Source organism: Hevea brasiliensis, chromosome 4, assembly GCF_030052815.1.
Source record: "Hevea brasiliensis isolate MT/VB/25A 57/8 chromosome 4, ASM3005281v1, whole genome shotgun sequence".
Classification (NCBI taxonomy): domain Eukaryota; kingdom Viridiplantae; phylum Streptophyta; class Magnoliopsida; order Malpighiales; family Euphorbiaceae; genus Hevea; species Hevea brasiliensis.
In genome coordinates, this window is record NC_079496.1 from 108,776,870 (window position 1) to 108,848,958 (window position 72,089).

Consider the following 72,089-nt stretch of genomic DNA (forward strand, 5'->3'; position numbering starts at 1 on the left):
ATTTTTTATTTCTTATTTGAAAATTTGATTTTTTTTTTTTAAATTAGCAACCGATTTTTCGGTTGTTAAATTAGTGCAAATAGCAATCGATTTACAAAATGATTGCAAGATTACAAAATTAAAGATATCAAAACTTTTAGAACTGATTATGTTTTGATTGCTATTAGCAATTAATTTCAGTTGCTTAATTAGTTGCTATTAGCAACTGATAATTTTTTGCCAAGAGTTTTATTTTTTATGTTTAATTAATTTAACAATTAATTTAATTGTCAGTTGTTATTTACAATCAGGCTCATTACAACTGACTGAATCAATTGCTAAATTGGTTTCAAAATTAATTAGCAACTGATTCTAATGGATTAGCAATCGATTCAATCGTTTACTAATCCTTTTTCTTTTGTAGTGGTAGTTATTTTTTCTATCGATAGTAAATTGTTTATGAAGTGAGCTTTTACATGTTGAACCATTCGGTCAATTTGGTTCAAAAACAAACTAAATAAAATAAATCAAAAATTAAAATTTATATAAATTTAAAAATCAAATTGAACTGAAATAGATAAACAATTGAACTAAACTAAATCGATTTTTTTAAAAATTAAAACTAAATCAAACTAAATTACTTAAAAAATCAAACTAAATTAAAAATATATTTTGGTCCGATTAATTTTTTCAATTTAAGTCAAATTCTACTCACCCCTAATTCCCAATGAAGGGTGAGAAGTTTAGGATAATAAACCTTTAAAAATCAGAAAGTAGCACTTTGATTAGAGGGTTACATGTTGAAGTAAGGCTCTGAACTTTAATAATTTTTGACATTGAATTCATTTTTGATAAAATGGATAAAATATTTCAAAATTAAACTTAAAGCTGTTTAAACATAAAAAGAAAATTTAAGAAAATTTTCTCTCTCACTCTTTCTCTCTCTCCTCCTCCTAAATATCTCCCGCTCCTTTTCTAAAGAATATCTCTCTTTCTCCCCACCATAGCCAAACACTCTCTCTTTGCAAATCACAAATGACATATCCAAAATTTCTATCCTTGATACGATATATTAGGCAAAAAAGAATAAAAGGGTAATATTCTGAAGTTGTTATACTTTCTGTTGTTGTAGTATAGGCAGTTACATGGGCGAGAAAGATAGAATAGTTGTTGGAATCCTGTTAGATCTTAGCTATAAGAGTTGTTATCATTGTATTACTGATCATTCTTAATTCATTGAGTTTCTCTTTCATTTCCTCTGTATTTTTCTTTCTTCCATTTTATATCACATCAATTAATATCAGAGCAGTGATCCACGGCCATGTCTGGGTTGGAGACACGTTCTCAAGAGTGGAGAAAGGAGATAACTTCCATGGTACAGGAAGCAGAGCATAGGCAAGAGATGAGGTTGCATAAGACAGTGGCAGGACAAGAAGCAATATTCCGAAGTATAGTGGATGAGCTTAAGTCGATGATTGCTGGATTGAGTTGGCAAAATATGGAAATAGCAGAACAAAGTGTTCGTCAGGAACCAGTGCAGATTGAAGAGATTGTGGAATCGCCAGATCGGGGAAACGGTGGGTAATAAGAATCGGGCAGAACAAGTGCTAGAAGCGAACGTTTGTGATGGCAATCCATGGGGAAGTAATACTAAACTAGAATTTCCTTGGCTTTTAAGTTATGAATATTTCTTCTTGGTGGAAAAAATAGCTTCTAAGAATAGAGTGAAAGTTACAGCTCTACATTTGGAGGGGCAAGACCTTAAATGGCACTAAAGGTTTGTTCAAGTGAAGGATAATAAAGCATATCAGAGTTGGGATGAATATGTTGATGCATTGGAGGCTAGCTTAAGAAATTATGCCTTCAATGACCTAATTGGGAAGCTACACAACTTGAAGATGTCAGTTTCCTTGTAAGATTGTCTCAATTCTTTTGATAATCTTTACCCAAAGGCATGCCTATTGGCTGCAACTGTAGAGGATTCTTGTGGATTTTCGAAAAAACATTGAATGAGTTAAGTAGTGGGAAGAGAAATTTGCCTTTTGATATGGGTAAAAGGCATTTGGGTTATTGAAACTATCACCATTTGCAAGTGATATTGAAATGAACAACAAATTGATAGGAATGTGTGTAAAGTGTGGCAGTATGAGAGATGAACACCAGGTGTTTGATAGAATGTGGAAGAGGAACATGGGTTCTTGGTGATTGTTGATAAGCCAGTATGCAGTGAATTGGCAGGGCTATAATGGGTTGTTGTTTGAGGGGATAAAAAAATTGGGGGTACATTCTGATAAGGAGATTTTTGTGGTAGTTATTATAACATGTTTTAGTGTAGGAGCTGTTGAAGAAGGTTTATTACACTTCAAAGCGATGAGTAGTGAGTATGGTCCTATCAGTAGTCAAGGAGGCAGTGCACATCCATCAGGAAGAATTGCCCAGATGATGAACACTGACCATGACTCCATTGCTTGTCCTCAACCTAGAGTTCCACCTCCTAGACGACAGCAAAAGACAATGCTTTACAACAATGATTTGTTCCTTTAGGCTAATTACAAGTTTGTTCTGTCAGATACAAGGAATTATGCTCTTGAATTAATGGATCATGATAAAATGCTTAGGTGGAACAATATAATCTGCATGAGCTCATCTCAGGAAAATAAACTGGAGATGGATACCATGCTGAGTTGCAATGATAAGGTAGTCAATTCCTTAGTATGGAAAGCAATATCGAATTTGGATGGCTAGTTGGCTAGAGCAGATTCAGGACTTGTGGATGACTTGGAAAAGCTTCCATATGTTTATGTTGCATTGGATCAATTACAGCAAAGGCAAAAGTATTGGACTGGGCAACCAATGTGTGACAATGGTAGAAATGATAAATGTTCCAACAATAGGAAACAATCTTGAGAGCTTTTGTTAACTGTAAATGTGAAACTTTTTGAAGAAATAAAATGTAAATGAGGGTGTTAGATGCAACACCCCTAAGGTAGGCAGTTTCATATAGTCTACTGTTTCGGTGACCAGAGTCGGTCCGGACAGTCAAGGGGCGTAAAACCATATTTAAATCACCTAAAAAAGTCCTGAACAAAAATTAATAACCATTACATGAAGGCTAAATGAAAATGATCAAAACTAGGCATAATGGGTTAAATGAGCCAAGGCCATAGCTATAAGTGACCTAAACGGGAAATGATTGGGAAGTCAGTCGCTATTCTATCTTTGAGTGGGATATTGTAACATCTTAGGCCTAAGAATTATTGCAAAGCTAAGAGTATTATGAACACCACATAAAAGAACCAAGAACAAGCTCAAAAAATTGAACCAATGTTTCGGAAACAATTAAATGCTATATGGGATAAAATTTTTAAAAAAAAAAGTTTATCTTCTTCCTTCCAAGCCGTCACCCGCACTCACTCTCATCTCTCTCTTAAACTCCATTAAAGCTCAATTTTGAGCTTGAGTAATCCCTTAAATTAGCCATAAAACCCATAAGTCTCTTCATTAAAACTTGACTCTACACCTTGGGCAAGTGATTGGTAGCCAAGAAAGTGAAGGAAAATCAAGTTTTGCAATTCAAGAAAATTGGACAAGTGAGGTTAGTGCTTGTTTCCCTTTCTTTTCTTCTTTAAGCTTTGAAATTAAGTTGAGATGAGTGTAAATTGTATGAAAATTTAAAGAAAATGATAAGTTATGAAGGGACAAAAATTCGGCAGCCATGGGATTGAATGGAGATGATATGTTTTAGTGTAATAAATTATGTATGCAAGTTCAATGGAGGTAGTAGATGTGCTTAGAATGTTTTAATTTCATATATTGTGCAAACTAGTGAAATTAGGGTTCTTGAACCATTGAAATTGGGGGAAATTTTGGGAGAAATTGGTAATTTATGCAATTGGACCTAATTGAGGCTTGAAATGGTAATTGGGGTAAATTGGAGTGTGATTGAATGGTTAGATTGGGTTGAATTGGTGAATGTGGTGTTGCCCCAATTGGGCAGTTTGACCTTGGTCAACTCAAGAGGGCATAACTGAAAATTTGTTGCTCCAATTGGTGTGAGGCCAATTAGAGATGAAACCTAAGACCCAAAACTACAATTTGATGAAGAAACCCAACCCTAAAACTGAACATAAAGTAGTGAAAAGTTAGGTCAAATCCTAATAATGCACACTGCCACTGTTCAAAAATGACCATATGAACAGTACTTGTTCAAAAGGTCATAACTTGGTCTAGGAAGGTCCAAATGACCTGAATTTTATACCGACGGAAAGCTTAGACATAGCACTACAACTTCCATGAAGAACACCAATGCAAATTCTGAACATAACCCATCCGAAAAGTGAGGTTGTTGAAATAGGCATTGAAATTGAATTGTATTGTGATTTTATGTTCACAAAAAGGGCAATGAGTTTTATGATGTTATTTTATATCTCACTATTAATACTCGACCTGGTTATTACCCGTCCCTCATTTGTTGAGGAGACACTGGAGTTAGTTTTGTTTTGATTACCATGGTATGTGCACATTGTTGTGATCTTTCTCATATAAGAGGTTAGATCAGTGATGAAGATGGCCCTTTCGGAATATAAATTGTTATGGTGTGATGGATGAAATGTGCACGATTCAATCTCCCCGACCATAGGGAGTGAGAATCACCCTGAAGATGGCCCTTAAGGATTAGTCTTGCATTAAGATAGTGAGAATAAGAATGGATTTGAAAGTGAATAATTGTGCTTTCAATTGATATTTTATGCACAAATGATTAAAAGAAATTATTTATTTTAGTCGGATTATATTTTGATGCTTTTCCCTATTTAATGGAATTTAATATCTATTTTCATGAATTTATGGGAATGTTTTAATATTCAATTATGATTTGGAAAATTGTAAGTATTGAGCAAAGTAATTTAAATAAATGGTTTATATTATTGGAAATATTGACTTGATTTTGTGAAAAATGATGAGATTAAATATTTCCAAATTCTTTGCTACGATTGTGTCAAGATATAGTGTATTACATTTTTAAATTATAGTTGTGCACCACTGAGTTCACCGCTCGGCGATAGCTTTTTTATGCTGTTGCAGGTGAAAGAAAAGATAGAGCAGCTGAGTGAGATCACTTGAAGCTGCAACCTGAAGACAGACCAAGAATATTTTGGGTATAGTGTAGGTATATTTCTAGACAATATATTTTGATGTAATTATGTAACTATGTGTATGTAAAATATGTTCGAGCAGTTGTACAGAAAAATTTGTAATATTATTTTTAGATGTTCTCAAATGTAAATTATTGAAATGTTGAATTTGAGATCTTATTTATTTGTATATTTTTGTAAAATAAATTTTGTAATCCAAATGAATGAAATACTCGAATTTCTTTCTGAGTTTTGTAAACAATGAATTAATTTCGTTATGACAAATTCTATTGAGAATGAATTGAGTTGATTGATTGAAATAAATTGAGAATGTTGAGATTGGATTGGGAAAATTTTTATAAATTGCTTTTGCAGGTAAACTTGAAGAACTATTTTTACCCAGTTTTAGCCGTAACCATGCGGATTTTCCGCTAGATTTTAAAAATTACCAAATTATCCCTAATAAGCTTTATAACATATACTTGAGTTGAAAATACTCAAGGTAAATCTTTCTCACCATGCCAAATCAAAAATGCATTTGTTTTGTTAAAATCTCTTGTAGTATATTTAATAGATTATCGGTAGACGAACTTCGGTAATTTATTAGATATACTACGGGATCATGCCATAACTTACAGAGGGGTAGGGTGTGACATTAGAGGTCTTGTAATCGTGTAGGGCTCAAGGAGAATGAGCATGAAATTGCACAAAGACAAAGGAAGAAAATATGCTTCCTGTGGATGAAGAAGCTATGCATGAGAATACATATCCAAGCCATATCTGCATTCTTTTGAGTTCTTTGAGGACAAGGAGCTTCTCAAGGGAAAGATATTGATACAATATATTTGGCAACAAAAAATAAAAAGGTGACCACTGTATTACAGATCATTCTTGATTTTTAATGAAAAGTCAATTGAATTTCTCTTTCATCTCCTCTATATTTTTTCTTTCTTCCATTTTATATCATATCAAACAAATATTCTTCTCTTTTCTATCCATAAATCAACAAAATTAAAATCCATACCAACCGATCAACGACCATCCCAAAGAATGTAACAATCAAGAAGCCCAGTACCTCCCAAAAACCAATCCTTCCAATTTTTGAAAAGTGTAGGTTAATAAAACCCAAGCTCTAATTTTGTATAAGGAAAGATTAAATACAGCACACACACAAAATGGGCAAATAATAATAATAATAATAATAATAATAATAATAATAATAATAATAATAATAATAATTATAAAACAAAGAATCATCATCATTGCTTCTAAATAGCAAACTCTTCCTCTAGATGTTGTATCTGTACTCGGCATATAAAAGGAAGATTCGAAGCAAATGAATTTAGATTTCTTTCTCTTCCAACCTAATCAAAGCCTTATAGATCCAACCACACGAGTCTCCATTACGACAACATGTTGCTTCCTCAAACCTAAGCCATTTCCTCAGCTTTATCCTCCTTAGGCTATAAGAAGGTATTTATTCTAATTTCTCAAAAGGTAATGAAGAAGGGGAGCTTTTTACTGTACAGGTGTACTGTAGAATTAGAAATACTAGAATAGGATCAACAAAAACGCCATTCAAAATAGCGTTCGCATTCAGAAGCCATTCAAAATAGTGTCCTTCTGCTGGGAAGCTATTCAAAATAGCGTTCATGCAACTGGGACGCTAATATAAATGGCGTGCAACCTAGGACGCCAATATAAATGGCGTCTCTACCCTGGATTCCTGCAACTTGGTCACGTCATCAGAGAGATGTGATGTGGAATAACGGGCAAGTATGGAAATAGCGTCCACAGTCTCCCACACACACCGAATCTCTATCTGAACACTGGGAGAAGACTGGGAGCGAATCTCTATCTGAATACTGAGATTAAAGAGTCTGAGCAGTGGTTAATAGCGTCCAGAATGGGGACGCTATTAAAAATGGCGTCCAGGTGTCCAGATTTTAAGCTCTTCAAATGCCATTTACAGCTCTCATTTCCCTCCCATTTATAGCTCTCATTTCCTGCATTTTAATCCCTCTCATCTCTTATCACTCAGCTCTGTTGGTGGTGGACGGAGCAACTTCCGGTGGACCAGCAAAGAAGGAGGACGACACTTGTTGACTAGCAGAAAAGGTTGGGGTCGCTTGAAAGGATTTTACTGCAAAGTTTAAAACTTAGTTACTCTTAAGAAAAGGTATGTATTTTGAACATAATAAATGTTTAATATATGAATACTTTTGTACATTATACGTGCTTGATAAAATGAAAATGATTTATGTTAAAATTTTTTTAGTGCTTAATGTGTTTATGTTTGTTGAAAAATGATGAATATTTGTTAAATATGCATGTATGTCTTAGAAGTTAGGTTATTATTATATTTTTAGTGTTTAAGATAAAATAATAAACATGTATGAAGAAATAATAGATTATTTGAATGATTTTATAATATTTAGAACTTAAATTATATAAAAGAAAATTTAAGATAATGTTTATATTGTGACATGAGTTTATACTGAAATATAGTTTTTTCGTTTATTCATTAAGTAGGCTACACTTGGAACCCGAAAAAAATTAGGAAATAATATATATATATATATATATATATATATATATATATATATATAATGTAAATAATTTTAATAATATAAATTTATATATATAATGAGTATAATAATAGTATCATAGTTAAATAGTTGTAGATAGTTGAAAATGAAAGTGAGAATTTGTTAATGAATAATTAAAATGATAAAATATGAATTTTTTAAATAACTTATACTATGGGATAACATTAGTGTAAGTTACAGAAGAAAGAAATTAAAAAAAAAATTATAGGAACTTTAGTTTATAATATATTATAGTAAAATAAGTATGAAAAAATATAATATAAATTTGTATTATGAAGATATTAGTAAGAAAATAAAAATACAAATTTTACATCTTAGTAATGGCCTGAAAATAATATACTATATTAAGGAAATTATATGTTGAAAAAACAAATTTACATTTACCCATGCTACTAGTTTACGTAAAGTGCATAAAAATATAATACTTAAATGGTATAAAAATAAAATAATTATAGTTGAAAAAGTAAAAAAAAAAAAAGAAGAAAAAAATATATGTAATATTATGGAGTTGGTAGGTAAAGGTACTACAATGTGTTTAATTAGAATAGATGGATGTATGAGAGGGTATTCCTTTATCCAAGCTTCTAACCTTAGTGCATGACTTAAGTTAGTTAATTTTTTTATTTAAGTAGAATTAAATATTTAATGTGAACCCGACTTGTTATTTGGCCTGTTCATTTTTGGATGTGATAATTTAAAGTTTAAATGTTAAACCAAAATAGATCTTCATCTATGGATGGCAATGGGTAGGGTATCCGTGAAAATCACCCTACCCGAATTCGAACCCGATAAATATTATTAAAATCCAAACCCGTCTCAAACTCAATTAAAATTTATTCTTAATTACCCGAACCCATCCTAAACCTGATTAGTATTAACTGAAGAAAAAAAAACTGAACCTGTTTAATTTTATATATTTTAATTAATATTTTGCATTAAAAATTTAATAATTTCATAAAATATTTAAGTTCTATTTTATATAAAATAAAATATATAAAAATTTATAGATTTTATTATAAAAAATATATATTTTATATTTAATTAAGTATTTATATAAACAAGTTCGGATAATGGATACGCAAGATGTGAAACCCGAACCCATCACGAATATAATTTATCAAACCTGAACTTGTCTTAAACCCGATGATACAATACCTAAACCCGTCCTATTAGAGTTCGGTCAGATCAAGTACCTGCATAAACCTAGCCGGTATGATCTCTATCTTCATTTGGTTCCATTTAACAATTCTAAAAAAATAGAATTGAATGTTAAACTGAACTGAATTTTATTCTGGTTAGATTTATTTTTTAGTTAAAATAATCGAATTGAATACTTGTATTCACCCCAATCATGGGTAACATCCTAGCTTTATTTTATTTTATTCCTTTATATATTGTATAATTTTGAAATAAAAAAGTATAAATTATTTTAATAAACATTGTTATAATAAATAATATTTTACATAATAATATTTTCATTATAAAATACATATTTTTAACGTAATTAAATTTTTAATATAAATAAAAAATAAAATATACAATGTTTTTCTTTTTCTTTTTAATTATTTTATTTAATAGATTTTAAATAAAAAAAGTTGTACGCTATTATGAATAGCATTTTCCCTTCACATGCTATAGTGAATACTTTATATAATAATTCTATCATTTAATATGTATAATATTAATTTAAATAATTTAGTTTTTTTTTATTCAGAAAATGTTAGTTCCATCGTTTGGTACTTTATACTGGGATGGAGATATTATTATGGACGATGAAGGGTACAACTATTGTGGGGGTTCATCTGTGGTCATCACTATTGTTAGACGCATGGATTTTGGTATTTTAGGAATGAAAATAGTTCATGGAATTGGACTTAAAGCTGGACATGAATTTATATCGAATATATTTTTCAGACAACCCATTGTAGGAGATGGTTCAGTGAAATGGGACTGCATGAGTTTGGCAAACGATGACGATGTGAATATTATGTTTAATTTTATTGATGAAATTGGGGGTATGTCATCGATTGAATTATATATTGATATTTTTCAACCAGATGCATCCGCAAATATTGTTAATGAAGCGAGCCCATCAAATATTGGTTACATTGAAGCACTTGGGTCTATGGATGCAGGTGATGAGATGGTGTTGGAAGATGAAATGTATGAAATTGATAACAATATGGCTAATGATAATGTTATAGGGAATGTTAGTGAATGTCAAGATATTTGTCCAAATCTATTTGTGTACAATTCACAATCTGCTGACAGTGATTATAGTCCCAATGATGATGAGGATGATGAGAACGAAGAGGATTGTGATGAACAATGGATTGACAGTGATGACTAAGACATCAATGAGGATGTTGGTCATCATAATGAATTAGTAGTAGATTTGCCTTTTTACTACAATACTCATATTGCAAACCCAATAATGCCACTTGTCCCCTTTCCGCCTTACTGTGAAATAGATTTTTCATTGTTAACGGTTGATCCATGGTCAACACCAATATGTAGTTCAATGTGGGATCCATCGAAAGAGTTTGAATTAAGAATGATATTCTCATCTAGAGAGGATGTCCAAATCGCTGCCAAACAATATCATTTACATAGGCACCATGAGCTTTGTAATGAGGAGACAAAGAGTAGAACATATGCCATCAGGTGCAAAGACATAAAGAGCAATTGTAAGTGGAGATTGCGTGCCTCACGGGTTGTAGGAAGTGATATATGGAAAATTACGCGATATAACGATTTGCATACATGTGTTTATCCATCACTGTCACAAGATCATAAGCAATTGGATAGCAAATTTATATCTGATTTCATTCTCACTATTGTATGCGAACAACCTAGTGTGAAGATAAGAGTGTTACAAGCCGAAATAAAAGATAAAGTCAGATATATGCCAAGTTATAGAAAGACCTGGAAGGCTAGGCACGATGCAATTATTAAGATCTTTGGTGGTTAGGAGGAATCTTATGGAAGATTGTGACAATTAATGCTTGCATTGTGCAACACAACCCTAATTGTTTGTTCTTGATTGAAGATGATCTTTTTTTATTAATAATAGATTAAATCCTGCTTATCGAGTTTTTGACAGAATGTTTTGGGCATATAAACAAGCAATAGAAGGATTCAAGCACTCTCGATCGGTTATATTCATAGACTCAACTTTTTTAGATGAAATGTATAATGGATATTTATTTTGTACAATGGCACTTAATGGCAATAACCATATTTTCCCTATTGCATGGGCAATAGTCGACTGTGAAAATACAAGAAATTGGGATTGGTTTATGTCTTGTTTGAGGGTGTTTGTGACAAATCGTAAAGGTATATGTGTTATATCAGATCGGCATATTGCCATAAAAAAGGCAATGCAGCAAGATTGGTGGCAGCCTCCTGATGGACATCATCGATACTGCTTACGACACATCCTCAGCAATTATAACACAAAGTTTAAGAACACTGAAATAAAAGAAGCTCTTCAAAAGGCAGGTTAGTTCTAAGTTTAGTACTTATCGTAACTTTAATTTAAATATAAATGTCACATAGTAAACAACAATTGAAACGATTTTTTTTTTGTATAGCCCACCAAATTCAAAAAATAAAATTTTATGAGGCCATGAAAATAATCAAAAGCAAACATCTAGACATTTTTGAATGGGCTAGAAAGATACCTTTAGAAAAATGGACACGTTCTAATAATGGATGGAAACGTTATGGCTCCATGACAACTAATACTGTTAAGTTGGTTAATGGAATGCTCAAGGGGATTCATGCTTTACCAATAATTGTAATGGTAGAGAAAATATTTTTCCAATGTGTCGATTATTTTGACACGCTGTACGACCCTCCGCGAGCAACTGCAACTGGGTTTCAAATTCACACTGGTATGTCGTCAAATATTACTTGACAATTTAAATGAAGTAAACTCACTTAATGTTAGGATTTTTAATCGCGATTGTGGTGAATTTGAAGTTTGGAAGGGTAGATTTGAAGCAAAGTATGTGGTCAAACTTGATGAAAGGACATGCATGTGCAGAAAGTTTCAAGAAATATTCATTCCATGTTCCCATGTGATAGCAGCATGCCAATCAATGTCAATTAATTATGAGCAGTATGTCTCAAATTATTATACATTGGAGCGAACGCTTAAGTGTTATGAGTGGCAGTTTCATGCACTTGGACATCATGATGATTGGCCAACAGACAATGATTCAATTCTTCTACCTGACCCAACTTGAAAAAGGTCTAAAGGAAGACTAACTTCTGTAAGGAAGAAGAATGAAATGGATTGGAGGGTGAATAAAAAAGAAGGGGATACATCTAAAATCCATTGTTCGCTATGTCGTGAACAAGGACACACAAAAAAGAGTTGTCCCTTGTGAAAGAACACCATGAATTAATTATGTACATCTTTTAAAATACTATGTATTATTATCACAAATTGTTGCACACTGTTTTTATTTTTATGTTTTCATTTTATGTGTATAAATGTAATAGGGATTAAGGCATAGAAAGAAGTTAAGTATTTCATCACATAAGAGTCATCCAACCACTTCAAATACAAATGCATTTGAAAATATAGTGGACAAATATATTGACCCTAATGGATGTACATGGTATGGTCATAAAAGAGCTTTTGTCAATCAGAAGTATCATGCATGTCTCCATCAAGGATTTGCCAACCATATATTTATTGGTAAGCATTGAAAGAATTTATCAGATTTTGGACAAGTTAAAATCGTTGCACAACATGAATGGGATAGATTATGGGAGATACATTGTGAATTGGAAGCATATTGTAGATTTCACAATTTATCCGTCCCTAAGGTTTGATAAGCTGAGGTTGAAAGGAATTCAGGTGAAGGTATCCAGAAAGTTAAATCACAACTGTGTGCTGAGAATGAGATAATGAATATTCGCCTTGAATTATTTCACAAACAACAAATTCCATTAAAAAATATGGATCAACTTAATAGCGCACCTGAACCTACCTTAACTGTAGATGACGATGACATATCTAATTCTAGTGACAGTGATGATAGTGATTTTGTATATTATCTCCCACATTGCTTATCCCCATGTTGTTAGGTTAAGTATATTTCAATATTATCTTAATCTTTATTTATTGTGATTATAAGATATTCGTAATGCACAGTTAAATATTACTTGTTGCCTTTTGATGTGTTTGTTTTCAATTGATAATGACAGCATTTGTTTGAGCTATTTACCATAAGGATGCATTCAAAAAAACAATTAACGAGTGAGGGGTGAGAGAGAGAATTAACAAAAAGGGGGTGGGACAAGAAATGGGATGCTTGTCATTTCCCTCCATCCTTATAGTGAATAGCTCCATTTATTGCATTATTTAATATAATGGTTGCGTTATGATGTGTTTCTCATTTATTTATTTGTACTCCCTTTTGTTTATGTCTTAGATAAAATAATGGCTTATATAAGCGCACTCCAAAAAGGATTGTTAGTGAACAATAGCGGGCAAGGGTAAATGGTCAAATTAGAAATTTGAGCCAAATACCTATGGAAGTAACACCCTCAAGTACATGAGATTACCTAGTCTACATTGTTAAGCATATGATAAGAGTGAATGGGCTTATTCAAGAAATTATATGGGAAGGAGAGTTATTAATAGATAAACATAGATATTTGGCTCTAAGATCAGCTCTGAGTTGTATCCACGACAAAGGCATACTTGACCACGTATGGGGAAAATTAGAAGTACCCCATCATATTTACTACTACTTAAAGGATTTGTCAAAGAATATGCTAGTTGGGTCGCTACGAGGATAATGTGTCGGTCAATTGATATAAAAATGCGTTATAGTAACAAACATACTCTGGTTAAGCCCATGTTACCTAAAATCTACTACATATTAGACAAAGATCTTTGTGATGAGCTAATTAGATCATGTCCTGTCAATCAAATAGTTAGGCTAACTTAATTAGTTCTAATGTTGTAAACAATATTTATATGTTTTGTTGATGTACTAAACAATGTTTTACTTCAATCTTTGTATTGAATAAGTAATGCAAACTTATTAATTAATGCATTGAATGTAAATTATTTATTTATGTAATTTAATACCTTTATTACATGTTTTTATTATCATTCATGTATTAATTAATGTACAAGGAAAAAATGCGAATTGTTGTAGCTATCAAAATACAAATTGAAAATGTATATTTGCCATAATGAATAGGTATGGCTACACAACAAGAAAGAAGAGATTACATTGTGCTAGGTCCAATTGATCCAGAGCTTCTTCGACTTCAACCACAACACCGTTCTGAAGGGATTTGGAATAGAACAATTGAGCATGAAGTGCTTACGTGCAGGAGGCAGGGCAACATATTGCATTCTGACATTGATGACCGAATTATTCCTCATCTTCGCGAATCTGGATTTATTGGTATTGCTAGACTAGGATTTTTTTTCTCTTGACTTGCACCTCATTAGTGCCTTTGTAGAGCGATGGCGACCAGAGACTCATACATTTATTATGCCAATTTGTGAGTGCACAATCAGTCTTCAGGATGTCGGCATTATTTTCGGTTTATCAGGACATGGTTCTGCTATTACTGGAATGTCATGGGCTGACTGGCCAGAAGTTTGTGAGATGTTATTAGGAGTTAGACCACCCTCGAAAATGATTCGAGGACATACACTAAAATTATCATGGCTAACTGATGAGTTTGGAGTGATTCCACATCATGCTGATGAATTAACAGTGTTATGGCATGCAAGAGCATTCATATTATGACCAATCGATTTGATCTTTCCTAACAAGACAAACTCACGTGTCAATTTGATGTTCCTACCTCTTTTAGAAGACTTGAGAGAAGCTACAACATACAGTTGGGGTGGAGCTTGCTTAGCATTCCTTTATCGTGAGTTATGTCGGGTTATAGTTACTGAAGCAAAGGAGATTTCAGGACCACTGTTCATTTTGCAAATCTGGGCCTGGGAGAGATTTAAAATAATCTCTCCATCAATAAGAGATCCATCAGCACCTCATGATGCACCCCTAGGTGCTAGGTATGTCACTAAATTTACATTATTTTTTCCATTATGCAATTAATAAATTGATTTTTATTGCATTGCATTTTAAATTTTCTTATCAATTAACAGGTGGAGTAGAGCTTGACAGATCACTGAAGTAACAACCCATGTACTATAGCAAATTTGGTACAACCTTGACCGGATGTGACCTGAAGATGTAAACTAAAATTTCATAAATCTTACTTAAAATAATATGTTATATTTTTCCTTACATTTATAATCACTTAATGTTTTGCTAATATTAACTTGTAGATTACATGGGAACCATATAGTAAGGAATTGTTAGATGAGTTGCCAGACATATGTATCCAGGGTCGTCCTATTTGGAAGGCAGTGGTGCCATTAGTTTGCTTCCATATTATTGAATGACACCAACCTGACAGAGTGAGGAGGCAGTTTGGTTTGGCCCAGCCTATTCTAAGACCACCGATTCAAACAGACGAGTTGCATGAGATTACTCTCTGATTTAGTGAGAGTAATTGGGCGCACTACCATGCGACATACATTCATCGTTGGAATAGGCGAGAATAGTACATTGTTCAAGGGCAAGAAATGGGACAACCACTCCACCATCACTCTGAATATATGGAGTGGTACCTTCGAGTTGCGAGACATTGGATCTCAATAAGTGGAGCTGCTATTAGTTATGTGGTAATGATTTACAACACGTATTTTTTCATTATTAAATACTTCGTAATGGCTATTTTATATTTTTTTCAACCCAAAATGTTAAGCAATGCATGAACTTTTTATTTTTACAGGAGGATGCAATTGAGGATTGTTTGCTAAAATCACAGAACCCATCAACACAAAATGTGGCAGAAGTTAAGTATACATTAAGGAAAATAATGATTGCTTTAAAGCAATAAAGTCGACTTTGCTAAATGCCACCTCCTCAGTCCCCACCTCAAGTAGCAACTTTTAATGATGAATTGGAAGAAGACCAACCCATTAACCAGCCTGAGCCCTCACATAGAGCAGGACGACGTCAATCGCGTCCTGCTCAACGTCGTCAACATCCAGTGCGTCGAGCCTCTCCTCTCGATGATGTTTTGCCCCCACCTGTTGCATTCCACCCTTACTGCATGGCATTAGCGCCTGATCCTATTCCCTTAGCTGCTGCATTGTCTGATCCTAGTCCATTGACACACTGCACTGGTTGGATGCCTACCCCATTAATGCCTGGCCCATCAGCACCATGGATGCAAAGTAGAAGCACATTCGACTTCACTAAGAGTCAGCAGCCGCAAATACCATTCAGCGACTTATTTGCTTCTTTTGGCAGACTATCTACCATTGGGCCGCCACATTATACTTCGAGTCAATTTGGTGGATATGGTTCAGATCAATACTTTGCACCATATCAGTCTGCTGCCTTAGGCCATATTCCATCTGGTGCGGGTCTATTTGGACACCATGACCAAAGTGTTGTGCATTATACTGCAGGGAGAGAATCATCAGGACAATAACGAGGGCAACCTAACAATCCTCAAGATGCATAAGGTGATCCAGAAGATCATCAAGAAGGGGGATAACATAGAGTTCTTCAACTGAGGTGACATATAAGAAAACCTGGTTGTGGCATATGACTGATTTAAATATTTGTTTTCATATGTATATTAATTATGAATACTTGTCTTAATTTATAAAATTTATAAAAGATTGCAATTTAATTTTGTACAAATTTTTTATAACTTAATTTGGTACTAAGTGAAAATCAATAACAATATCTAAATTATATATTGTTATAAACGCTCACATGTAATAAATAATAATTTAATTTCTTTCAATTCTTAAATCTATTTAAATTTATTAATTGCTATCAAGAAACTAAATTATCCATAATTATAATAGAAATGAAAATTAATATCACATGCAAATTAATTTAATTGAGGATAATCAATTTTGTTTTCCATTTTTTTTTTCTGTTTCATGTAACTTAAATTTCATATATTCTAAAGAAAAAAAATTTTATTTAATCTCTCATTTTTTTTACATTATATTATGTGAATATTAAAGCAACAAATTTTATTTAATTTCTTATTTTTTTGTATATTACTAATATTTTGTGAAAATATATATAATTTCACAATTTTATTTATTTTTATGTGTATAAATTAATATAAATTTTTTTGTTTGTATGGACAGATGTTGCCTCGGGACGCTAATTAAGTTAACGTCCTGCATGCAGGACACTCCCCGTTACTTGGCATCCACCTCTCTCCCGTAATTTATTTTATTAGAACATTTTTCTACCAATTTAAATTATACACTACCCATGTACGTTCAAATTTTAATGCTTTTAAATAGTTAAAATTAATATTTTTTAAATAATTACAATATTAATTTTCATTAACAAATACAGTTAAAATTTCAATTTTTTTTAAATTTTTTGGAAATAACATATTTTAAATAAAAATTATATTATATGTTTTCGTTAACAAATGCAATTACAATTTTAAACTTTAATATTTTTAATCTACAAAATAATCTATTTTTAAAAATATGGAATTAATATGTTTTAAAAAATAAAAAAAAATTTCGATCAAATATTATATACATTATTATTTTTATCTATAAACAAAAATAATTTTTATGCATTATTAATTATAAGTGGAACGTATTGGTAATGGCATTTTTTTTGTCCTAAAATCTTCATGCAAAGACCCGTGGTGGGACGCCATTATAAATGGCGTTTTTGGGTTGGGATTTTGTCTGAAATTCTTCATGTAAAATCGCAAGGTGAGACGCTATTATAAATGACATTTTTGGGTGTGGACAATCCCGCCACAAAGTCGCCTTTTTGCGGTGCCAGGATGGAGACGGATAACACTATTATGACAAGCATTTTGGGTGAAAATGCTATTATTATTAGCGTTTTTCTTTGGACGCTACTGTAATTAGCGTTTTTACTAAAAAACGCTATTTTGATTAGCGTTTTGTGGTGTTTGACTTGCCACTCAACCCCCTTCTGTAATTTCCTTAGTTCACACCCTTTTCTGATAAATTTAATTTTAAAGTACACATGTACGATAAAAAACTCGAAGAGAGGTGGGTTAGGTTAGAGATGGACAGCAATAAATAAAGTATTTTTAGGTATTCGGCCCGATTAAATTTTATTGAAATAATATACAATTAAATTTGAAATAAATTTAAATTTAAAAAATAATTTAAATTTTATATGTTAAATATTTATTACTGAAATTATTTATATAAATAATTAATTAAATAAAAAATATAATAAAATAGATTTCAATATTATTTATAATATTAATTGAATTCGAGACTAGTTTAAATAATTTAAGATAAATTTTATTTGGATTTGAAATATATTCAATATTAAAACTTATAAATTAGATTTGAATTCAAATAGGTTAGCATACCCTATTATTTTCATCTCTAGTTTAGGAAAAATTATAGAATATTTTCGTGCACGTAAAAATAATTTTTCTCTTTTATAGAAAAATAAATTTAGAGATGCGAGAAGTAAATTAGTTGAGACGAAACATATACAAGAGAGTATCCCTTAGTGCATATTGTTTGCGGATGATATAGTTTTGATAGATGAGACACGAGAATAAGTCAATAGAAAGTCAGAGCTTTAGAGAAGTACTTTAGAGTCAAAGGGCTTTAAGTTAAGTAGAACAAACACAGAATACATGCATTGCTAGTTCAGTGAAGGTCGAACTAGTGATAGGGAAGAAGTTAGTTTGGATGAAGTGGTACTGTCCCAAAGTAATCACTTTAAATATCTCGGTTCAGTCCTTCAAGTAGATGGGGGATATAAGGAGGACGCTAGTCATAGGATTAAAGCGGGATGGCTGACGTGGAGACATGCCACGAGAGTTTTATGTGATCGCAAGATTCTCAATAAGTTTAACGGAAAATTTTACCGTACAGCCATACGACCAGCCATGTTATATAGTAGTGAGTGTTGGACACTGAAAGAATCGTATGTGTCTAAGATAAGAGTTGCGGATATGAGAATGTTAAGATGGATGAGTGGCCGTACTAGACTAGATAAAGTCTGTAATGAGAGTATTAAAGAAAAGGTAGAAGTGGTACTAATTGAGTATAAGCTGAGAAAAGGGAAATTGAGGTGGTTTGGTCATGTGAAGCGTAGACATATAGAGTCTCTAATTAGATAAGTACAGTATATTAGATTGGAAGATAGAAAGAAAAAAATAGATAAACCTAAACTGACTTGATGGAGAGTAGTACAATATGACCTAGAAGTATTATACATTTCCTAGAATTTAATCCAAAATCGTTTAGAATGGAGAAAGAGAATTAATGTAATCGACCTTAAATTTTTAAGATAAAACCTTAGTTAAATTGAGTTGAGTTGGGTATAAAAAAATAAATTTTTTTATAATATAAAAAATAAAATTTATATAATTATAAAAAATAATACATATTCATCGAGTATTACTCATAATCTCTTCCGGTCGAGAGTGTTAAGCCGCCGCCTGGCTGGCCCAACCACAAGCATTTCTTGATAATCCACAGGGTTTCCAGTAGTAAATTAACCAAAGCCTACATCAGAGGGCATACAAATACCCTCGGCTGCTTTTTAACCCTTTAATCAAGCTTATATCTCGACATGATGACGGACACGTGTCCTCTCAAATCGATCCGCCAAAGTCTCGCTAAATCCAAGCCCTTGTCCTTTCTCTTTTCATATTCTATTAACAAATGCCCCACTCCGCTTTCTGTGATATCCTCTTCTTTTTCTCACTTTTTCTTTTCTTTGATATGCTCTTTCGGAGATGGAAGTGGTGAGGAAGGTGAAATGCTCTTGAATCTCTCTGGTAAGGATTCAATATATCGCTATTGAATTGGGTTTTTCATATCAAGTAATGTTCGACCCTTTAATGGTGATCCACGTTCGTTCTCTAATTTGGTTGAGCAAAAGGAAAAAAGAAAAGATTCCCACAAAATCACTCGCTCTACTCATCTCTTAGTGATTCAATTAGGTTCCTAATCTCTTCTATACTTTTCATTTCTTCAACACTGTGAATTTCTCTTTTTTGTTTCATATTCAGTTGTATAGAGTGGTATTGGTAGTTGAGACTCAGATATTATAAAGATTAACTGTATTTGTTACTCTTAGAGCTAAGCCAATACGAGTAGTTTTGTTTTGTGATTGATTTCGAATACAGCAAAAGTTAGGATCTAGTTGAGGAAGGAAGACTCCTTCTATAGATTGATTTGTGGTATAGAAGTGGCTAAAATGAGTCTGGGTGCGACTGAGAATGATTCGGCATCGGAGATTCATATACCAGCAGAAATTGATTGGCATATGCTTGACAAATCCAAGTTTTTCTTTCTTGGAGCTGCTTTATTTTCTGGTGTATCAGCTGCACTTTACCCTGTTGTTGTTTTAAAGACTCGGCAACAGGTTTCTCCAACTCAAATTTCATCCCTCAAATTGTCATTTTCCATTTTGCATCATGAAGGTGTGAGGGGTTTTTATAGGGGTTTTGGTACCTCTTTGATGGGAACAATCCCAGCAAGAGCCCTTTACATGACAGCACTTGAGGTGACCAAGAGCAGCGTTGGGACTGCAACTGTTAGATTAGGTTTCTCTGATACTCAAGCAACAGCTATAGCCAATGCTGCTGCTGGGTTGAGTTCAGCTATGGCTGCACAGCTAGTTTGGACCCCAATTGATGTTGTGAGCCAAAGGCTCATGGTTCAAGGTTGCAACAATAGCAAGGACATAATCCCCAGTTTGAATTCGGGTGGATATAGAAATGGCATCGATGCTTTTCGAAAGATTTTGCATGCAGATGGTCCGAGGGGATTGTATAGAGGATTCGGGATATCAATATTGACTTATGCACCATCCAATGCAGTTTGGTGGGCATCTTACTCTGTGGCACATAGGCTTGTTTGGGGTGGAATCGCTGGCTCCACAAATAAAAAAGAAGAGAGTTCTGTATACGGTGGTCGGTGTGGTTATAGGCCTGATTCAAAGGCAATGGTGGCAGTGCAGGGGTTATGTGCAGTCATGGCTAGTGGGGTTTCAGCTATGATTACCATGCCACTCGACACAATTAAGACACGCATGCAAGTTTTGGATGGAGAACAAAATGGAAGAACACAGCCATTGACAGTTACGCAAACAGTTAAGAATTTGGTAAAGGAGGGTGGATTTGCTGCTTGTTTTAGAGGATTGGGGCCTAGATGGGTGTCAATGTCTATCTCTGCAACAACAATGATCACTACTTATGAATTCTTGAAACGGTTATCTACTAAGAGCAGAGAGAGCTTCAGCTCATGACTCCAGTCTACATATCAGAACAAGAGAACAAAGAAACGTTTTCCCACGGGATCTCCTTTCCTCAGTTGTCTGAAATGGCCGACTTGCCGAGAGGGCTTATTAATGTAAATTCTAGTTCTTTTCAATGTAAATTCTATTTCTTTTCTTTCTCTGGTCAAATGACATATTAATGTACACTTGTATAGTAATAACAAGGCCTTTTCTGCTTTCCAATTCTATTTAACATTCTAACATAACAAAGTTTAGCCTATACAAGCAGAGGACTTTGCATGGCATGCTTAACCTTAAAGATGTTATGTTTCTTGAGAATTAAGATGAATTCACTAGATTGAAATGGCTGTTTTCTTTTCTTCTTTCTATAAAATTAAGTCTCAGACGTGTAAAAGATGATGGAAGTGGAAATTATCATACTCTGTTAAGCTGGTGAGATTTGAGAATGCCACTCACCTGATAATGATGGGATCCTATTCTTCATATCCGAATAAGCATGAGAACAAAGGCCCTGGATTACGCCATATGAGACCTACCCTTCCTACCCTCTTGCAGAAATGGGGAATATATGTCTTTTCTAGGGAAATTAGATGCCCCAAGAAAACTACTTTTTTTTGTTTTAATGTAGCTTTCATTTTCATATGCTATTAAAGACTAATAAATGGAATAATATCTCAAAATCAATTAATTGTAAGCATTGGCATTTGGTATTAAATAATAATTTATATTATTTTTCAGTAGCTAGAGTGCTTATGAGCTTCAAGGACTCAATAGAGAAGAAGGATGTTATAATAGGCACATAGATTTAAGACACCATATTTATGACATTAAGGTCTATATTTGTGGCAAAACGCAGAGAAAAGTACTATAATGAAAAGTGCCTACATATAATTACACATTATACGTAATTTTCAAATTTTAATACCAGTATGTTTCACAATGCTATCCCAATAGGCACAAGGGTGGAACTACATAGCCTTGCAGGAGGCCATGGCCTCCCAAAAGTTTTGAAAATTAACCTATAATATTTTTTTCAAAAAAATATTATTTCCACGTAAAATTTTAACCTATAATATTTAATTTATTTTTTTTTTAAATACTATTTGTCCCTTCAATATTTCTATCTTTGTGCAAATTTTATTCATTTTTTTATATTATTTAACTTTGATCTCTTAACATTTTATATTTTTATTTTAGTCCTTATATTTTTAACAAAATTTCATTTAATTTTTTTTAATATTTTATTATAGTAGGTACATAAATTTAAAGCTGATAAACAAATATAAAGCATATATATAATTGTATAATCACATAATATAAAAAAGAGAAGAAGAATAATACGAGATTTACGTAGTTTGACTGTAAAGTATATGAATCTACCGCAAAGACAGAAAAAATATAATATTTATACTAATTCATATTGTGGAAGCAACATAGGCAACATCCTTTTAAAATGCCAAAACCATTCAAATTCTTGCTTAATGCACCAAGAATGGTTAAAAACTCCAAATTCATTTGGTTCATTGAATAGAAATAAAATAAAATGCAATAGTTTTTGGATGATAATAGAATAATTAAGCTATTTTGTAAATCAAACGAAATCTCATTTTTATTTTGGTGAAATTAGACTACTTAAGTACTTGAACAATAGATAGAAATTCCAAAATGAGTTGGGATGTAAAAGAAGACTCTGTTGAAGACAGACAGACAGACAGGATCAGGCAGAAGAAGGGATGGGGAGTGGGGTAATTGTCTTCTAATGGAAGGTGGAGGACAGGAAACCATGGGCTGATGCTGGAAAACCAATTTGCCAAGTTAAGTTTCTATGGACCATCTTGCTTTTGCCATTATTATGAATTTCTATGGACCATCAGCTCAGCTGATTCTAAAACAGTTGGCAAGATAATCTCTCTCTCTCTCTCTCTCTCTGATTCCTGGACAACAGCACCTTTCTCTGGTAAATCATCAAGCAGCGTGGCAAAAACTTCATGAAGACTTTCAATGAAAACATGTCACAGCGAATTTGAGGACCACTTTCTGCGCCCGCAATCAGCAAATCCAAGTGCGTCCCAACTATAGGAACCTCTTTGTCAATGGTAATTCATCTATTACCGTTGTCTACCACCATATTTCATTTCAGTATTATGGTAAATTACAATTTGATTTCTAAATTTTATTATTATTAACAAGTTGATCTCTACATTTTCATAAACTCATTAAAACATCTTTAAATTTTAATTCCGTCAAATATTTTTTCTCTCCATCCATTTAATTTTTAACATTTAAATAAAAAACTAACATAACCTCTAAAATAGATAGGCAAAAGTATTAATAATGAGAAAATTTGGAGACTAAATAGTCATTTATCTAAAATTTAATTGACAAAATATATATACACTAAAATATACTTAAAAAAGCGATGGAATGACTACAATGCTTAACAAAATAAAAATATAGAAAGTATTAAAGAGTTCATGAAAATAAAGGACCAACTTGTTAATAATGGTAATATCCAATAAATTTATTGTAATTCACCATTTTTTTATTATTCTATATTTTTTTTTCTTAAATTTACTCTAATTACAAATAATGACAGTACTCTTTTAAATTACAATTCCATCCTATCGAAAGAAGAATTACACCCTTTCGTCATATTCTTGAGAATATGTTGAGATCTTCATGTGGTGTATTCATGAGCATATTCATAAATTTCATGGCGATCTCTCAATTACATGATGACTTGTCGATTCTATTCTAACTTGGATTTGGAGTCGTAATCTTATAAGAGATACCCAGGAAATAACACAAGTTCTCTAATAGGAATGCAACAGTCTTGGTGCCAAATCCGATTCAACACTTCATCTATATTTTATATTTTTATTTTAATCCCCATTTTTTTATCAAGATTTTGATTAGTTTCTTTTTACTATTTATTTTTGGCCCCCAAATATAAACTTTTAGTTCTCCCTCTACCTGTAAATAAACTATTACTGCTTCCCCATGCTTTTTGTTGTTTACTTTTGTTTTGATCATAACTTAAGCTCTGAGTTTTTCAAAGAAACTTCTACTCGTCATAAGATTATTTTTATGCATTGGAGCATGGGTTCTAATCAAATAACAAAGCATGGTGCTCGAACTTAATGATCACATGGTTTGCCATGCTAGATTCTTTTGCTTGATTTGGCGGTTAACAAAGATGCATCCCACAAGTGTGCTGATCATTCACATTTGCCTATTTGGCAAAACAAAGAAGATGGCATCACGATTCAATCAAGCAGCCCATGCTAAGCAGATGAGATCTTTGAGCTGAGTGTTTCAATTGAAATTGAGCGAACTTGTAACACCACTATTAGTGCTTAATCATGTACACGTCCTATCAATTCATTTTGGAACTTTATTGTTCTTTGGCACGGGTCCTATTGATTCCTTTTGGGACTTCATTACTCTGTTGGCACGAGTCTTATCGATTCTCCAGGCCATTCATTTAGTTTTGTTGGCTTGGTTGTCATTTATTGCCTTTTCTTTTTGTCACATGATGTCCTTATGATTTTTCTCTAGTTTGAGTGTTGATAAAAAAATCACTATTGGTAATATATCTATATGTAGATACCCATTTGTGTGCTTGGAGTTAGGACTTTGGAAGTTCAGAGTTTCTTGCCATGCTGATGAGAGCTTTCCTCACTATTGATTTTTTCACCACCTTCTCTTTTCTTTTGAAACGTTTACTTTCCAATGGTTAATACTTGATAAAATTTAACGGAAGACCAAGTTGCTCTTGCCATCAATTGTGTATTCCAAGTGATTATTAGATTGAAAATCAACAGATTCAGTCATCAAGGAGTGGTTTAGTTGGGGTGTTTCTCTTCTCGGATGAGAGGATATTTATACACTTATCAGAGAAGTCAATCTTGTCATTGCATAACAAGACTCAGGAAGCCGTTGAATATGTGCTGGATTTGGCTGCTTTGTACTTGAAGTCTTTTCGTGACTTGCTGTGGCCAAGAAGTTCATTGTAAGAATCCATGCAATCTCGTTGATTCGTGCATCATGCATTACAATAGTTACTATTTTTTTTTTAAACAGATAGGGAAAGGATGGATCAAGGATATTGCCTTCCTTATAATCTCCTGCTTTCCAGCATTGCTTGCAACTGCGTATGAGGGGTCATTGCTTCTTGATTACTCCAAGCTTTTTGATTATATTAGTAATATGAACTACAACAGCTAAGGGCAATGGAGAACTTTCGGGTGCTGATAGCTATGGTGGCATGATGTGGTACAAGTAAGAAATCCAAGCACTATCTAATTCTAAGTTCCTGTTTCTTTAACATGCCCATACCAACTTTGCTTCTGCTTATCCTATTGAGATTGGAGTCGCTATTCTTATCGAGATTATGATTGATATTAGAGAGTTCATGATTTTCTTTCTTGAGGACCATGGGAGTCGTGTTTGGAGGCTAATTATACGATACACCACTCTCTTAGACATAAATTTTCACATTTTCATGTTTATAGGGAATATGACCCATGATTTCATATAATCGGTGTAGATGTATATTTTGTCTAGGCAAATAAAAGAATTTTCAAAAATTACAAGTAAAAAAAAATTAAAACATATATATAAACATAAATTTTCACATTTTTCATATTTTTTGAGAGTGGGACCCATTATTTCATATAGACCATGTAAAAATACATTTTGTATGGGCCAATAAAAAAATTTCAAAACTTAAAAGTAAAAAAAAAAATTAAAAAATATATATGCATAGAAATACAATTTTATTAATTGGGTTGTTATTTTTAATCCTTACTTTAATTCTAATTTTATTTCAATTTTATTTCATACTTTGACTTTAGTTTTAATTTTAATTTTAATTTTTTAGCTTATTAATCTTGATTATTTTATTTTATTATTAGATTTTATTCCACTTTAATTTTAACTCTAATTCTTAATTTAATTTTAGTTTTTTCAAAAAAAATAATGAAAATTTTTTAATCTTAACCATCCATTTTACAGAGATTTAATTTCGACTATTAGATTTAAAATTTTTATTTTAGAAAATTAGAAAAAAAAAGTGCAAAATTGTTTCAATTAATAACCATGATCTTATGACCCAACTCTGGGTCAAACTGGTACTAGGATTTGAGTTACCATAAAGCTCTTGAAATCCATAGTAGGTCTTACTGTTTACAAACCCATAACTGACCCAAACCCATAATCATGCAAGACAAACTGAAACATTATAATTAAATTTGAGTCATCTCAGCCCAAATGCCATTATACATACATAATTAGGGGAGTCTAGCTCAACCCTAATTCTTAACATAAATAATTTATTTAATTAAAATAATATATTTATACACCAATGTCACAATAGATCTCTAAGAAATAAATAAATAAATAAGTAAATAAATAAGACAATAAAAATTAGTAACTAAATAATACAATAACCTATGGAGAAAAATGCAAGTTAAATTATGAAATAAAATTTTTACTCCTACAATCTGGGAAAAAATATTGAACAGAAATGAGTGTTCGACTCAGAAAATTCAAGTATTGATTACAGATGCAATTCTATTTTGAAATACGCATCCAACATATATAATAAATAATTCACTAATATTAGAATGAGAAAATAATTTAGAGTTATTCATGCACCCAGTGTATCACATTAATGCATAAATATGGGAGTTGATCCCCCTATACAGCTCTCTCAATACATATCCTGCCAGTGACATACCTCTCAAGCTGGACTTTTGCTTAAAATTCAAGTGTAGGAGTCAGCGAGATACCTCCTAGAGCCGTGTCTCACCCTGACTTTATTACATCCATAAAGATCGAGTTCCAGCGAGACTAGATCGAGTTCCAGCGAGACTAGCTCAAGTTACGATAACCTATCAAATCCATATCCATTATGTACCATATTTATAAAACACACACAGCTCCAAATTATCCTCAGAGTGGCAATCATAGATAATTAACAATAATTAAATGCAATCACAGATAATTAACAATAATTAAATGTGTAATAATAAGAATTCTCCTAATTTATTTAAGTATGTACATATATATATATATAAATAATATTAAAATTTTAAAAATAATCAATATCTAACTCATATATTAGTTGATCCAACCGTAGCTGGTCCGGCTAAAAAAAAGAAGACAACTAACATTGTCACCTATATAGACACACTAACTTCTATCAAATGACTGGAAAAAATTAATCAATTAATTTGAACTAAAAAAAAAATAGTCCTAAAGTCTAGCCTAAATTTCAACAAAGTCTCCCTTATAACTAAACCTAATCCCTTGCAAAAAAACTTAGCAACAACAACACACAGAATATCAAGTCCACAATAACAATTATAATATCCATCTGGGGCCTATAAGAACCTAATCTAAGTCTAAATTTCTACTCTTCAATTCAGGTTCCTAACTCATCTGCAATTCAAATAATTATTTTCAGTGCTCCAAAAATTATGAAAATATTCCTGGAGGTCCTCTACATTGTCCTTAAATTATCTAACTTCATTTTATTTCATTTCACTCAGCCAGGAATATTTTATAGATTAATCAAGTAGCTTAACCAAGATAAAAACTACACAACTTGTGTTCGAGATTACCTTTGCAAATTCTGATACTTAAAATGCATCTGGTACGTTTTAAAACACTAAAAACGACTATAAACACAACCACCATCTAAGACGGCCCGTCGAGCATCCGTACCAAGCTGAGAACTCGGGCCTGAATGCAAGTGAGCTATCGCCGATCCAATTGAGCTAAATAATTATTGGGTGCCTAACATCATCATCGCACATGTATGAACCCCGAATCCTAGGTTTCTAAATTAGAAGTGGTAAATATTTTTTTGAAAATTTTTTAAAATAAATAGTTTTCTTTAATTTTATCTCAAAATTAAAGTGGTGTCTTTTCACTTTCTTCTTCAATGAAAATTGCCTAGTGACTGCAAAACCATTGCAACAGATATAGCATGTTCTCCATGAGTATACAATAATTCCTCGTGTTCAAAAAGCATTTCATTCATGAGGGGTGTTTTTTTTTATATTCATTTCTTTTTCAAAGTTAAAAAATTCTATTAAGATTTTGTTTGCTTCGCGAAAAATAACTTGTATATAGAAAATATTTTCTGAAAAAATATTTTTCATGAAAATATTTTTCATTATTTAGTTGCAATGTTAAATTAATAATATATATCTATATCATGTATGTATAAATATTTTTACATTTTAATAAGATTATCAAAGTATAGAAAAATAGAAAATGACTCTCTTTTTCCTTAAAAATAAGTTTTCCCTTTGATTAGGAAAATATTTTTCATTGACACATTTTTCTTAGTATTTCAAATACTAAAAAATATAAAAAAATATTTTTTATGAAACAAACAAAATCGAAATTGCAAAATTAGTAAAAGGCTCAAGACCTAAAATACAAGAATAGAAAAAAACCCAATAGCCCATTCACCCCAACCCAAGAATAATAGAACCCAATAGCCCATTCACCCCAACCCAAGAATAATAGAGCCCAGAAGCCTAACATTGCAAACCTTAGGCTAAGATAGGCTCAGAGACTAGCTTCTTGCAACCCTCCACCGCTCTCCTCTAGTTCATATGAGCGAAGCACACTCTGGAAGAGTAGAGACAGAGATTCTTCCATCTAAGAAACAGGCTTTAACGAGAGAGCTTCCCAAAGCAGAGATTAATACTCTTCCAGCTTAAACGCCAGGATAAAGTCAGATACCTCATTCTAGAAGAGGACGTTCATAAGAATAGATTGAGTTGTTCATATATGTTGGGGTAAATTATAGTTGAAGAATTGTGATCCTTATTTAGAAGTTCTTAATAAGTATGTCTTCTTTTTTAAGCATAATAAGCCTTTGTTTGGGAAGAGCTTTTTTAAATTAATGTACAATTTATTAAGATTTAAAAATCTTGAACTTATGCTTAGAAGGATAGAAATTATTTTTTCAAATATGATTTTTGAAAATCTCCAAAATCTTCATTTTTCAACTTATTAAATTGGTGGGTTAATAAAATTTTCTCTACTTTACTCTCTCCTCCTAAACGGAGTGTTAATTACATGATGACTTTTCTATCCTAATTCAATTAAGATTTGAAGCCGAAACCTTATAAGAGAACCCAGACGATAATATTGTCTCAAAGACATTCACAGATGCAGAAGAGAAATCGTCTCGATGCCGAATCCGAGTCAACACCTTACCTACTTGACTTGCTGGGCTATTCTGTGCTAGGTTGTCATCAAGAGAGCATTTATTATTGTTTGAAACGCTAATTAGGGACTCAATCATTAAGAAAAAGAACCATCAGCAGCTAAACATGTTGTATGTGATTATTGAGACAGTTCAACAGATGAGATATCACAATCATAATAAATAATAGTAGACCTTATAAGCTTAGTCCAAAATATTGTATCTCTTGATCTGAATAATGTTAAGTTCGTATTTCCCTTTATTTCCTTTGTAAATTATATATTTAAAAATAAAAAGTGAACAACGGTTGTTCTTGCCTCTTTTTTTTTTTTTTTCCTATAAACTGCACACATGGGTGAAATAAGTTTATCAGGCATTGCCATGGATCTGGGTCAGTAGCCCTAATAATTGACTCTCGCAAGTATTTGATAATTGAGGGAGCGTTGGGCACTGCAGATAATTATCCTTGGACTATGGCCGCTTCCTATGGCTGTTCAACAATTGCTTTTCAGGGTCATCGAGCTCTCTTGAATCACCTAGAGGCTGTTTAGTTCAATTCCAAGACACAAAATTTTATGAAATTTAATTGAATTTCATGTTGTGTTTGATTTGAAAAAATAAAATAAAATTTAATTCTAAAAATTAGTTATAATTAAAATTAAATTCTATCAAAATTGATGAAATTTAAAATGAATTTCTCAAAACTTACATAATATTATTTTTTAGACTAAAATACCCTTAATAAAAAACTTTCCTCTTAATTAAATTTCATTGGCTAAATAAGATGGAACTACAAAGTAGCATTCTATTAATATGTTAGGAGTAGGACAAGTATATAAAATATTTCTTTTTTTATTTTTTTTAATATATAAGTTTATTATACTACTATTTATATTATATATGTAAATTTAATTTTTATTTTCTACTAATATTATTAATCAATTTATAATTTTATTAATCGTTATAAATTTATCATATAAGATTTTATTTTTTTTTGTAAAAAATTATAATTCTTTTAATTATTTTTCTTTTAAGAAATAAAGATAAATAAATTTCAATACTATACTAAATATGAATTATATAAAATTATTGTTTCATATCAAATAGTCAAATTCATTCCAAATGAATTTTAAAACCTATAATAAAATAGAACCAATCCCTATGCTAATCAGGTGCGCTTTGAGATCTCCAGTCAGAAAGAGAATACTATTGGTAGGCTGTAGGCCCACCTGGTGACAAGCTGAATATGGCCAGACCAGTTTGTTAGAGCTTAGAAGTCATAAGCACTCTCATATCAGTGGATTACTGCGAAGCGGACCCGATCCTTATCCAAAACAAAATCTAATGGCCTCTAGAGTCAGCTTCCAACACAGGCATTAAAATTCAGGCGAATAAAAAAACATTTTTCCAAAAAAAAAAAAAAGACAAATTTAGATACTAATGAAAATTTTAAAATTTCTATCAACGTTTTAAATCACATTTTAATACTTTCTAATATATTTAAGGCGTATTTCTCAATCACACCTATTTGAACCTGCATAAATTAAGCGCTTTTCAAGCTTGTATTCTGGAAAGAGGAATGGAAGGAAAGTGACAATTGCTAAAAGAGTTTGAAAGTTGTAATTGCACAAATATATGACTATTTTATTCAGTTCAGTTGTCTTAGACCCATCTGCACTATTTGGGGGAAAATTGCAGCACAGCACTTTCAGACTTTAAAGAGAAAAAACTGTGAAGCAATTTTCCCTCAATTAGAACTGTGAAGTTATTTTCCGTCAAATAGTGCAGATGAGTCTAAGACAACTGAACTGAATAAAGTCGGCATATATTTGTGCAATGACCAACTTTGAAACTCTTAGCAATTGTGCAAAGCTAAAGCCAGATGGTTGGACAAAATAAAAAGCAGGTACTTCATGAAGAACTGGACTGGACAGATTGCACATAAACACAAGTCGACAAACATAAAACAAACCTTTCTCCCAGTCATGGGGGCAATAATTCCCGACCTGAGTTCATAAATATCCTAATTTTATGACCAAATAGACAGCACATTTGCAACCTACACATAGATTTGAATAGATTTCCTAGATTAAGGAAGAGCCATGACTACAAACAAACCAGACCTACTAAGCAGTTCCATCATGCCATGATACACAGATCTGCTCCTTGCCTTCATCAAGGTCGAGCTCTCTTGTTGCTGCAAGAAGGGCATTTGTACTGCTTAATGTGCTCGGCTCTAGCTGGAGTGATCTTAACACACTTCCCATGGAACCACTTCTCACAAATGTCGCAGCAAATCCAGAATTCATCAGATGCATAATTTTCTCCACAAGCACCGCATAATGTCTCCCCATGCTCCTCTTCTTCCTCTTCTTCAATGCCCTCATCATCCTCATCCTTCGATTGCATTGCCTTTGAATACTTGCCCTGAGATTCAGATCCCCTCTGCACATGCCAAAAGAAACTTTGAGGTGCCCAAATTAAATTTCCAAACCATATACAGATAGGAAGCATTAATATCAACTTATGTCACTTGCAAAGTTGCAGGTCTAGCTATGGCATCTTAAGAATAATAACGATGACACTAATTCAACAAATTAAAAGGTCACATTTTGTTTCAAAAGCCAATAGCTAAAATTAAACCCTAGACCTATAGAGAGTAAAATATGATTTCCCACTGGTACAGACAATGGGCCAAAGGATTCCCTGTTTCGTAGAAAAACATGGCATTGGACTAGCTTGTTCAACAAAATCATGCCAAAACAAAATCACTCACTCAGCCAATAATCCCAATTAATGCCATTATACTGAAAACTTAACAAGGTTGCAATTCCCAATTACCTTAGAATTTGATTTGGATTTATTGCTGCTATGATTTGAAACTGAGGACTTCTCTTTTACTTGTTTCTTGCCTGTTCCTGTCACAACCTCAAATATTGTTGGAAGCTCATTTATCATGTTGAAAAGGCGTTTCCTGCATTGTGAACCAAACAAGATATTACTTGAAAAAGAGTAAATGTTAACTTGGAATAAATATTCACAAAGAGAGTTCATAGAAACATCATAAGCAAATACAGTATGAGACATCAGTTAGCAAACTTCAAAGCAAACCAATAGAATCAAGAATAAAACTCTGCTCTTGGAGCCTAGAGTAACAACTAAAGCCAGTTTCCCTTTCATTGTCCTTCAACCTCCTCAAAATAAGTACAGAAAGATATTAAATGGAATATACAAATATACCCAATTGATTATATATATATATATATATATATATATATATTACGTTAAAACAAAAATATGTAAATGACTACACATGCAATAAACCCACATAGAGATAATTCAAGTGATGCCTTCCCTTTTTCCACACAACAAAAGAACCACCACTGTTTTCCTGTTGGTGAAACACAGGACTCACAAACAGAAGGCCTTTGATCACCATCATCTACTTCAAAAATTGCATCAATCATTTACTTCAAAGAGCTGTTCAGTTTTCTGGTTCCAGAACTCTTTTTTCCAGCTCAAGGTAGGCCGGCTGAGGATTCCAAAGCAATAGATTAACCATCACTTAAAATTAGAACAATTTTCTGTTCTATTTCTCTTTTTACCATTCATATGCCAAAAGATGAATTCAGATTTTACATCATGTATGTATATTAACTACACTAGTTATTGTTCCCAAACAGAAAAAATTTAACAGATATAGAAGAAATCTAGTGGGTCAGCAACACTGTTGTTAGAATCGTACAATTCTCAATTCGAATCTTACTATTCGGTTCAATTTTCCATCCCATCGATTCAAATCTATAGGGTGAATATCAAATGTACCTGAATCTTGACTGAATCTTATGATTCGATAGTGAATCAAGTGAATCAATTTGATAGGTCGATTCTTCTTCTGGGGTGTTGTTAGCATAGTTATTAAAGGCTCAAGGCGCACTAAGGCATCAAGGAATCCTAAAACCTAGGCGCAAGGCGCTAGGCACAAAAGTAAAAAATTTTAAAAATCCATAAAAGTCAAATAAATGTGATGCTTTTCTTTTTTTCTTTGGCATATATCTTGAATTGGGTTTGTTGGTTTGAAGAGATTTTGATGACTAATTATTACCAGTAATACTAATTCCAAAAACTTCCTAATGCGTCATTTTTATAGATCACAAATATCAAGTTTAAGAGGAGGTACTTTTTGCTAATGAAAGTACACGCTAAAGATGGAAATATACAAGGCATGTCTTTCTAGAACCTTGTGTCTAGAACAAAGGTGCACACCAAAGCGCATAAGGCACTAAGGTTCAAGCTTGGTGAGCCTTGAGAGGCACGCCTTTAATAACTATGGTTGTTAGACCCTATAACGTTCAAATTTAAAATTTCAATTAATTTTTTACAATGAAAATTGCACATAGAACCTATCCTTACCTATATTTTCTTCCACTAGCCATTCTTTTCCCTCTCCCTCTTCTTTCGTTTTCTTTTTTCTTTTTTTTTTTTTTTGGTTAATACATTTCTCAAATTAAATTGTTCAATTATGAAATTTTATATTAATATATTATGATCTTTTAAGTTAACCCACTATTCTTTTTTATTATTTAATAATTTGTTCAAATTTAATGAGTTTCAGCATATACACAATGATAATCATAGTCTGCAATTCAAGAGTTCATAATTTATAACATAAAACCATATAACATAATAAGAATATATTGTTCTATTATAAAGCATCCTTCCCATTAGCAAAATGATAATTCTGTATTTATCAAAATATGTCACTGTGATATATTTTTTTACTTATTTTTTAAAATATATATCATTTTTAATTAATTTTAAGAATTTTCATCAAATCTTACAATTCAATTTGATTCTCGATTCATTAAATGAAGATTTTAATTCGATTTGACAACTATGGGTCAACAACATATAACAGTACAAAAGCAAATCATTAATCAAAACATATAAACAAGTATTTTGACTTTTAAGGTTAATTAGGTAACAAGGTAGCCAGCCTAGAGTAGACTTCATATAATTGATAAAACACCATCCATACCCACAAAGAACTATTTCATAATTTGTGCAAGGGGAAATGAATTACCTATCAGCTTTGTCAAATCCAAACCTAGCTCCAAAATAGAAGGCCACAGCAAGTAACCATGCATCGCTGTGAACAGCAACAAGAGACAACCAGTCCTTTTCTTGCATCCCATCTCTGGCAAAATTAATACCCAAAGCAGGCTCTGGAAGCTCTGGAGGAACCTCTTCAGCAGGCAGATTGACCTCCCACTGCTCACCGGGAAATCCATATAGACAAAGATTTTCTTTCTCTGTAATCAGAAAGTCAACATAAATGCCATATAAAAACCACAAGTGATTCATCATTTAATAGTAGCTTTTAGCATAATAATAAACAGAGTTGAAAGCCTATTTCATACGTGAAAGGTAAACTAATGTGGAAAGCTACATATACATGCATAGAAGACACTAGTAATAAATGTATCAAGGAAGAAAGTAAAATGAGAGGAATAAAGAAAGAAGCTATATATGGATTTCCAAACTTAATCATCCAACCATAGCAGTCATCTGACCATAAAAGCAATCAAGCCAAGTACATGTCAGAGACGAAGAACCATAAGAAAGGCGGAACAACAGAAATATAAGCCATACACAAAACGTTGATCAAATGGAAGAACCAGTTAAAAGGACAAACATTTACCATACAAGATCCATATCCAGCTTCTCACACAATATATTCACAATTACCCAATATTTTAAGTTCTTACCTAATGTAACAAAACTAGATTTCTCAAAGCTCCAAGTTTTTCTTGGGAGCCATACTCATAACCAAGCAGTATTTTGGAGAGGAAAATGTTAGTTTTTCTTTTGATCATCTTGTTCATCCATCTAAGCAAAGGTAGATAATTTTAAGTGCAATCCATGGGCTATGCCAACTTCAACACAATTATTTGAACATGGCATTACAATTCCAATATAATGCTTAGTTTCTTACCATGTCTAAGATTTACATTCACGTTGTCGTGCAAATATGCTAACTAAATATTATTGCATCTTGTATAAAAATAGGCATTCCATTATGTAGTTGAGATAATCTACCAAATGAAGTCCATGTCCATCCAATTATATTACACAGGTAATGTAGAACAAATAAATCACTATCACTCACTGTCTTCCTATGCATTTAACAAAAGCAATTGCAAAATAGTTACTATTGACCACTGCCACTCTGCCAGCAATATACCTTAGTAGGTATTGCAAAGTATGCCTTAGATTACTACACCATTTAGTAACAGTACAGAATTATGGATACATAAAAGTCGATATTCCAATTTTCTTTCTAACAAAATGGTAATTTCAGAGCAAACTCAGTCAATTTATCACCTGTTCTCCTAAAAAATCCAACCTAAGTATCTAGGCTCAAATTATAATTACATTTTAATTATAGCGTTAAACACACAAGCAAATGAGCTTCTTCTTTTGCCACATAGTCTGGATGCCACATATCTAATTCAATTAATATGCCTTGACAAATAATTTAGGTACAGTAAGGAAGACCAAACAAGGACTCTGCAATAGCATAGATGCATTTTACTCAGCCAAAAGGTTATAATATATACACAGCATAGTAATAGGATCCATGGTTTTAAATCACAGTCGTGGCCATGTCCGCAGTCATGGTCGCAAGTAATACTAATAAAGACAGACTTGTAATGGCCGTAACTTAACCGTAACAGCCTATTGCTATGCAAATTATTTTGAAAATTTTACAAAATTTATGAAATGAATAAATATTAAAAGATATAATTAAAACTAAGATATACAACTAAATAATAAGCAGAAATATATCTAATAAAAACATTAAATCCATCATTCATTCATTCATCATTAGCATTAATCAATTTAAAACCAAAATAACTAAAAAGATAGTAAATAACAAACCTTATTATCACCAAAATGAATGTGTAGTTGGAAGAAAATTGAGAGAAAATGACTTAGTTGCCTAGAGAGAAAGTGATTAAGTGCTAAAATGAATGAATGAGCAAAGATAATTTTCTTCCCAAAAAAAAGGTTCCCTCTAATGCATTTCACGTGAAAGATGTTAAAAAATGCAAAAGATTCTCAGTTGGAAAAGTAACGACCGTTACTTAACGGTCAGTAATTGCCATTACCTTTATATAACAACCGTAACGGCCTTTACAGTTACAATTTTAAAAATCCATTAAACAACAATAGTAACAGTAACGACAAACTAAAATATCTTTAAATAACAGCCGTTAGCAGACTTATAGAAATTTAATGATGTTAACTGTTCAACTAATTAAAACCTCTATAATCTCCATGTACATTTATTGAACCATGCTCTTTATGAGAAAAGAACAATTATTCCAGTCCATAATAAATATAGCACCACTAGGTGATAATCTTATTATGAGATTATTCTTTATTCCTCATTTGGAATAATTTGCATTTTCAAACTAGCATTTTCGCGATCAAAAATTAGTTGAGTGATAGAACCTCAAGCCCCTATGAACATAAGGGAAAAAATCATAGCAATAACTACAAGCTTGGACTAATATTAATCATTTACCATAAAATACAATGCAATTTTGATTGTGATTTGTAATTTGTGCATTTCGTTCTTCATAATTGATTTGATCTGTTGTTAGCAGCTTGCTAACATTTTCTTAGTATCTCTTTCAAGCCGATTGATAAATTTTCCCAGCTGAAGTACTATACTTTAAATTTACTTGTCATATTTTTGCACAATTTCAAATTTACTCAACACTTAGCAATAACTAAAGCTTCATGCACACTTTTACGTGTTCACAAGAAAACCATGCACTGTTAATTTTTCCGAAAAATAACCATGAAACTATGTCTTTTTCTTCCTAGCATTTTAAAGCAAAAGAAAATTGGCGGGAGCAGTGTAGACGCCAAAGCAACCAAAAAACCTAAATTAGTTTTGATGAACAAGCAACCTGCCAGTCACAATAAACAAAGTCATACCAAAAGCCTATAGCAAAGAGATTACTGGTGCAATTACTCAGTTTTCAAAATTCAAAATAATTGGAAACAAACAAGTAAGTCACGCAGTAATACGGCAAATTTGCACACAAAAAGAATTCTATCCAGTTGATGGTTTATGCGTGAAGTTCAAACATTAGAAAACAGTAACCAAAGTAGATGATACGCTAAAATCACACAACACACACATTAATCCTTAGAAATGAAATACTAGCAGTCCATGTGGACTACAGGAATTTACTTAATAGAACATGCTAGCTTTTTTAAATTTGCATTTCTCCAGCAACAAAGCAGACATAGAACACAATATATAATTCACCACAAATTTAAAAAAGAAATTAATAGGAAAAAGGAAATAAAAGAGCTGAAATACTAACCAGGATCACACTGTTGGAAGAACTCTTCAACATCTGCAACCAAGCAAAAGAAAATTAAATTTGATAATTCAAAACATAAATGGAAATGTATAAACTCCAAACTAAAAACTAAATTTCCACAAAATAAAAATACCAGTAGTGAGAGCTTTAATCATTCCAGCTCTACGGCCCTTGAAATCTCTAAAGACCTCCTCAACCGTACGTGGATTATAGGATGCACCACCATCCATGGCTAGAAAAAACTTCACCTAGCAATGAAAGGCAGAGCGATAAGTGTGTTTCCTGCTTTTGTTTCGGAGAGGGAGAGAGAGAGAGAGAGAGCTTAGAGCTGTGGAGAGAAAAGAGAGAAGTGGAGATCAGAAGCAGAGAGAGAGAGAGTAGGAGGGAAAGATGGAAAAATATTTGACCTCTCCCACAGAGAAAGAAAAAGAGAAAGAGGTGGTGCGGATGTGAATCGGGAATTAAATGGATCGATTAACCGGATTTTATAAAAGCGAGAAGAATCCGGAAACCGGATGGATCGTATCGGCCCACCTGCTCACCCTAGACCATAGAGCATTATATTTGTACTGAAATAAAATCGCAAACCCTAAAATGCCACGGGCTGTTTTGGTGCTCATTTTTAACCCATCACAATCCGTCAGTGCAATGCCACGTGTATCGCGTGGGTCCAGATATGGTTGGTCCCACCGTATATGGACCAATTTTCTATTTTTATTGTGGGTCATCTTGGCACGTGATAGCATTGCCCACGAGATTCTGCGTTGGTCTGACATGGCACTGAGTCTGGACCCACTGATGAAGAGGAAGAGGAGAGGAAATTAGATTCTCCAGCTGGTGGACCTCCACCACACGATAAAATTGTAAACTGTAATAGATTTTGGTGGTTTGGAATTTAGATAATCAAATGTTAATCATAGGTCAACTAATAAAAAATAAAGCAATTTTGATCAGATGGAAATCGGTCCATCGAATTTGTGCGCACAAAACTTGTTTAAATTTTTACAAACCTTTTTACTCTGATGTTTATTTGAAAAATTGTACGGTAGCTCACTTTTCACCGGTTAATCAACATTTGATATCTTTGTTTCACCGATTAATCAATATTGCCATGTGGCATTGAAAGAAAATAGTTTGTTATACGGAATTTTTTTTTAATTTTATAATACCATATTTATCATATTAAAATTATCATATTTTATAATTATAATAATTATTATTTTTTATAATAAATATTTAATTTTATTTTTTATTTAATTTTTTTATTTTCTTTTTAAGTATATTTATTATTATCATACTATTAAATGATTAAATATATTATATATTTTTTATTAATATTTATTTAATTGTCAAAATTTTATAAATTTTTTATTTAATGATTTTTAAATTTTTAAATATTTTATTTAATTATAAAAATTTATAAATTATATGTCTTAAAATTACTAAAATAATTCAAAATTATACTATAGAAGTAGTTATATTGAGTACTTAAAAAATTTATTCTCTCTCTTTTTTATATATTTAATAAATTTTAATTTACTTTAATATTATTTTATTTTTATTTATCTTATTTTAATGCGCATTTAATAAAGATATATTTTCAATTATATATATTCCCATGTGTTGCCATCTGAATATATTTTCTTTTAGTCTTATCATGTAATACTTATCATATAAAGATTATTATATTTTATAATTATAGTAATTATTATATTTTATACTAAGTATTTAATTCTAATTTTAATTTAATTCTCTTTTTATTTTCTTTTAAATATATTTATTAATATTATTATTATCACAATTTTTATGATTAATTAAAAATATTAAATATATTTCATTAATATTTATTTAATTATCAAAATTTTATAAATTTCTTATTTAATAATTATTAAATTTTAAATATTTTATTTAATTATAAAAATTTAAGAATTTTATATCTTAAAATTAATGAAATAGTTTAAAATTATATTACAAAAAGTAATCATATGAAGCACTTAAAAATTTTGCCCTCTCTCTTATTTTTATATATTTAATAAATTTCAATTTACTTTATTTTCTAAGGATAATGGCCAAAAAATCCCTGAACTTTGGGAGTTTTAACAATTCTACCCCAAACTTTTTTTAACAAAAATACATTCAACTTTCATCATCATCTACGATTCTATCCAACAGTCAGAATACTCATTAAATATAATGGAAGATGCCATGTTAGCATCATTAACCACTAATTATCATATTTAAAAAACCCTAATTAGTATCAAATAAAGCCATTTTCAGAGAATAAAAATAGGAAGTTGTTATTGGTCACTGAACATTGTCTTCTTCCCGAACTAGGACAAGACTAATAGCTTGGTCAGATGCTGCAAGGTAAATATATACTATCTCGCCCAGAAAGGTCGACTAAGGTTCTATGATGAGCTGAGATATTTTTTGAGCTATTGAAAAGTTTTTTGACACTCCTCCAACCATTCAAAATTTGGTACCTTTCGAAGCTTTCAAAAAAAAGGAAGACATTTTTCTACTGACCGAGATAAGAATCGGCTAAGGGCCACCACCATGCCTGTTAACTTATGTGCATCATGGACACAAGCAGGCAAGGACATATCTAGGATGGCCTGGAGCTTTTTGGGGTTGGGTTCTATTCCCCTACTACTCACCATGTATCCTAGAAAATTCCCTTCCCGTATGAAGAAGGCGCACTTCCTTGGATTAAGCTTCATTTAATATTTTTGTAATACCAAAAAAACTTCAGTTAAGTCAACCAAATGCTCTTCGAACAATTTTATTTTTACAATCATATCATCCACATATACTTCGACATTTCTTCCAATCAAGTTTTGAAGATTTTATTCATCATTCGTTAATATATTACTCCCACATTTTTCAACCTTAAAGGCATAACTTTGTAGCAATAGGTTCCTTCTTCTGTTATGAATGAAGTTTTTTTCCTCATCATCTTTATCCATTGGGATCTGGTGATGTTCTAATATAGCATCAAGAGAGGACAAATACTCAAAGCCAATAGTGGCATCTACAAGCTTGTTAATGTTTGGGAGGGGGTAGTTGTTCTTAGGACAAGCTTTGTTCAAGTCAATGAAATCAATACACATTCAATATTTTCCATTAGCCTTTTTTACCAACACTAGGTTAGCCAACCACTCCGGGTATATGACCTCTCTAATGAATCCCGTTTCTACTAGTTTCTCCACTTTCGAGTGCATGGCGGCTTGTTTTTCTAGTCTAAATACCCTTTCTTCTGCTTTACCAGGTTAGCCTTTATATCGACATTGAACCTGTGAGTCATGATTCTTAGGTCTATCCCTAGCATATCCAAAGGTCTAGTGTTATATAGAACAAGCTCTTGACTATATCCTGCCTTTCTTCAGGCAGATTGGTGTTAATATAAAATAACTTTTTTGAATTTGTGCCTTCTTCCAGCAAAGGGAAAGCTTCAAGTGCTTCCATTGGTTTAGTCTTCTACTCTTTTCCCCCATCCCGTACATTCTACTGTTCTGACGATTAACGTCTGTTCAGACAGTCAGGATGTCTGAAACTAAACTTAAACTAGGGCGAGGAGGCATAAATTGACTGAATAATGACCAAATAAAATCAAGAAAAAATAAAAGAAATGAAGTGCAAGTAGGTTAAATGAGTCGGAGTCACAACGATGGGCGACCTTACCGGGAAGCAACTGCAGAGACAGTTGTTAATCTCAGACCTGTGGGGAAACCCTGTAAAATAATAATGAGATTAAATTGAAGGATTTTGGAGGCTTAAAAGGCCATAAAAATGTAAAAAGAAAATGCAAGAAAATTTAGAAAAATTTATTAATCGGTATAGACTAAAAATAACCCGATAAGCTTAACGAAGGGCATTTTGGTCATTTCACCCTCAGTGGTGAATTTAGACCTGAATGTCAGTCGAAATGAGATAGAGTAAAATATTAAAAAAATAAATTAAAATTATGAATTATAGAATAGAAAAAGAAAAGGAAAAGAAAGAAATAAAAAATGAAATAATTATGAGGTGAGTATGATGTCATGAGGACATCATAAAAAGTGAAGACCAATGGAGACTTAACAAATACTCATTTAGAGATAAAGAAGACATAAAAAATGAGTCAAAATTTAGTCAAAAATAACCATCTTCTTCCTTTTTCTTTTCATGGCTGAATCCCTTCGTCCATGGCTTTCTCTCCATTTTCTTTTTTTAAGCTCAATTTTCCTAAGCTTTCTCTCCCTAAAACCCTAAGTTACCTTCACTAAAAATTGTCTTCACACTTAGACTAAACTATTGGCAGCCAAGAAAGGAAGAAACAAAGAGGCTTCTATAAGCTCAAGAATTGATCAAAGAGGTTAGTGCACTAAATTACACTCTTTTTCTTTCCTAAGCATGAAAAGCATGCTTAATTAAGTTGGAATTGCTTGAAAACCAAAGAAAACTTAGAATATATTGAAGACTCAATTTTTGGCAGCCATAAGAATAAGAGAAATTTGATGAGTTTTAATGAAATAATTTGGTGTGTTAGTGTTACTAATGAGGTTGGATATAGTAGAAATCAAATTGAATGAGAATTTGCATGAGATTGAAATTGTAGGTTAGGGTTTTGACCTAACTTAGGGCTTTTGTGTTATTGCTTAGAATTGGTGCTGTTGAGACTATTTATTGCTTAATTGAAGTGCCAGGTATGTTAAATTGAAGTAAGAGAGTTGGAGAAAATTGAAATTGGGAGTGTAATTTTCTTGCAGGAAATTTGGACCTATGAGTTCAGTGTATTGTTTGAGTTATAACTGAACTTGTGTGGCTCCAATTGGTATGAGGCCAATTGGAGGTGAAACTAGACCCAAAATACCCCATTTTTCATGAAGAAATCATGCCCAAATTCTGTCCAAATCTTGACTTAATTACTGTCCCAATACGGCTTATCAAATCCTGAGTCCAGAAAATTGACCAAATGAATAGCCATAACTTCCTCTAGACAGGTCCAAATGACCTGATTTTTGTGGCATTGAAAAGCTTAGACATAGGACTACAAATTTTATGAGGAACACAAAACTTAGAAATGTCTCTAACTAAATCAAATTGTTAGTAAATATTAGGTCAATAAAACTGTCCAGAATAACACTGTCCAGAAATTCTGGACTAAAGCTCACCCGATCAGTTTTTGTAAAATAACAATAACTTGATCTATAAAAATTCAAATACAATGAAACCAATGACAAAATTTTTATAAGATATAGGTCTATAATATTGATTTTGACCAAAACCCAGAACCCAAAGGAACTAGGTCAAATGGTTAAAAAAAGTTAACACATCAAAATCTGGAGTTTGACCAAATTACATTTGACCTAGAATAGTATTTATAGTATATCTTCCACTAGAAAACTCTAATTGGGGTGAGCCATGCTGATTTGGAATCCTAAGAAACATGGCTCTAACTTTATTTTAGACATTGTCCTCAAATTATTAACATAAAAACCCTAAAAATTGAGCCAAAGCTACTGACTTGAACTTGGACGCTGAAGACACAGGCCAATGATTTGATCATAATTAATTATACAAAATTTAGAAAATTATAATTTAAATTTTTAAGTGACCATAAGACATATTAAAACAATAAATTATATTTTATTATAAATAAAATTATTTTAGCAAAAAATAATAATAATTAAATAATTTAAAATCAATTGAAGTTAAAAAAATATATATATATAAGTTGATATTTATTGTATTAAATAGAACTGTGATTTTTTAAAGGAAAAAAAATGTATTTGTTTATTATGTTTTGCAAGGAAACTAAAGGGAGGGCATCCATCTAGGGATGCCACCTGGACGGATTGTGGTCGATAGCTCAAGGACAATGCGACTTGCAGCAGTGGACAGACGAAAATTTTCTCTTCCAATAATAATCGATGTAAGGAGAAGAAGTGAAGCATATAGAGAAAGAATAAGAGAGTGGAAGAAGCATTATAGAGGGGTAAGAGGGTCCTTTTACTGTGCTTAATAACACTAAAAGCGTAGATTTCTAGGGGTGGCCACGGTTCAGGAACTGCCGGTTCAGGTTTAATAAAATTATGAATCTGAACCAAACCGTCATGGGACGGTTTGGAAGACAGTTCTTGAACCGCTGGTTCCGGTTCGAGCCCCGGTTTAAAACGGTTTAAAGGACGGTTCGAAAAATGACAGTTCAAAACGGTTTGAAAGCAGTTTAAGAGTGACTTAAAGGAAAAAATTAGAGGAAAATTTTATTGATTTTGAATTTAAGTTATATTTAAAATATTTTAATTTTTCTTAGAAATTTTTCAATCAAAATAAAATAAGAAAAATAAGAATAAAATAACTTATTTTTAAGAAAAATTTAATAAGCAAAAACTTGAACTTATTAAAAAATTAGAGATGAAATTAATTTAAAAAAAAATTAGAAAAAAGTGTGAATTTAATTTTGCCTATGTATCTCTTTAAGATTTAGAGGAATCAAAATTTTCAGTTATAATTTGAGAAAAAGGGGATTGAGGTGGTTTGGTCATGTGAAACATAGACATAGGAAAACTCCAATTAGACAAGTAGAGCATATTGGGTTGAGGATAAAAAGAAAATAATAGGTAGACCTAAACTGACTTGGAGGATAATAGTATAACATGACCTAGAAGCATTACACATTTCCGAGTATTTAACCCAAAATCGTTTAGAGTGGAGAAAGAGAATCCATATAGCCGACCCCAATAAATTTTTGAGATAAAAGTTTAGTTGAATTGAGTGTTACTTACCCTTTTTAAAAAAATTATATGATAATTGATAATTAAAAAATATAAAAGAAAAAAAATTAAAATTGAGGGTATTGAAAATTTTATCGAAGATATAAAATAATAATAGAGTAATTGAGATAGCATAAAAATAATAAAGTAGAGGAATTTTGAAGTACTGAGAATTAAAAGGAATGTAAAAAATAATTATTTAGAAAATTTGAGAAAAAATGAAAGAGTATTAAAAATTAAAAAGAGTGTAGAGAATAATTGTGTAGAGAATTAATGATATATATATATATATATATATATATATATATATATATATATATATATATATATGAATTAGGAGTAGAGTGAAGTATTTATTGAATTTTTTTATATTTAAATCGCTGGTTTTTTTTTTTGTTCGGAATCGTCGATTCAATCCAGTTCGGAACCGCCGGTTCATGGTTTATAAAAATTATGAACCTGAACCAAACCGTAAAATGACGGTTTCGGTCTGATTCGAAGCCGATTCCGGTTTTGACCAAACCGATTCCGATTCGAAACTAAACCGTGGCCAACCCTATAACCTTCTTTAGTATAATACAAGAAATTGTTTAAAGAAAGAAAAGAACTGGCCTGTGATGGAGCTAGCTGTGTCTCAACACATGTAGCAAAATTAAATATAGCTACTATATTAATATGGGCTTGGGTGCAAGTTTGGTGGGAGTGATCATCCCGAAGAGTAAGGAATTGAAAATTAAACAAAATTTTATTAAATGATAAATATTAATTTTAACGTCAAATTAATTAATTAGCCACAAATGAAATAGACATATAAAATTAGTTATAACTGACAAAAATTAAAAAAATTAATCTTTTATTATTAAAATTACGTTACATACAAAATAAATATAGAATAATAATGAATTGAGGATGGCCAACTTTTCATATTAATAAGTTAGAAAAAAATTGGAAATGATTAGCTTTTCATTCTGGTATTAATAAGTCTTATAAGTTAAATTAATAAATTATCTTTATTTAATTTTTAAAATTTTACCACATATCTTATTTAATATTCATTTCAGTAATTTTAAGAATAAATTCACTTATAAATTGTTTTTTTTAATCAAACATGTTAGCTACTTATTTACTATTTATAAGCACTTTAATCAGATATTTAATTACTTGAAAATTTTAAATTCCTGTAGTTTATATTAACTTATAAATACTAAGTATTTATAAGTTAATTTTCATAAGTTAAGGAAAATACTCTTTTGATTATGTAAATTAAATGTACATACAACACACTTTAACTATATATTCAAATTGGAATTAATGTGGAGAAACATAAAAATTAAAAAGTTCAATAGAAAACTGTATTCATGAGGAGTTTAATAATAAAAACAAAATAACAAAAATATCAAGAACTGAAAATGGATTTTTCTTGTAATACCCCTAATTTTTAAATTTATTATTTTTAGGCAAATATTGATGTTTTAATTTTATTTAAATTTTAGGAAATTATTTGAATTTTTTTTGGATTTTCGAAATCGGATTTGATTTTTCGAAAATACAAAACTTTGATATTTTTAAAAATTAATTTAAAGACCACGTGACAAAACTAAAAATATAATTGGAGTCTACGAATTTTTTTGAGTTTTCTAAAATTTTTTTCGGAATTTTTGGACCTCGTTTTCAGTCCCAAGGCAGAGTAAAAATTCAAAATTTTGTATTCCGAATAGAACCGGCCGAATCGAACTGGACCGGATCAGACCGATCGAATCGGACCGACTCCTTCTTCTTCTTCTCTTTTTCTCCCGCGCGCGTTTTCTCCTTCCTCTCTTTCTCTCCCGTTTTCTCTCTCCTCCCTCCTCCCCTTGCCGCGCTGCCGCCTCCCCTGCCACCCCAGCCTCCGGCGCGCCTCCCCAGCCACCTCCCCTCGCCGGCCACCGCCTGGAACGCCGGAAAAAGGGACCAGAAGAGAAACGACGCGCAAGCGCACCGCTTCGTCTTCCCGGCTGAAATTCTACCGATTCGGCCACCAATCGGACCGGGTCTTGTGTCTAAATCTATATACTCGTCGAGAGCTTTCCATAGACACCAAAAACACCGAAATTCATTGAGCGGTTTGTCCAATTTTTGTCCGGAAAATTTTAGCCCATTTTGACTTTTGAGCTAGATTTCTTACAAACCGTGAACCCCACGTGAAAACCGAGAGTACCAGAGCGCTCCACTCGTCGAGAGCTTCGTGGCGATATAAATTTCAAATTTTTTCGACACTGTTTTTCGGTGGGTCCCATGGAATTTTATAGTGTTTTTTCGAGCATTAAATGAGCTTAGAAAATTTCGTAAAATTTATGTACTAACCCGCATGTTGTGGGCTTCATGTAGGTATCTTCAATTCGCGAAAAATCGACAGTTGTCCGGGTCTGTGAATTTCCGGCCAGACAGACCGATTACCGGAAAATTGGCATAGGTAAACCCGAACCTTACTTTTTCATAATTTTCTAGTGCTTAAATGAGATTAAAAATTCGTAAAATATTCGTGGTAGCTCAGAAAATTATGATTCTTTTTGCATTAGCCTAGTAATATTGCTAAGGACCGCAGGGCAAAGTTTTAGAATTTTTAAAGTTCATTTGGGTAGTTTTTACAAAAAGAGTCAATTATAAGGACTAAATTGAAATTTTACATATTGTGATGGATGACTATTTGGATGGGCCCAGGAGGGGCTGTGTGATGTGATTGAGTTGTGGATATATGGATTGTGAATATAGAAGTGCGTTTTGAGCCCTTTTGCAGGTTGGGTAGGTCCTAGGTATAGGGGAGACTCTGCCGAATTTTCGGCACGATTTAGGATGTAATTGGTCTTTTCTTAAGTTTGTATTGAGTCAAATTTATTAAATAATTATAATAAAATTATCAGGTGAGCCGGGACAGCTTTCTTCCTCCGTCCAGCCGCCACAGTGACCGCTATCAAGTCTGTGAGTAAAATATTAATTTTAATTGTAATTTCGATATTATTATATGTTTAAGCATACCCATGCATCACTTATATGTACGTATCTATGTAGTTAAACTCTAGGCACGTTTTGTGTTGCATTCATAACTGTTGAAGTGCCATGGATGTTGTTGTGGTAATTTGGAGCAGTGTGCGTGCGTTGGCGTGCGTGTGATGTGGTGTGGACTATGGATAGGACGGGTAGACACGGCTTGAGATCTTCGTTGGGACCCGGTCCTTCGGGGTAGACACAGCTTGAGTTCTTCGTTGGGACCCCGATTTGGTTATTAAGTGGAAGTCCGAGCTGAGTTCTTCGCTGGCACAGGTTAGATTTAAGAGAGCTGTATAGGAGATCAGCTCCCATATATTATGATTGATATTATTGGGTGTGTGAGTGCTCCAAATTACCTTTTTGATGTTATGACGTGAAATTATTGCTGTTGTTGCATTTCACTCTATAGGGTGGATTAGTTTTAGATAGTTGTAGAGATTATGGTTAAAATTGATATTTTACTCTCTAAGTCGAACGCTCACTCCTGTTCCATATTTTTCCAGGCCACAGGAGGATATTTTTGAGGTTAACTTGCTTTTCTTCCTCGCAGGTCGTTTATTCATGTTTGTGTAATTTAATAAACTTCTAGAATTTTCGCATGTGTTAGAAATATTTAATTGATTTGGGTCTGTAATATAAATTGTTATTTTGGACCTGTAAAATTTTTATCACATGCATGTTGATGGACTGGATGAGGGAGCTGAGCTCCCATTTATTTTTATGCTGATATGAGTATGTGGAGGGTGAGCTGAGCTCCCCAAATGATTATTTATTGTGTTTACAGGTCGGGTGAGTCAAAAACTCCCCGTTGGAAGGTCCATTTTATGGCCGGACTCTGTCCGGTTGATTTCTTGAAATTGGGCCTAATAGGCCTTAGAGTTGGGTTAGTGAATAGTTAGACTTACTACGGGCCTTGAGGGCTTTAGGCTGGCCCAGGTCCTAGTACCGGTCTGGCCCATAGGTCAGGTCGTGACAAATGTGGTATCAGAGCTTAGGCTCCAGATTCTTAGGGAATGTTTGTTTAAAGTGTTGGGAAGAGTCTACTAGGAGTCACATGCGGAAAAATAGGGTCCACATTCGTCTTGCATTGTCATCTTTGCTTCTAGTCTTTGCTTCATATATTGTGTACAAATATGAGTCTATAGAGCTGTGTAATGTGCAGTTTTGAATTTTGTGGGCTAATGCTGCTGAATTTCAGGAAAATGAGTAGAAGTAGGAGAGCTGCCACTGCACCAGAACCCGATGTGCCTGACGAGGTGTCAGCACAGGATGAGGCGCTTATCCCGAGGAGGCGGGGTAGGAGGCCTCAAGCTGCTCAAATAGAAGAGCAGCTGCCACCAGTTCAGGATCAGTCTTTTATGGCACAGGGTCCCATGGACCCCATGGCAGCTACTCTAGCTGAGTTGCAAAGAACCATCGACATGATGGCACAGTATATGGTCCACCCTCCCCAGCAGCAGCAGTCCACCGCACCAAGAGGGGAACCTTACAAACAAATAATCAATTTCAAGAAGTTGATGCCTGGTACTTATGATGTGTCAGACGATGCATATCGGTTTTTGGATTCCTGAAGACAAGCAAGAACATAATTGCAGTTGACTGATAGAAGACTTATCGAGTGTGTGTAGCATGTCATGGGGCCTATGCCGAGACAATGGATGAATGACTACATATTGCCTCGGATGGAGGGTTTGTCGTGGACTCAGTTTGTGGAATTGTTCATCAACCGGTTTGTGCCAGAGAGCTTCAGAGATCAAAAGCAGTGGGCCTTTGAGGCCTTAAGACAGAATGGCAGGTCTGTAGATGAATATGCTACAGAATTTCTGGAATTGAGCAGGTATGCCCCTACAGCAATAGCTACAGAAACTATGAGGGTGAAGAGATTCCTAAAGGGGCTGGACAGGAGGTATGCAAACCTGGCCATGATGTCTGATCAGTCTTTTGATGTGGTAGTTGATCAAGCCAGACAGATTGAGATTAGCTATGCTGTGGATGACAGCAAAAGAGCAAAGAAAAACAGAGCAGAGGGTTCTTCAGGTGTTCCCCACATGGGTACTACAGATAGTGGTGGCCAAACTAATTACAGAGGAAGAAGCAGGAATAAGAGGAGTGGTTTAAGACACAAATCTCGAGGATCTGCACTGGTACGGATCCAAAGAAGGGTCACGCGCCGGGTACAGCAGCCTGGTCCAGGTCAGATCTTCCTTGGCACCTTGTGTACAGTGTGGAAGAGGACATTCAGGACCTTGTATGATGGGTTCAGAGTATGCTTCTGTGTGTAGCCAACCAGGTCACTTTGCTAGGAATGCCCGTGTTCAGCGAGCCACGGATGGGGTCACAAGGTTCTCATTGCAAATGTTCCTCGGCTTGTATCCTGGTGCTTCCAAAGATGGCAGCATCGATGGCCAATGGTGAGGACAAGGGGGACTTGGATTTGGAGGCAGATTAGGAGGTAGAAGTCAATATCAGGGTTCTGCCACTCAAGGTAGGGGTCAAGCTCGGGTTTTCACCCTGACCCACCAGGATGCTCAGGCTTCCAATGCGCCATGGCGGTGTATTCTTCCAGTCCTGCTCCTATGAGGCTCGTGTTTTAATAGATCCGGGTGCTACGCACTCATTTGTCTCCCCTGTGTTTGCCATGAGATTGGGTAGAAACCCTACTACTTTAGAATACCGTTTGTCTGTAGCTACTCCGCTTAGTGATAACATAGATGTAGATATGATTTTTCTGGGTAGCCCAGTAGTAGTGGATGGAAAGATCCTCCCAGCAGACTTGGTTCCTCTACCAGTGATAGATTTCGATGTAATTCTCGGAATGGATTGGTTGGCAACTCATTATGCCACTTTAGACTGCAGGAACAAAAAGGTGTATTTCCACATACCTGGTGTGGAAGAGTTTAGCTTTGACAGTGACAGGAGCGTGGCTCCATATAATTTGGTGTCAGCAATTAGTACCAGAAAAATGTTGAGGCATGAATGTCAAGGGTATTTGGCATTGGTGAGAGATACATCTGTAGAAGGTGTCAGCATGGAAAATGTTCCTGTTGTCAGAGAATTCATGGATGTCTTCCTTGAGGAGCTTCCAGGGTTGCCACCAGGAAGGGAAATAGAGTTTTGCATTGATGTTATGCCGGGTATGAACCCCATATCAATGCTGCCTTACAGGATGGCACCAGCAGAATTGAAAGAGTTAAAGGAGCAACTACAGGAGCTTTTGGATAAGGGTTTTATACATCCGAGCACTTCACCCTGGGGTGCTCCTGTTCTATTTGTGAGAAAGAAGGATGGGTTATTGAGGTTGTGTATTGACTATAGATAGCTAAATAAGGTGACTGTGAAGAACAAGTATCCACTTCCTCGGATCGATGATCTGTTTGATCAGCTCCAAGGGGCTAGATTCTTTTCCAAGATAGACCTGCGATCAGGCTACCATCAGTTGAGAATCAGGAATGAGGACGTGTCCAAAACAGCATTCAGGACAAGATATGGTCATTATGAGTTCTTGGTGATGTCTTTTGGACTCACTAATGCACCAGCAGCCTTCATGGACTTGATGAACTGGGTGTTCAAGCCATTTTTGGACCGTTTTATCATCGTATTCATAGATGACATTTTGGTATACTCTCGGACTGAGGAGGAACACGTGTGGCACTTGAGAATGGTGTTGCAGACTTTGAGGGAGCACCAGCTATATGCCAAATTTTCAAAGTATGAATTTTGGCTAGAAAGCATCTCATTCTTGGGACACGTGGTTTCTAGTGAAGGTATTCAAGTGGATCCCAAGAAAATTGAAGCTGTAACTGATTGGCTTAGGCCTACAACAGTCACTGAGGTGCGAAGTTTTTTGGGCCTAGATGGCTACTATAGGCGTTTTGTGCAGGATTTTTCCAGGATAGCGGCTCCCCTAACTAAGTTGACTCAGAAAAATGTTCCATTCATTTGGACAGATGACTGTGAGAAGAGTTTCCAGACAGTTAAGGAGTGTCTAACCACCGCCCCGGTGTTGACACTACCGATGAGTGGTGAAGGATACACCGTGTATTATGACACCTCCAGAGTTGGCTTAGGGTGTGTTTTGATGCAGAATGAAAAAGTAGTGGCTTATGCTTCAAGGCAGCTGAAGAGGCATGAGCAGAACTACCCCACCCATGATTTGGAAATGGCGGCTGTAGTCTTTGCACTAAAAATCTGGAGACACTACCTGTATGGTGAAGTGTGCGAGATATACACCGACCATAAGAGTTTGAAGTACATCTTCCAACAGAGGGATTTAAACTTGAGATAGAGGAGATGGATGGAGCTTCTAAAGGACTATGATTGCACCATCCAGTACCACCCTGGGAAGGCCAATGTAGTAGCAGATGCTTTGAGCAGAAAATCTTCTGGTAGCTTGGCGCACATTTCAGCAGAGAAGAGACCGTTGATTCAGGAAGTACATGAGTTGATGGATCAAGGTTTAATCCTAGATCTTTCAGATGAGGGGGTATTGTTGGCTCATTTTTCAGTGAGACCAGACTTGCGAGATAGAGTTAGAGTTTCCCAGCATAGAGACCAACAATTGATGAAGATCATAGAAAGAGTACAGTAAGGTGAAGGTGGAGAGTTTGGATTTGCCAATGATAGCGCCCTTATGCAAGGTTCTAGAATATGTGTGCTCGATGTAGACAACCTCAGAAATGAAATCATGTAAGAGGCACACTATACCCTGTACAGTGTCCACCCAGGTTCCACCAAGATGTACCATGATGTGAAAGATAGTTATTGGTGGAATGGCATGAAGAGAGACATAGCAGACTTTGTGTCCAAGTGCTTGACTTGTCAGAAGGTGAAGTTTGAACACTAGAGACCATCAGGGAAGCTGCAAGAGCTCCCTATCCCAGAATGGAAGTGGGAAATGATTACTATAGATTTTGTGACTGGGTTGCCTCATACCACGCGAGGACATGATTCGATATGGGTAATTGTAGATCGCCTGATTAAATCAGCACACTTCTTGCCTGTGAAGACTACATATTCTGTTGCACAGTACGCCCGACTCTATATTCGAGAAATAGTCAGATTGCATGGAGTTTCGGCTTCCATAATATCTGACAGAGGGCCCCAGTTCACTTCTCAGTTTTGGAGAAAGTTGCAGGAGGCACTTGGCACACAGTTGAACTTTAGTACTGCTTTCCACCCTCAGACAGACGGATAGTCTGAAAGGACAATCCAAACACTGAAAGACATGGTTCGCATGAGTGTTTTAGATTTTGGAGGTCAATGGGATGATCAGCTGGCTTTGGTGGAGTTTGCCTACAACAACAGTTACCATTCCAGCATAGGGATGGCACCCTATGAGGCACTATATAGAAGAAAGTGTAGGTCTCCTCTGTGTTGGACGGAAATGGGAGAAGCCAAAGTGCATGATGTAGACCTAGTGCAGTACACTTCAGAGATAGTTCCTTTAATCAGGGACCAATTGAAAACAGCTTTCAGTAGGCAGAAGAGTTATGCAGACCCCAGACGGAGGGATGTGGAGTTTGCAGTAGGCGACTACGTATTCCTGAAGGTTTCTCCGATGAAGAGAGTCATGAGATTTGGAAAGAAGGGTAAGTTGGCACCTCGGTATATTGGACCTTTTGAGGTTACTGATAGAGTTGGAGCAGTTGCCTATCGGTTGGAGCTACCACTCAACCTTTCTCATGTTCATCCTGTGTTTCACATCTCCATGCTCAGGAAATACATTCCTGATCCTTCTCATGTACTACAACCGGATGTAATAGAGCTAAAAGAAAACTTGACATTTAAGGAGCAACCTGTAGCCATAGTGGACTATCAAGTGAGACAGTTAAGATTAAAACAGATCCCTATGGTTAAGGTTTTGTGGAGGAGCCAGTCAGTGGAAGAGTGCACCTGGGAGTCAGAACGGGACATGCGTAGTAAGTACCCTTATCTGTTCAATGTGTAATCCTGTACTTTATTCTGCCTTGTGTAAAATTTGAGGACGAATTTTCTATAAGGGGGGAAGAATGTAACACCCCTAATTTTTAAATTTATTATTTTTGGGCAAATATTGATGTTTTAATTTTATTTAAATTTTAGAAAATTATTTGAAATTTTTTCGGATTTTCGAAATCGGGTTTGATTTTTCGAAAATATAAAACTTTGATGATTTTTAAAATTTAATTTAAAGACCACGTGGTAAAACTAAAAATATATTTGGAGTCTACGAATTTTTCTGAGTTTTCTGGAATTTTTTCGAAATTTTTGGACCTCGTTTTCGGTCCCAAGGTAGAGTAAAAATTCAAAATTTTGTATTCCGAATCGAACCGATCGAATCGAACCCATCGAATCAAACCGGACCGATCGAATCGGACTGGCTCCTTCTTCTTCTCTTTTTCTCCCACGCGCGTTTCCTCCTTCCTCTCTTTCTCTCCCGTTTTCTCTCTCCTCCCTCCTCCCCTTGCCGTGTCGCCTCCTCCCCTGCCACCCCAGCCCGCCGGCCCGCCTCCCCAGCTACCTCCCCTCGCTGGCCGCCGCCTGGAACGCCAGAAAAAGGCGCCCGAAGCAACTCGACACACAAGCACGCCGCTTCGTCTTCCCGGCCGAAATTCATCCAATCCGGCCACCAATCGGACCGAGTGTTGTGTCTAAATCTATCTACTCGTCGAGAGCTTTCCATAGACACCAAGAACACCGAAATCCATCAAGCGGTTTGTCCAATTTTTGCCTGGGAAGTTTTAGTCCATTTTGACTTTTGGGATAGATTTCTCGCAAACCGTGAACCCCACGAGAAAACCGAGAGTACCAGAGCACTCCACTCGTCGAGAGCTTCGCGGCGATATAAATTTCAAATTTTTCCGACACTATTTTTTGATGGGTCCCACGGAACTTCGTAGTGTTTTTTCGAGCATTAAATGAGCTTAGAAAATTCTGTAAAATTTATGTACTAACCCTCGTGTTGTGGGCTTCGTATAGGTATCTTCAATTCGCCGAAATTCTACAGTTGTCCGAGTTTGTGAATTTCCGGCCAGACAGACCGATTACAGGAAAAGTCTTTGAATTAGATCGAGGTTTTGGCTACCCCACCATTGTCAAACGTTTCGAGCACGTCCCCAAAGTTAGAATCGGCATAGGTAAACTCGAACCTTACTTTTTCATAATTTTCTAGTGCTTAAATGAGATTAAAAATCCGTAAAATATTCGTGGTAGCTTAGAAAATTATGATTCTTTTTGCACTAGCCTAATAATATTACTAAGGACCGCGGGGCAAAGTTTTAGAATTTTTCATTTGGGTAGTTTTTGCAAAAAGAGTCAATTATAAGGACTAAATTGAAATTTTATCCCACGAAACTTCGTAGTGTTTTTCTGAGCATTAAATGAGCTTAGAAAATTCTGTAAAATTTATGTACTAACCCTCGTGTTGTGGGCTTCGTATAGGTATCTTCAATTCGCCGAAATTCGACAGTTGTCCGGGTTTGTGAATTTCCGGCCAGACAGACCGATTACAGGAAAAGTCTTTGAATTAGATCGAGGTTTTGGCTACCCCACCATTGTCAAATGTTCCGAGCACGTCCCCAAAGTTAGAATCGGCATAGGTAAACCCGAACCTTACTTTTTCATAATTTTCTAGTGCTTAAATGAGATTAAAAATCAGTAAAATATTCGTGGTAGCTTAGAAAATTATGATTCTTTTTGCACTAGCCTAATAATATTACTAAGGACCGCGGGGCAAAGTTTTAGAATTTTTCATTTGGGTAGTTTTTGCAAAAAGAGTCAATTATAAGGACTAAATTGAAATTTTACATATTGTGATGGATAACTGATTGGACGGGAGCCCAGAAGGGGCTTTGTGATGTGATTGAGTTGTGGATATATGGATTGTGAATATAGAAGTGCGTTTTGAGCCCTTTTGCAGGTTGGGTAAGTCCTAGGTATAAGGAAGACTCTGCCGAATTTTTGACATGACTTATGACGTAATTGGTCTTTTCTTAAGTTTGTATTGAGTCAAATTTATTAAATGATTATAATAAAATTGTCAGGTGAGCCGGGATAGCCTTCTTCCTCGATATTATTATATGTTTAAGCATGCCCATGCATCACTTATATATATGTATCTATGTAGTTAAACTCTAGGCACGTTTTGTGTTGCATTCATAACTGTTGAAGTGCCATGGATGTTGTTGTGGTAATTTGGAGCAGTGTGCGTGCGTTGGCGTGCGTGTGATGTGGTGTGGACTATGGATAGGATGGGTAGACACGACTTGAGATCTTCACTGGGACCCGGTCCTTCGGGGTAGACAAGGCTTGAGTTCTTCACTGGGACCCCGATTTGGTTATTAAGTGGAAGTCTGAGCTGAGTTCTTCGCTGACACATGTTGGATTTAAGAGAGCTGTATAGGGGATCAGCTCCCATATATTATGATTGATATTATTGGGTGTGTGAGTGCTCCAAATTACCTTTTTGATGTTATGACGTGAAATTATTGCTGTTGTTGCATTTCACTCTACAGGGTGCATTAGTTTTAGATAGTTATAGAGATTATGGTTAAAATTGATATTTTACTCTCTGAGTCAAACGCTCACTCCTGTTCCATATTTTTCCAGGCCACAGGAGGATATTTTTGAGGTTAACCTGTTTTTCTCCCTCGCAGGTCGTTTCTTCATGTTTGTGTAATTTTATAAACTTATAGAATTTCGGCATGTATTAGAAATATTTAATTGATTTGGGCCTGTAATATAAATTATTATTTTAGACCTGTAAAATTTTTATCACATGCATGTTGATAGACTGGATGAGGGAGCTGAGCTCCCATTTATTTTTATGCTGATATGAGTATGTGGAGGGTGAGCTGAGCTCCCCAAATGATTATTTATTGTGTTTACAAGTCGGGTGAGTCAAAAACTCCCCGTTGGAAGGTCCATTTTATGGCCGGACTCTGTCCCATTGATTTCTTTAAATTGGGCCCAATGGGCCTTAGAGTTGGGTTAGTGAATAGTTAGACTTACTACGGGCCTCGGGGGCTTTAGGCTGGCCCAGATCCTAGTGCCGGTACGGCCCATAGGTCGGGTCGTGACATTTCTTGAATTCCAAGTATGGGTTGCAAGGAATAGGAAAGAGACAAGCTTGATTATCTGCGCCTTACAGTGGGTTGACATAATGCATATATATATATATATATATATATATATATATATATATATTGTAATTAAATTAAAGCTTATATAAATAAATTTTTAATTTTATTTGAAAGACCACATATAATAAGTCATTTTTGCATGTTTAAAATTTAATATTTTTTCATTAATATACTATTATTATGCATTATTATGTTTTTCTTTTTTAATAATTTTTCAATTAATCATGTAGTATTTTTAATCCATATATTCAAAAAAAAAAAAATATATATATATATATATATATATATATAAGAAAATGTTATAATTTCATTCGTATTATAAATCTCAATGATATTTCATCCAAAGATCAATTTACTAATTGAAGAAATTAACATATTAAAGATGTAATTAAGATAAATTATTTACGTTAGTTACATAATGAAATATTTCATATTAAAAATTTATAAAAGCCGTTACAGATTCAGAGTGAAATAATTGATAGATGTAAAAAGTTAAAGATGTAATTAAAAAGAAAGAGACAAAGCGATACTCTCACGGTTCCTAAAAACATTGAAAATACTGTTTTTTAATATATTTATATAAAAATAATTTAACTGAATTTTTTACATGCTAGCTAAATATTTTTTAAATATATTTTTACACCTAAAAAAAAGTCATTTATCAAAATTTGATAATATTGAATTCATGAAATAAAAATAAAAAGTTAGATAATTTTATGTCATAATACATTAAAATCAAGTGATGGTATTAAAATATAATAATAAATTAAATAATCAAACATGAAATTAATAATCTGTATAAATTAAAATATTATTTTTATTCATCTCATTTTTATTTTATAATTCTTTTTTAAAGTGTACAATTATTAAAATTAAAATTATTAATTTTATATATAATTATAAAACAAACTCGGTTATTAAAAAGTTATTTCAATGCTATTTCTTTTTTATTTTTTTAATACTTAACATCTTTTGACTTAAAAAGTTAATTTATAAATTGAAAAAAGATGATATTTTTTAATAAATAAATTAATAACATTTAGAATAAAAAATTATTAATATTTATGCAGTGTTACGATATTCAGCATTAGAAATATTTATTGGTATTAATTTTTCTTACCATCATTTTTTAATAATAAATTTATTCATTTATTCATAATTGTCATCTTAATTTATTATTAGAATGTGGACATGAAAATATTATCACGTGGACAATTAATTCATATATATTTGCGTACGATGACGTTTTTCAAAAAGAAGCAATAGGAAAATAAAGGCTTCTGATAAAAAAAAATTTTTAAAAAGAAAGAAAAAGTCAATCTAACCCGTTTGCACATATTAGCTAGTGGCAAAGGCGCACTTTTACTGTTCCTATCACAGAACATGATTTTCTAGTGTTCTTCGACACTCTACTCCATTGATTCAACTAATGGTGGCTAAAGGTCTAGAGGATAAGCCAAAACTCCAAAAGTAAATCATAGTGAAGCAGTGACCTCTTGCTCATATTCACTAGGGCCTATTAGAAGTTCATTGCTTGGTTGTATCAACTTCCTCTCCACCCTTTGTCATATGTTTAACTAATTGCTCATCTAGAATCCTCCAGTAACTGTCTACATCAACTATAGAACACCTCTCACACATCTCCTTGAATATTTTCTGGACCTCAACAGCTTTCCCCATTTCGCACAACTGCTTGACGAAAATTGAAAAGCTCTCTGGACTTATTACATAGTTCTTATCAATTGTTTCATAAAAAACCTGTTTTGCCATTTGCTCATTTCCATCCTCACAATATCCCATAACTAAGGAACTGCACATTGTTGCACCAATGGCAATGCCATTACGAAGCATGTCCTTAAGAATCTCTTCCACATCTTGCATTCTACCATTGGCCCTACAAAGGCCACCAATCACCATGCTGTATGAGATGAAATTTGGCTTGCAACCCATTCCTCGCATCTGCTTCAGAAGAAAAATTGCCATATCAAGCTCCCCAGACTCCATAAGAGTCCTCAACACCACATTGAAACTTCCAACGCTTGGATTGATGCCTTTAGACTGCATTTCCTTCAAAAGGGAAATTGCCTTATTTGGTATCCTCATTTTGCAATACTCATTAACAACAATTCCATATGCTTTTGCATCAGGTTTCATTCCCTTTCTAATGATCTCCTTAAAATAGTTAACAGCTTCATCTGACCTTCCAGCATAGCAAAGGCCCTTTAACATGCTCATATGAGTCGCAAGATTTTCTTTCAATCCATTTAATCTCATCTGTGTCATCAACTTCTTGGCCTCGTCAACATTTCCTCTCAAACACAAGCCATAAATTATCGCATTGTAAGTTAACAGATTTGGCTTGCAACACCGAAGCTTCATCTCATCCATCCACTTCATTGCCTTGTCAAACTCACCTTTTTTACAGTACCCATCAATAATAGTGGTATAAGTAACCGTATCCGGCAAACAATCCTGACTCTCAAGGAGTCGATAAAATATAGTAATCGCTTTGTCCATATCGCCCTTCTTACAATAACCATTAATCATAGTATTATAACTAACCACATTTGGCTCACACCCCATTTCATCAAACACCTTCCTCGCATTCTCAATCATACCTGTTTTGCAGTACCCTCTAATCATTATTGAATAAGTAGACACATCCGTCTTCACCACAGCATCATTCACAATCTCGTCAAAAAATGACTGGGCCAAGCTAATCCGATTAGCTGTCACCAACACATTCAGAATGGCATTACATGAAAACAAGCAGTTGCCGTTTGCAATCGTTTTCGCTTTGTGGAACCAAAAGATTGCACCTTTAACATGTCCACGATTACCATAAGCTGTGATAAATTTACTAGCCATTAAATCAGAGAGTCTGTTGGATTTTTGAAGGAGAGATGAGGCAACGGAAAAGAGAGAGTGGGCGAGGAGAAGATCGGTGATGGCAACATAACACTGGTGAGTATGGGTATAGCAGTTAGGGTTATGATGAGGGTTTGATGCCCAGTTGAAGAAGAAGAGGGCATGGTAAGGATTGACTTGTTTGATGATGACTTCAATGACTAATTGGGGTTGTAGGTAATGTGAGAATTGGTTCAAAGGGGATGGATTGATATGTGAGGGGTCAGGTTTTCGTGGGTTTAGAGCTTGGAGACAGGAGGTTATAGCAGTGGCTAGTGAGGTGACGTAAGGGATCTGAGTATGGCAGCTTACGGTTTTAGTTGACAAAGCCATTGTTGGCGAAATGAAACTGGAAATTTCAATTCAAGACTCTCCTCTAGGCCTGGCTATTGGTCCCGTCCCGGAACCGGTGGTTCAGTGCCTGGGGAGGGGCTGAATCGGAACCAGCTCGGATGGGTCTGGTTTCAGCTAATTTCGGTTCATAATTGATTTCGATATGATTTCTATCCAGTTTGAAAGTGATTCGATTTTGTTTTTTCTCCGTTACGGCTTTAATTTTATTTCAGTTTAACATGGCCATTTGGTTTTGGTCCAATTTCGATGCAACCCTAATTTTTTAAATTCAAAAAAATATTAACAATTAAAAAGAAAAGTTTGAAAAAGAAAGTGAATAACTTAAAAAGAAAGTAAAATCCTTATAAAAATAAAAATTATCATTTTCCTTACGAATCTTTTCAATAAGGAAATAAATGGAAAGTAATTGATTTATTTATTTTTCATATTTTAATAAAACTAAAAGTGAAAATATAAAATTATTATATTTTTATTTTTATGTCAATATTTAATAAATAAAATTATATTTAAAAAAACTTATTGGATGGAAATAAGAGAAAATTTTAACAAAATGACTCATTCTACACAAATTCTCACAATTTTTTTTCTTCACTTCCCCTATTTAATTTGATTTCAATTTAACGTGGTCAATTTGATTTTGGTCCAGTTTTGATGCAACCCCAATTTTTTAAATTCAATAAAATATTAATATTTAGAACATTATTTGATTAAAAAAAATTAAGGCATGTTTTATATAAAGAAAGTTTAAAAGGAAAAAGTGAATGAAATTAAAAAGAAAGTAAAATTCTTATTTTTAAGGAAATGGATAGAAAGTAATTGATTTTTTTATTTTTTATATTTTAATGAAAAGAAAAATGAAAAGAAAAAATTATTATATTTTTATTTTTCAGTCAATATTAAATAAGATTATATTAAAAAATAATAATTTATTGGAGGAAAAGAAGGGCATAATAGAAAAAAAATAATAAAATGGCTGATTTCACATAAATTCTGACAATTTTTTTTTTTTTTACTTCCTTATTCCTTTTTCCTTCCAATCTAATAAGGGAATTACTTTTCCTTTTTTCCTTTCCCTACTATTTTCCATTTTTCCTCTTCCTTTCCCTCACACCCTTAATAAAACAAGGTGGATTAAAGATAACAAGAACCGGCAGTTTCCATTAAAAGAGGTCCAATTAAGATGCAATGTGTTGTCTATATTCATTCTCTCTCAATTTCAGTGCAAGTTCTTTTTTTTTTTTTTTTTTTTTTTTTAATAATTGCGCTAAATTACTCCACTGATACAAAATTTTCAATATTCCCTTGGAGGCTGGAGGGCTCCAACACCTACAGCTTTAGTGATACGGGGAATAGTTTGGTTAGGCCAGGACATGAAGTGGACTTGGATTGAATCCTTTTGCTCAATGGCTGAAGCAAGAGTCTCTTTAATTTCATCGTGATCACAACAGTGTATGAGGCCTGTGGAGCAGACACTGGAAGGCATTAAGGTCTTGCCTTCTAATCGAGAGATTACCAGTAAGTGATCTGTTTTGTTTCCCTCCTTATACAGATCCCGAATTCCAGCACGATCAGCTGCTGAATCTTTTGCCACTGAATAGACACAGATAAAGCCCTGTTGATGATGAGACTGGAGATTAACAACAATCATATTTGTTCATCTTTACAAGGCACAAGGAAATTAAGGTTTCCAGATTACAATTATATTGCTACCTCATCTGTTCGTTTAATGTCCATTCCAAAACGCATCTCTCCCGGTTCCAACGTCATTTTAAGTGCAACTTCTGCAACTCCAGGTAAAAACCATAGTCTTATGCCTTGCATTATTTGGATTGTTGCATCATGGCTTTGTTGCCCACCCCAAATTGATTCCTTCGCTGTAAGCTGAGTTTTTTCCTTCAATAATTAAGAAGGTATCAATGTTTGCTATGAATTTTATACCTTATGCATACATGTAATTAATGTGGAACAAAAATCATCTGAAGCAAATGCTTCGAAATCCTGTCAGTAGCAATATATAAGTAGTTGCGCAAGCAAGGAAAAAGAGATTATTGTGGCCCTTTTAGGGAAAGAATGATACCGAGGTTATCGTCTGTTCTGTTTGAATATTGACAAAGACAAGAGGAATCCCCGAAGAAACTGCTGCTGAAAACCAGGTCATGCACCTAGCTGTGGTGGTTTCAATGCAATAGTCACCTTGCAAAGGCAGGAATAGGATGGAATTAATAACGCTGGTTTGTTTGTCTGGTAGATAGTTATCCGTTTTCATCTTCCAGTTATACTTCGCTCCCTTCTTGCTGTATGATCCGCTCGCCACATTCATCACCCTCCTGCTCATTTCTGCATAGCCAAATAGCATTGTCTGTCTCATTATCTTTGCATAAATACAACTTACTAGTATTTTCAAGATCCAAGGGTGAAATTGCCTAGCCTGGTTTAATCCAGTGGCTGAAGGCACATGATAGAGCCAGGTTTAAGTCTCACTCCCTCAATCCCCTAAGAAAAAAAAAATTCCACGCATGAAATTCATAGTCCGTATAAAATGTGAGGAGAAAACCTACCCTGCAGCTCGCTGCATTGTTCTGAGGTCAAGTCCCCTAACACTGCAACATGCCTATCATCGTCAACTGCTTTAAAGGAGAACCTTCTCTGTAGGAATGAACTCCTCTCTAGCACAACATTGACACGGAACTTAAGTGTCTTATCGCCTCTTCTAACCTTCAGCCATATTGGATCAATGCTTTGGCTAATCTTTCCAAGCTGTGAACTGAGCTCTGACCTGGCTTTAGCCTGCACAAATGACTTGTCGGCATCATCTTCAGCAAACCCTTCAATGATGTCTCCTGGCAATGGCATGCTCTCATTCCATTCTTCAGGCGCCTCTTGCTTTACTCGTTTAACACAAACCAAAGTAGTACTCATTTCTTTCTTCTTGAAAATGCACCAGTTCTTTTCTACGGAATCCAATCAACTTATAATCAAAAGAGACAAGATATTATGGATGACGAAATTTTGCATCCATACGAAGTTTCCTAGGCAGTCGAATCAGTTTCTTGCTAGGTACGGAATGCTGGCGAGATTTTCTATGCCATCTATGACTATAATCCATTGTATTCTATTGCAATAATGGCATCTACTGCGGGAATGACAAAGAAAAGGTTACACTATGTTCTTGTACTGGGCACTAATTACTAGCTCATAAACATAGAAAATGCCATGGAAATGCGGTGTAATAAGCAACTGATAAAATTATTAATTATATTCGCGACTACACATGATCCTGGTAAGAATTATTACAAATATTAACAAATAAAAAATCAAAATCAAAATCAAAATACCCTCTTCAAGATCTCCTCAATCCTATCAAAATACCATTATTACATTCTCTTCCTCTCACTCGGAGGAAATACATAAAATGTGTAACAGCCTAGTTTTCTAGCCGAATCATATGTAAATAGGTCTACAATTACATTCAGGGGAAAATTCAATTTTTGCCTCCAGCACAAAGCTTGGATATTTTTTGCTCGAGCCTCTGGATTTCAGCTTCTGTGCGTGCCCTTTCCTCTGCATTAATCGAGATCGAATTTGCCCTAAGACTTAAAATTTGCTTCTCGATGCTTTTAATCTATACGTATATCACAAGAAGGGAAAAAGAAAAAACACTTGTGATGCGGAAACTAGTAGCTGAGATCAGAAGTGAAAGAAAAGAGAGTGTGACCGAGACAGACCTTTCTAAAGGGCCATCGAGACATACCATATTTCCGGCATATCTTCTTCACTACAGTGGGACATATGTTCATTAACCTTGCAGCCTCTTCAATAGGGAGATGGAAGTAAGGATCAAAGTCTTTCAGTGTCAACTTCCCTGTCCTTTCCCTCTGCACTAATGCTCAATCCAATGAAAAATAACCAAGTAAGAATTAGAACTAAAATAACCCAAATGGCTGTAAATTTCAAAAGCATGGAGCCTTTAGTCTGAGTGAAGATAGTAACTGCAACCTGTTGGGCAAGAATGGATTTTGAAGATCTCAGTGACTCATTCCCTCCTTCTGTTTGATTTGCTTGATGCCCCCCTGCAAAAAATAGAAGTTGTTAAGACTTGATAAATTACTGACAACTGCAAATTTCAATCAACACTTGTAACGTCGTTATCAGACAGGGACACACTAACCTGAATATATTGATGCATCATTATGCAGATTTTCATCCCACTCGATTCCAACACACAGGGCTTCATAGAAGACTGAAAGTGGATCTTGCAGCATAACGTATCCAGCCTTCGTTTGATCATAACAATATTGTTGCAGAAATTGCTTCACACCGTCGATGCTTTTCTTGCAAAAACTGAGAAAAAAAATATTAAAAAGGACATCGAATCTATGCAGGTAACTCTCTAAGGCACTATACATCAATAACCCTTTGTAACGTGATTAAATTATATTAGAAATGAAAAACAGCAAGACTAATTAAAACTCACTCAAACATATGGTATCGAGATACTGAAGAACCATCCTGGACTTGGTTCTTACTCTCAAGAATAGCATGGCAAATCAAGCCCAATCTCCCATGAATTTCTAGTCTTTTTGTGCAGTTGCCTGCCAGTGCCACCAAAGTATAGATAACAAGTCCAAGTTAGTAACCCGAAAAAAAAATTACAAAGATGTAAAAATAGATGAGGGAACACACCGTCAGTATGGATTATTTCCCTAAGCACTTGGCAACAAGTGCACCAAAATGGCGCTGGTGGTGGTGGCCAAACTGAAATAGGCCTACCACCGTCTGGACAATTTGGTTGCAAATTCTCTGCCGCTCTTCTTTTGCGACTCTGCGACGGACCTTCTCCTAGAGATTGGCCCCCGCTGTTAGACTGGTTACCAGTATCCCAAATCATTGGATAATCAAAACAATGATTCGGATCCGCTATATTATCGCTGGATGGATGAAGTGAAGTGGGTACATCTCCAGAGGGTAAATTATCAAGGGTTGGATATGAATCTGTCATAAAATCGAGATATTCGTAGTTAAAGGGACTATCGTATGGATCATGGTAAGGAAAAGTATGCTGAGGATCCGCCATGCCTGACAGCGGTAGAATTCAGCATCAGAGTTTTAAGATATCTTGGGAATGGAGGGCTCTCGAGCACCATAAGCATAACAGTCTGGTGCCTAAGAGAGAGGGAAAATTGTGACAGAATTCGGGACTTAAAAAATCCGATGGGAAAGGCAGGTTTTTGAAGATAAAGGGGGCAGGGGGCGCGAGAGGCAGTTAATGACCGTTGTGATACTGATTGAGCGGTTGGATTTTTTGAAAAATGTGTGAATGAAAAATTTCGGAAATTAAATTTATTTTTCATAATTTGCAAAAGAAGTACTAAAATTTAGAGCTCCCATCTACTATTAATTTTCTAAAATATTTTTATATTTACCTGCTATTTTATAATTTCCTGTGGGTGAAGAACTTTTTTTATTTAAATTTTATTTATTATAAATTTAAAATATAAATATATGACGAGACTCATTTATTAAATATATTTCATATATTTTTATTTTTATTTTATAAAGAATCGGTTGAAGATTTTTAAATTGTAAGAGAAAAATATTTATTTATTGCAATGATAACAATTCAAAATAATAATTAACATAAAATTATCCAGAATTAGTCATGGAGACAAAAGGAAAAGGATTTTTTCCTTTTCGTAAAATATATTTATTAATATAATATTAAATTAAGAAAAAAATGATAATTCAAAATATATATAAATATAATTTTTTTATAAATTAATATAATAAATATAATATTAAATTAATAAAATAAAAGAATTTATTTTTAATAATAAAAATTTCAAATTAATAGTTTCTTAATTAAATTAAATCTGATTGTTTTTGTATTGTCTAAGGATATTAGATAAATTTTGAAAATGAAATAGATAACTTCTTGCAAATTCAACTATTTGTGATAGAATAAAATAAAATTTAAGAAAAACCTTAAAAAATAAAGTAATTATAAAAATTACCTTACTTGTAAAAACACACATTAATATTGTAATGTACTCTTTTACCCTAGTTTAGAACTATGGTAAAATACATTTATTATATTGTCACTAAAAAAGGTGATGTAATGAAAAAATATCTAATTTTTTTACTCTCATATGATGAAATATTAAATTAAAAATAAACCTATTGATGTGAGATCACTATAAGTGCACGAATCGTTTAAATAATATAAAAAAGGATACGACTAAATATACTATCCTACACTTAAATTATTACATTTTTACTTAATAAACACCTTAATTTTTCTCATTACTTATCTCATGCCTTAACTAAAAAAAATTATTAATTAAACACGAATTTGCGCCTAGCCCTGAATATGATGTACACGCACATGCTGAAAAATATTATGCAAATGGACAATAAAAGTCTGAGCTAGCACATTTTTTATAGGAAATAATTTTGGATCTAAAATCTCTCTCTCTCCAATCCACTGTTTTTTTCCTTCTTCAATAAAAAAAAAAAAAAAAAACGCCGACCTCCATTGTTGTTTAGTATCTTCTTCTTTACCATTGGTGGTGGTGGTGATGTGGTGATGGTTTTGGATTAAATTGTTTTCTCACATCACTCAACTTCTCACTTTTAATGAGAAAACCAAGTTCAGAAAGAGCTTGAATAAGGGTCTTATGGTTTTTATATCAAACGCCAATGCAGAGAATCTTATTTCTTGCTTGTTATTAGAGAGAAAACTAAAATGAACAGAAAGTAAAACAAAGAATTCCAAATCCAACTTATCTCAACCCAACCCAACAGAAAGAAAGAAAGTAAAAACAAAGTTAAACCTGATCAGTGTAAAAGCAAGATTAACGAGATAGAAAGAAATTGTCCACCAGTTATCATGAGAACATTTGTGCTCGCTAGTCCACACCATACTTCAGATGGAGATGCTTCTACAGTATACACAGGAGCAGTGACAAATGCTACACCCACACCAAGGCCAACGAAGAATCGACCTAGAATAAAAACATATGGATCTAGTGCACTTGTCATGACTGTTGATCCAACTACAAAGACAACGTCAACAATAAGGGTAGCCTTTTTGGGTCCATACGCATCATTAATCCAACCACCTAATGCAGCCCCAAATGACTGCAACGACCAGGGCCATACTAGCAATTGTTTCCTATAAGAAGCTACTCTAATTAACTGCCTCAAATTTGTCTTTTATGTACAAAAGGGCACCTGAAAATAAGACCCGTCTCATAGCCAAAGAGCAGGCCCCATATTCTAGCAATCACAGTTAACCCCAAAACATACGTATTACTGAAATATGACATTCTTATCTTTAGGACCATGAAATAGGGGCAAACAGAGTTGTAAATATGCTAGAGAAAATGAGCTTCATTTCACATCTGAAAGAATACAACATGCTTCTATTTATATGCAAATCATATTCTACTTCCACTGACTATTTTATACAACTTCTATAGAATTCTAGAACTATTTTGTAACTACCTCTACCAAGTAGCAAACTTAGCACCTATCTAAAATATATAATATCAGTCTTCAAGAACAAATCCAAGTAGCGTGAGCTCCTAATAAAGACTTGATCGTCATCTTTCCTCGACCTTCTTTCTTTTTATCGCTTATTCTTGGAACAGACTCTGTCCCTCGCCCTCATTGGAACTCACTCATGGAATTATAAATGAAGAAAAAAAAAAAATGTCGAACAGTACTCCAAGAAGGACGAGAAGCATTAGAATAGAAACATGAGTACACTCTCTTTCCTTCATTACAGATGTAAGAATCATTTAAAAGGTAGAAGGAAGTTTACAAGGATTGAAGTTTTTAAAAGAGTTTTTGGGACTCTCCTTATCCTGTGTTTGGGAACTTTGTTAGATAGAGAAAATAAAAGAGAGAAAGTAAGGAAAGAAAATAAAACTAATATAAAAGCTATTTTTTTTCTCTTTATTTAGATATTATGCAGGAAAATAAAGAAGGAAAATAGCTTTTTAAATAGTAAAATATTAATTTTATTCTTTTTATTTAAAATTAAAATTAATAATTATAAAAATAAAAAAATAATTTTATTTATTTGCTATCCACTTTCTCCCAAAATGGAGAGAATAAATAATGACATTCATTTTTTTATTTTTATCATTATTTTTAATCTTTCTTAATTTTTTCTCATTTTCAAATAAGAGAAAAAAAGAAAATATTTTTATTTACCTTCATTATTTTCCTTTACTCCCTTATTTTCCTCCAAACGTAGCGCCTGGTTCTTGAGAGGCTTGAGGAATATTATAAAAAGAATGGCATTGGATGCAGTCTAGTTTGCTCCATTACCATTATTATATATTACTAAAACACATAACACTTTTACTGTTCTTAAGAAATAGTAAAAGTACTATTTTAATTTTTTTTTGTACTTATTATCATTATTATCAACATATGTTAAAAGGAAGAAAACCTTTTACTGCTCCTAAGAGCGGTGAAATATCCCCTCTACCCCTGCTTTTTTTTTTTCTTGTTATATATGGTACGTGTTAACTACAAAAAAAAATGAAGAGTTAAGGGTATTATTGTTTCTATAGTTTCTAATTATAATTGCCAGATGACAATCAGTGTTCATACATCAAATAATCATCTTTCAAATAAAATTTATTAAAAAAATAATTTCTAAATCCTAATAATTTTTACTTTTTTAACAGTCTAACAATATAATAACAAATAATTTTAATAAATATATATATATATATATCAATTCAAATTATTTTTTCTCATTTCAATTTATATTTTAATTTTAATTACTTTCAAATTATTTAATTATTATTATTATTGAAATAATTTTGAAATTTATTGACTTATAACAACGTTGTGATAATTTTTCCATTGCATTTCTTTATTTTTAGTGTCTTTTTTTTTTAATTTTTATTTTATTATTAAAAATTAATTGAATTTTCTGAATTAAAATGAACACTTAAATCCCTTTTAAATTTTTATATAGGTATTTTATTTTATTAATTGAATTTTTAAATTTTATTTATTTATTTATTTATTTATTTTAATATTTGAACCATTTATATTGTAACACCCTCCCTCCCAGGTACATCCTGTGCTTGTTTGGTGACCGAGTCGGTCCATAACTAGAATATCCGGAAAAATATTTAAACTAAAGTGAGGGACCATAATTAACTCAAATATTAATAAGAAAAATTTGATAAAAATTTTAGAAATAAAATACAACCAAGTTAAACGAGCCGGTGCCCTAGCGATGGGTAACCAGAGGGAAGTTGTGGTTCTCGCAACGAGGAGCCCTAGACCTGGGGAAAAATTCATAAAATAATTTTTGGGACACCAGAGAAGGGTCATTGAGGTTCCCATATCATTAGAATGCCAAGAAAATACCTAGAAAAATTTTTCAATCGGTACAGACAATTTTGACCCGTTAAGTCAAACGGAGGGCATTTTGGTCATTTCGCATTCAGAGGTGATTTTTGGCCTAAATGTCAATTAAAATAAGAGAGATTAAGACACATAAAATAAATTTAAAATCATGAAAATTGTAATGGAAAATGGAAAAAGAAAAGAAGAGAAAAAGGAAAAATAAAATAGGATTAATGACATCACTCATGATGTCATTAAAAATTTTATTAATTAAACTTAAATTTCCATTAGATAAATGAGTAGAATGGGACAAATTTGACTAAAATTCAATTTCATCTTCTTCCTATTTCTCTTCCTTTTTGCCGTCCACCATAGCTCCCTTCTTCCACCATTTTTATCAAGCTTTGAACTTGATTTTCTCTTCATCCACTCACTAAAACCCATAAGTCCCTTCATCAAAAATTAATCCCACACCTAGACAAAGCAATTGGCAGCCAAGAAGAAGAAAGAAAGTGAAGTTTGGGGCTTGGAAAAATCTGCTTACAAGAGGTTAGTGCATTATCTACCTAAAACTCTTTAATTTCATGATTAGGGACTTGAACTTAGTAAGAATTGTAATTTAAATGAACAAAAACTCATGTGTATGTGTACATGAATTTCGGCTGCCCTAGTGAAGGAATAGGAATGAGTGTTTTTGATGAGCTTGAAGTGAACTAGAAATCATGTTTGAAGTTTATAAACATAAGAATAATGAATTAGTAGCTAACTAAGGTAAATTGTATAAATCATGAATTTGAATTAGGGTTTTGGGAGCAAAATGTGAACTTGACTTATGAAATTATTAAAGAACATCATAATGGTCAATTAGTGACCATTTGAGAAAATTTGACCATAATTTGGACAGAAATATAGCATGGCAAGTGAATGAGTATGCTGCCTTGTGAGTGCAGCAGGGTGACTGAAATTTCAGTCCACTTGGACTGCCATATCTTTGGCTGTGTTGATCCAATTGGTGTTTGGCCAATTGGACATGAAACTAGGCTTATAATGGCACATTTTTGCTGAAGAAACCATGCCCAAAAGACCAAAGCAAGAGGACCAAAAGTTAGCCCCAATCCGGATCCCCTGCAACAGCACCTGCAGAAATGACCAAATGAACAGTAACTGTTCATTTGGCCATAACTCACTGTAGAACTGGTTAATTGACCTGAAATTTTTACAGCAACAAGTTAAGACATAGACAAACAACTTTCATGAAGAAACCTACCCCAAATTATGGCCAGAACCTATTCCAAAATGCAATCACAGTCACTATTCATGGTACTGCAGATTTGGTAATTTCTGCAGAATGAAAATCCGGCCAGCTGTGGTTTTTGGACCATATCTGGAGCTTCAAAACTCCAAATGGAGTGATTCAAAAAAGGAAATTCAACTAAACAAAATAAGGAATAACTTTCATGTTTGCCATTTCTTCAAATTCCCACTGAAACAGTGTCCAATGGAACAGTAAAGTTGAGTTCCAAAAACTGAAAATTCTGCTTCCCTTGGTTTAAACTTTGAAATGGTATAAATGCTTAATGCCAACAAGTTTTGAATGCCAAATGTGGTATGTTGGGAGTGCCAAAGTCAATGTACATATTTTCTATCTAAAAGTCAACATTTTTATTGACCAATAAGGTGAATAGTGACACAAAAACTTGAAATTCACAAATTGAAGAATTTAAAAGTTTCAAATGCCCTAGTATACCTAACAAGATTGGTTTGGATAGTTTGGCATGCCAATAGGGTTCAGTTAGCGATCGCACATGGCAATATGCCATTCTGTGATTTTATGGCTTTTAGCCATTCTGACCTTGTATTGAGATTTGGCCTTGTGCCTGATGTATTTACAGCTTGTTAGCTGTTCTGTTGCACACCGGGAGATGCATATGTGACCGATGGTGTGACGGCCCGAGGTACTTGATACCCAGTGCCAGTTTACCCGTTTATCTAGTCCATTCATCTAGTGTAGGCAATCAAATGAATGAAAGTAATGACATACAAATTCAAAACAAATTAAACATATACATTCACTACATATTTATTTTCTTGCTATTTCATTTATTTTATTATTGCACCACTAAGCATTATTGCTTAGCGCGTTGCTTTTGCTACGCGTAGGTTCTGGAGATACAGATCGTGAGCCCAGTAGACCGCAGACTGGGTGAGTTCATCCTGCAGCTCTGCACAGTGTCCGTGTCACCTCACTACCTGCAGTGCATTGGTAGGGCACTAGGTGTCATTTTGTCATTTTGTAACTAAATTTTTATTTTCTCATATGTATTTGGATTTATGTAATGTATTTTGAGGTTCATGTAAATAATAAAGATTTATGGTTATGTATGGAAGTAATTTGAGTATTTAATTGTTGTTTATATACGAGAACCCTGAGAAATGATGATTGAGAACTGAAACTGAAAAAAAAATGTTGAGATTTTGATATTGAGACTCTGTTGATGAATTGAAGTTGTGATTGTTTGGAAATTATTTGGAAGTGTTTTTAACAGGTTTCGAAGAACTGTTTTCTTCATTTTTAGCCGGTACTCCGGCGGATTTTCTTTAAAATTTTCGAAACCTCAAATAAATAATACTTTTGATAAATGGCTAAAATAAATTATATTTCATAAATTATATTCATAAGCATGATATAAATTAATTAAGGTATATTAGAGTGTGCCGGTACACCGTGTGGCATTACTTACTCGGGTATACTGTACACAGGTAAGGGGTGTCACATATATATTCATAAATAAATTGATTTTCGTATAATTTTTACTTTTTTATTTTCAATGTA

The 72,089-nt window shown here is 33.5% G+C and overlaps 4 protein-coding genes and 1 long non-coding RNA gene across 5 annotated transcripts; 2 read left to right on the forward strand and 3 right to left on the reverse strand.

The window, feature by feature from the left end:
* Window positions 1-19,482: 19,482 nt before the first annotated feature.
* On the forward strand, window positions 19,483-21,300 carry LOC110659412 (uncharacterized). The gene has a single exon (XM_021817332.2). It carries the CDS (start codon window positions 20,041-20,043, stop codon window positions 21,091-21,093), a length of 1,053 nt encoding a protein of 350 aa, XP_021673024.2. The 5' UTR covers window positions 19,483-20,040; the 3' UTR covers window positions 21,094-21,300.
* Window positions 21,301-22,996: 1,696 nt separating this feature from the next.
* Window positions 22,997-25,518, forward strand: LOC131179309 (uncharacterized). The gene is made up of 2 exons (XR_009148308.1): window positions 22,997-23,180; window positions 24,250-25,518. It is a non-coding gene; the product is annotated as an uncharacterized LOC131179309 (long non-coding RNA).
* A 5,706-nt stretch (window positions 25,519-31,224) lies between these two features.
* Window positions 31,225-38,293, reverse strand: LOC110659411 (PHD finger protein ALFIN-LIKE 4). The gene is made up of 5 exons (XM_021817331.2): window positions 37,853-38,293; window positions 37,720-37,752; window positions 34,398-34,626; window positions 32,156-32,288; window positions 31,225-31,759 (listed from the first exon to the last, which is right to left on the reverse strand). Exons 1-5 carry the CDS (start codon window positions 37,947-37,949, stop codon window positions 31,490-31,492), a joined length of 762 nt encoding a protein of 253 aa, XP_021673023.1. The 5' UTR covers window positions 37,950-38,293; the 3' UTR covers window positions 31,225-31,489.
* A 19,854-nt stretch (window positions 38,294-58,147) lies between these two features.
* On the reverse strand, window positions 58,148-59,488 carry LOC110659410 (pentatricopeptide repeat-containing protein At1g09900-like). The gene has a single exon (XM_021817330.2). The coding sequence runs from the start codon at window positions 59,486-59,488 to the stop codon at window positions 58,148-58,150; it is 1,341 nt and encodes a 446-aa protein (XP_021673022.2).
* A 1,698-nt stretch (window positions 59,489-61,186) lies between these two features.
* On the reverse strand, window positions 61,187-62,800 carry LOC131179489 (uncharacterized). Its single transcript, XM_058146347.1, has 2 exons — window positions 62,440-62,800; window positions 61,187-62,218 (listed from the first exon to the last, which is right to left on the reverse strand). The coding sequence occupies exons 1-2, from the start codon at window positions 62,798-62,800 to the stop codon at window positions 61,941-61,943; spliced, it is 639 nt and encodes a 212-aa protein (XP_058002330.1). The 3' UTR covers window positions 61,187-61,940.
* Between the last annotated feature and the right edge of the window lie 9,289 nt (window positions 62,801-72,089).

Coding starts and splice junctions, on each gene's coding strand:
- LOC110659410 (XM_021817330.2), bottom strand. CDS start 59,488: ATGGCTAGTAAATTTATCACAGCTTATGGTAATCGTGGACATGTTAAA.
- LOC131179489 (XM_058146347.1), bottom strand. CDS start 62,800: ATGAGTACTACTTTGGTTTGTGTTAAACGAGTAAAGCAAGAGGCGCCT. Junction 62,219..62,439: donor ACAATGCAGCGAGCTGCAGG/GTAGGTTTTCTC, acceptor TTGGCTATGCAG/AAATGAGCAGGAGGGTGATG.
- LOC110659411 (XM_021817331.2), bottom strand. CDS start 37,949: ATGGATGGTGGTGCATCCTATAATCCACGTACGGTTGAGGAGGTCTTT. Junction 32,289..34,397: donor GGATTTGACAAAGCTGATAG/GTAATTCATTTC, acceptor TTCACAATGCAG/GAAACGCCTTTTCAACATGA. Junction 31,760..32,155: donor AATCCAAATCAAATTCTAAG/GTAATTGGGAAT, acceptor TGGCATGTGCAG/AGGGGATCTGAATCTCAGGG.
- LOC110659412 (XM_021817332.2), top strand. CDS start 20,041: ATGAGTCTGGGTGCGACTGAGAATGATTCGGCATCGGAGATTCATATA.